Source organism: Oryzias latipes, chromosome 5, assembly GCF_002234675.1.
Source record: "Oryzias latipes chromosome 5, ASM223467v1".
In the NCBI taxonomy this organism is placed as follows: Eukaryota; Metazoa; Chordata; class Actinopteri; order Beloniformes; family Adrianichthyidae; genus Oryzias; species Oryzias latipes.
This window is the reverse complement of record NC_019863.2, coordinates 27,936,414-28,002,624: the sequence shown is the minus strand read 5'-3', so window position 1 is coordinate 28,002,624 and position 66,211 is coordinate 27,936,414. Positions and strand designations below refer to the sequence as shown.

Here is a 66,211-nt window from a genome sequence, read left to right as displayed (position 1 = left end):
AGGGGCGGGGCCAATATTGAACTATGGGGCTCAGAAAAAAAGATCCCAAAATCCACTAACGAAACCAACACACCAGTGTCAGCAATATCCAAAGGACGTTTTAGAATTATTATGGGATGGCCATAGGACCTACAGCTTGCTGGCCATGTTGGGACCCCCCCACCCCACACACACACAAAAATGATAAAAGGAAACATGTTTAAGCGATCTTCACAAGATTACTTGGACACCCCACAAAGTTCAGTCTATACCCAAAGTTTAGTTGACCTTTGACCTCAGGAAGAGACTGTTGTCTTAAAAACCACCTTTAGGAATAGCTACAAATGTAAACTTTTGATCTGTCGCCTCAGAAACCGTTGGGAAAAATGTTGAAATTAGAAGTTTGTACATTTTTCAAAGGCTGTCGAGCTCGGAAAAAGTATCGTTCCCATTTTTTTACCGGAATATTGTCAAAATTTAATACACGAATCGTTGGCTTGAGCTGAACGAAACAATAAGACACACAATATAAAAATATTAGGAATGTGGTTGTGATTGACAAAAACATCTGTTGCCAAGGAAATCCCAAAAATGACTTTTACTAACTCTTCTAAAAATGACACAAACCTGTTCGTCACCAACAGGCGACTGCAAAATATAATAGTTGCTATGGAGATAAACCCGAGAGAAAAAAATGTTGTTTTTTTTCATGAATTGGTCGTGTGCAGCTTTGACCAGGGTGGCAGAGGGGGAGAGTGAGGGGCAATTAGCAGACGCTCAGTCAGTGAGAGCAGGTAAAAAGGGGGTTATTGGGGGCAGCAAGGGCAGGTCGCGCCTGCAGACCATCCAGCGCCCTTTGTGGCTTTATTTATTGATTTTTATTCAAGATAAGGCATATATTTTTTAATTACATGATGGTGAAGCTCTCCTTTTCATCCACAGAGTGAAGAAAGTTTCCCGATGTTTGTGTTAAAGGACCTGAGCTAACAGATTTACAGGAATCTTTACGTAAGTTCTTGTTACCAGGGGTTACCTGTGTTTCTGCCACCTGACACCAGCGTCTGTTATGAAACAAAACCTTCGGGCTCATTTGATGCATTCACTAAAAAGAGAATTGGGTTTCAGTGGCTGATAAGGTGACAGATTCTGTGAACACTGAGACGGTGAGAGTCGGTGGCCTGTTTTTGACACCGTAATGATGCGTTTACAGTCATTCAATCCATGTTTATTCTTTTATTTTACCAGAAATGCAGCTTAGTTAGAAAATCCATTCAGTATTTGAATGTTCTAGGTGTTCCGGTCAGGAAATAATTATTTCCTGACCGGAACACCTAGAACATTCAGTTCCACCACATTTCCCCTAATGATAGAAGACTCCAAGTGTTGCGTAAAGTGTGAATCTGTCCTCCTTAAGCTGTTTTTTCCCCTCTACCGATTGGTTCTGACACATTTGGATGTTCTTCAAAGGAAAAAACAAATCTATTTATGAAAGAATTTGAGCAGAAGCAGGAAGTGAAGTGACCAGTTAGATAAAACTCTGTAATCACTGCAGTAAAACCTCCAGTCAGACGCTCTTATCTATTTGCTTCTGCTCTTTGTTTTTCTCCCACACGCATTGGCTTCTTCGAAAAACCTCATTATAAATTGGAAGTGCTGCCCGGTAAACAAAGCTAAAGGGTTTTGATTGTCAAATCAGTTTGGATTAAATCCTCAGCAGTGGGACCCGATCTCCTCTGATCTCAAAAACCAGGAAACAAATCTCACGCAATCCAATGTTGTGTCTCTGCTTCATGTTCACAGGCATCCGAGTTAAGATGCTGCTTTCATGAGTTTAAAGCTGAGTCTGACCTGCAGAGCTTGAGCTGGGTCAGTTGTTCAAATGTTATCAAAAGTTTTTATCTTGGTGCTTTGATGACTGTGTGCTGCAGGAGCGGATAAGCCTCTGTGTGTTGTGATCCTCTGGAGCTGATAACTGAAGGTCTCCACACTGTCCTGCACACACACACACACACACACACACCTGTTGATATTGGGCCTTCATGTGACCAAAACTAGAAGAATCTCCTTGAAATGTTATCGTATCATAAAGAGTATAACTACAGGGTAAAGTTTACGTAGAAGTCATTCAAGTCCCACTCCGATCATCGTTTGATCTATTTTCAAAGTGTCCCCGGACGTCTTTTAATTATGAATATGCAGTTTATACAAATTACAAAAACATGTGTCGTTTTCCAGAACAGAGTTTCTTCAGAGCAGCAGTAGTTCATTAGAAATTCACCTCTGCGTTGTGGGCCGGACCATTGGCTTGGAGCAACCCCGCCCCCCTTCCCATCACTCAGAGCTCTCTGTTTACACGCTAGCTCACACCCCCTAACATTACTGGTGAAACAAAAATGGGGATTAAGACTGGAGCCATCCAGCTGCACCATTTTGAGCCAGATTCCAGCTTAGACGAGGAAAACGAAAACCTTAAAGGACCTATTTGTCTGCAAGTGGATGCATCAGAACGGAGCGGGCCAGGGAGCTTATGCCCCACCCACATATTTTCTACGTTAAGAATAGGCTCTTTTATTTTGTCTGCTCCTGATTCACAAAGATTTGAACAAAGAAATTCTCAGAAAAGCTATTTTAAACTTGACCCTCTTCATATATGTGCTCCATCACCAGAAAAACACCACACTTTAATTGTTTTTTCTTACAGAACAAACTTACTGAACTCATTTAATTTGGTAAAAACTTATATAGCACTTTTCTACCTTCTTCAAGGCCCAAAGTGCTTTACAGTTGCAGTCCCATTCACCCAGTCACACCTCCCACCAGACCAACCTCCCACCAGAGGCAGGGGGGGGGGGGGGGGGGGGGGTTCAGTGTCTTGCCCAAGGACACATGGGTGTGCAAGGTGGGAATCGAACCTGCAATCTTACAATCATGGGTCGATTGCCCTACCGCTGCACCACGGCCGCCCCTAATTTGATGGAGTTGTTTCTGGAAGAGTGAAACCAAAGACCTGAGGTGATGAGTTATTTCTACAGAAGACAAGCTCACTGGGGTGTGTGTGTGTGTGTGTGTGTGGGTGTGTGTGTGTGATCTGTGCTCTTCTGCCGGCAGTGACACGTGATCGGCATTGGGTGACACCAGCCGTCAGTGAGTTAGCCCAGGTGCTCGGTATTGTCATTCTAGGAAATATCTGTCTAAACCGCATATCTTTTGTGACAGCCGCGGCGCACGGAGGGACCCGTATAGGGACGGAGTCGGGATGAAAAACAAAGAGTGAAACGGCCCTGGTCATGTCCAACCTAACATGTCAGCTGGGACCAGGAAGCCCACCAGCTGGTGTTGTCATCCATTGCTCAATTCTTCTTTTTATTGCATCAAAGCTAAAGGTGGTGAGCGATCCAGCTGCTGTGACAGCAGTGTGATGATTCATGTATGTTTGGACGTGTGAGCAGGTGCCTGGAGGAGGAAAAAAAAGTCAGGTTTACATGGCCTGAGACAAAAAACAAGTTCAGCAACATCATCGAAAGGATTTACAGGCTTGAAGTGATGTGTGTGTGGTTGGAGTGTGACTTAATTTGCCTCCAGGTCTCAGCAGCTGGGGAGTTTGCTGGTAAAAATGTGCATACTTTTCTTATTAATGGCAGGAAGTCCCTCTTCTGTGTCATAACACTGGCAGGGTGAAAAACATTAAGAGCTGAACGAGTTTAAAATGAATTTGAAAATGGTGTTTGGTTTGTGAAGAAGAACCCGGTGCTGCAGTTTGACTTTTTATTTGTCAGTCAGATTCAGCAGCAAGTTGCTAAAATTGAATCTAGATGGTTGTAGTTTCTCCTTCTCATTCTCCGGTGTAAAAGCTGATTAGGGCAATCCCATTAGACGTCAACCCAGTCACCTCCTGACCATATGCTGCAAAGCTCTGCTTTTCCACTCTCCTCCTCCACCTCTTTCTGCTCCTCCATGCAAGAAACTCTAAAAGAGTCTGCAGACCATATGGAGGCACAGCAGGACTTCAGGTCCTGACTGTGGACCGGGACCGGCAGAGTGGTGACAGGTTTCTGATTACCGCCCAGGTTAACAAATCCTGACCTGCTTGTTGCTCTGCGTTTAGCTTTAAAGAGTAAACACAAGGGCAGCTGCACACCATAAAAAGTTTTCAGGTCCGGACAATTTTTAAAAAAACATAATCAATACACAGCATATTTCTGACACCTGATTAATTGACGGAAATAGTCAATTTATTATTTGTCTTCCTTTCAATTTTCAAAAATTATCTTTTAATAGATTCAATTCGGTTTGTTATATGTTTAAATATGTTTGTTTAAATAATCAACTTAAAAAGTCAAATCTGAAATGGAGTTGATATGTAATCTTTATTTTTCATTGTCTTTTTCCTTCATTTTTACCATGGAAAATGCTTGAAATAAACCCTGCCAATCAATCAATCAATCAATCAATCAATCAATCAATCAATCAATCAATCAATCAATCAATCAATCAATCAATCAATCAATCAATTGATTACTCAAATCTTGGCAGTCATTGACATTTCCAGGCTGTGAATGGGTCAAAAACCGCTTATTTCACAGCTACAAATGTCTTAATGAGTGGTGGATTTTTCTGGTAAAACCCTTAAGAATTGCTTTATGGTTTTTAGTTGTTAACAAATATAAGCGCATGTGTAAACCTCTTTGTGTGCCTTTTTTGAAGCCTCTGCTGGGATCTACAGCAGGGAAATGGCTGATGTGGTAAACACCAGCTCACCTCTCTGCAGCAAGTTGACACAGAAAGCTGCACACTTGATTTCTCCGGTTACAAAAGCTTTTTATTTTTACATGAAGTTGGCCCGGACAGCAAACACACACACACACACACACGCACACACACACACACAGGGGCAGGTCACAGAGTGCAGACACACGCCGGGGGCCGTGCATGTCGTCTGGCCTAGGTCCACTGGGACAGCTGAGGTCCGAAGCAAGCGTTGGAAGCAGCAGCAGAATGTCTGCTTAATCCTCTGCTCTGCACACACAAACAAAAACACACACAAGCAGACTGCGAGCAACTGTCTGTTACTCATGCGCACACGGTGACACACAGCTGAGCTCACAGCAGGCGCTGTGAGCACTTGTCTGTACAGGCTGAACAGATGCAGATCGTTGGCAGAGGTGGGGTTGTGCTCCAAGAACATGAGCCCGACTCACCAACCCTCCAATCTACATTCCACACAAACTGCAGGGTAGAGGAGACGCGTTTGCTCGTTTTTCCTCAAATTCAACCTCTGAATTCTTCTGGCTGGTCCAAACCCGGCTCCATCTGCCGCCACAGTCATAGTATGTTCAGTATGTATGTACAGTCCCCCTTTATTTAGGTTTTGGGTTTCTTTGTCTTGTTTGCACGACCCGGCCGGCTCACAGCTGGGACTGGAATAGAGGATGACTCATCCTCTTTTTTGTGAAGATGAATTCAACTGTTTGTCCTTTTCTTTTTTATCGAATTATTTTTTTTTTTTAAAGCTTGAATAACTCTTTGGGAAGAAGCTGCGAGGACGGGTCAGAATTGTTCTGTGCAAAAAAAAGCTAAAAATATGTGTTTTTTTATCATGTAATTAATCTTTACACCCAAGTTTCACGACATAAATGAATAATAGGTGCATCTTTTGTTTCTATTCAAATGAAAAAAAAAGTTTACATGTGTCAAATCTTCTGTGTGAACTCAACACTGTCAACACTTTTTCCAGAATAGAATAGAATAGATTCCAGTGTAAAAACTTAGAGTTCATGGTTGACTGTGGAGCAGCCCCAGTTTTTGAGGCACTCCTTGAGGCAGTCAAGACAGTTTTCCTCTACTTGTGAATTTTAAGATCAAAATAATCCTCACAGCCAGGGATTATTTTTTACCTGTAGCTTTAGTAGGGACTCTATTGTTTGCTGAAACATTCCCTGCGTCACTAGCAGCAAACAAAGTTCAAAAACCAATTGATCCATTCTCAGAGAGACAGAGAGGACTTCTTTTCATGATGGTTTCACCACACACTCCGTGGATTCCAAAATAAACACATCAGATTAGACCAAATTCAATATAAAAGTTGTTTTTGAAAGATTTTGTAGTTAGATTACTCAATTTTAAGATGTTCCCCTTATTTCACTGCAAAAGCTGAACCTCAAGAAAGTGAAAATATTGTTTCTTCAAGAAATATGGTCTTATTTTCTGTCTTGCAAGAACAATATATTATCAGTTTTAATACAGTATAATGTGCTGGAATTTTTTTCTTAAAATACGAATTCTTAGTAAGACACTTTTTCTTACCCATTAGCTGATTTTTATTTAAAATAAAATCCTATTTTAAAAATTGTTGATTTATTTCGAGGTCTGTTTTTGCAAAATTAATCAAGTTTCTAAAAATGTGAACTTTGAGAAATGTATTAAATGTTTTTTGAAGGTATTTCTATTCCATTAAAAAGCGAACAAATGGATCATCTTTAAGAAAACAAACGTGATAAAACGGTAAGAAATTGGGATTTGTTCACCTAAAAAATCATTACAGAGTTGTTGTCTGTGGTTTACTCTTCAAAATGTTTGTTAAACTAATCTTTTGCTTACTATAAAATGGATAATAACCCCTTTCTCAATTTTCTCCATGTACGAAAATGTGACAGTGAACCAAAGTCAGACAGTGAACACAAAAACATAAGTTTTTGCACAAATGGAACGCCATACAAAGATGCTATTCTGAAAACATATCAAACTTTATTCCCCATTTTAGTTCTTTCTTCTTCACCTACGTGTGTTTTTCTCCTCCACATGTTCCCAGATATTAATCAGAATCTTGGTCTTCCATATCCGCTTCAATAACGTCATCGCATCTGTGCTGAAGATCCAGTGTCTGTTTCTGAAGCACCTATCCTTGGTACACTGTTGTCTGATCCATTCTGTCGCTGGGTAAATTGGATATTTGTGGTTGGTTTCAAGTTTCTTGAGAAGACAGCTTTTATTAAGGAATGGTGGGAGTTCAGTCGAAACACTTCTCCTAACATCAGAGTTTGGAAATCCTTGGAACAAGTCAGGTTAAATGAACTCTAAACTTGTTTTTTTTACTTGACACAAGTTCTGTCTGAGTTTACATCCGTGCATATGCAGCATAAACACAGACGGTCTCAGGTTCTGTCACATGTCCCGTCTTGTTTACTCTTTTACTGAAACTGCTTTCCGAGTATTACATCAGTGTACTTTGGTGTTTTCCCGCAAGAACAAGAGATTCAGCGAAAGTGCTGTATTGTCCTTGGGGTGTAGAGGGCATCACTCGTGCGTTCTCATATTTACCTGTCGTTTACAGTAAATCTCGTTTTTGGTCCTTTGGGACAAAGTTTCCACTGGCCTGGTCTTGGTGAGGCATTTTCGGGACGCAGGGGCACCAGTCAATGCCCATTACCGTATTGCTGCTTGGGAATTCCCGTTTGACCTATTTCTCCAATCTTCTCCTACTCTGTCAGATCCATCTCTGGCTTCTTTTATTACCAGCTGCTTGGTGAATTTCTCCCTTAAGAGTTTTTCCATGGTGGAGGGGGAAGTTTCCCTTCTGATTGTGACAGGAAACAAGCTAAAGAGCTGAGGAGAATTTCCCTCAAGAGCTAAAAATGGATCAACCACGTGGCTTTAACCTCTTTTTTTCCCTCCTTTGTTCTTCTCTTTTATTCTCACACACTGTGTACTTTGAAAGGACCTACCCCTCAGCCTGGCATCAATAATTCAGTCTCACTATTCCACGCAAATGTTTAGGTTTCACTGCTGGTGGAACGTTGAGTGTTGGGAGGAAGGATGGCTGCATTTTAAAACACTGCAACACCAACTTCCAGGATAAAACAAGAAGAAACATGGTTCATGGATTTGATGCCATTATTATTGAGAAGATTAGAGAACTGATGCCACAAAATGCTGAGCTGTGAGAGAGGATCCTGTTACTTCAGTGTAAAATTAGGAAGCAGGAAACTTCAAAAAAATCAAAGCTTATGAGTTAAGAGTAGAAAATCAAAAGTCAAAACAACAGCCCCCACTTTCAAAGGGGGTCAATGACTGCCGTTTTCATCTGTTTACCTTTAGATGTTTGTTGGGATCCTCTGTGACGGTATCATCTCAAAAGGTTAATGTTCACTGTGATTAAGCATTGTTTAACCCTTGTGCTATCCTAGGCACATGCGCTAAACTTTTTTTCTTTAATGATTTGTGATCTTCACTGGTGTCCATCATATCCTCTTCACCTTTATCCACCTTTGTCATGGTAGGGATAACACGTCCATGTAAGGATCGGGTCATCTGAACCCCATAGGATAGCACAAGGGTTGAAGCGTTAAACTGCAGTCTGGCTGTTGCATGATAGTGCAGTGATTACTTCTGCTGCGTGGCAACAAAAAGATGGTATTGTGTCCGAGCTGGGGCCAGTTATGTGTGGATTACTCACGTTGTCTCTGTGCATGATTTATTTCTTTTTTCCATGAGTTATTCTTGCTTTTCCCCACAGACCGGTAGTTTTTATGAATGTGTGCAGTTTTCTGCAGCCTCGATTGTAACATTTTTCTCATGATGGAGGACACATTTTGAGAAAATTAAGGTCATATTTGCATTTTTGAGTATTTCAAGGGCTTATTTTTGACATAGAAAACATGCAGGTTGGGCCACAAGCTCCCTGTTCCAGGATCTCAGCAACGGGAAGGGGAAGTGGGGGTGGAGTTGCTCTGCGCCACAACTCAGAGGCAAATTTCTGATAAACTACTACAGAAACACAAAAAAAGGCAGTTAATTATAAGATCACTTTTAAATAATTTAGTTAATTTTTAGTATTTCAAACATGTAAAAACAACAGATAAATCAATGAACTTGCTGATAACAATACTCATTCATTCAGCCATTTGAAAGACTCACCACTTGACAGAAATATAGAAAAGAAAAGACATTTGAAAAGGAGACAGGCACAAGATGTAGTTTATTTTAGCCAACTCCTTTACACCCATTCAACTATGACAACAACAATGATAGTAATTACAAACACAACATATTGTTATTATCATAATCATTGTCTGTTTGAGGAGTTACCCAGGTCAGCATGTCATTTTCACGTATTTACAATAAATAAATAGCTCAAAATATGATTGAAGTGAGGCTTTAATTTCCACTTAATTTGTTCCCTTTCCCCGTTTTTCCATCTTCCACTCATTCAGTTGTCACAATTTGAGATTAAGATTAAAAACACCCTACAGTTACCTGCCTGTTACACCAGGAAGATTCAATGATGAAAACAAATGTTGATGAAAAAAGACAGACAGAAAGGAGTCGAGACGTTACTCAGTAACGAACACAACCGCTGATGGTTAGCAATTAAACGTGTTCAGACTTTTCTGAGATAAATCACGGCAACATCTGAACATAATAAACGGTGTCAACCTGCTTTTTATTGATAGGATTCCTGTTGTTTCAGATTAGATCTCAGGATGGAAATCATAGCTCTCTGGCCTCTCTCTGACCTTTGAACAGATTGTCTTTACTTGTTGGCTGAAGCATCACGTTGAATGAGAATCAATCATGTCATGTGACTTTACCAGAGCATTGGAAACATACCAAAGTGAGTGTTGGTGCATAGAGTTCAAAAGTGTATAGCTTAATGTTACAAATCCTTCCAGTTGATAAAGTTTACACGGAAAGTGTGTGATGGTAGCAGTGTAGGGTTACCGCACATCACATACAACATGGAAAGTCAAGGGTCCGCAGCGATCTATGTATATTACTCCTGCGAAAATGCCATGAGTTCACATGTTATATCCAGCAGCTGTGTGCGTACTGTATTACAATGTGGTCATATTGTGAACGTGTGAAGGGAGCAAAGCAGCTACTCAGCATGGAGCATGAGAGGAATACATGTTGTAGGAGTGGACTCCAGGAATGGAAATCAGCACTCGCAGGACACTGTGGCCTGTGGGTCACACAACCATACAAGGACAAAGGACCATCATAGCAGCTCTGCACATGCACTTACTACTGTATGTGGCTGTGTGCATCTGTGCTGCTGGTTGGGGGGTGCTGAAGTGCCAGCTGGGCAGCGTAAAAATAGTGCAAAGTGGAGGACTGCAACTGCAAGGGACTCTAGGAACACATAACTGCGGGTCCTGCAGTAATTCACAGCAGATTTCTCTCAGCTTTGCGATGACGGATGAAACAGAAGATGATGATTAAGCCCTCTCACAAGGCTTTACGTCTTTCTTGCTCACACTAGACCCACGAGGAGGCAGAAAAGCGGGCCAGTGTGATCGTGTGGGTTTGGTAGGTGGCATGGAGGACTTTTTAAGGGCAGTAAATAAAAGAAAAAAAGTGATCTTTTGTGGCAGTGGCTCTCTGTGCTCTGACAGAAGGGGCAATGTGTTGGGGGTAGGAGGTGAAACGTGATGGCGATCACACTGTCAGGATTCAAAGAGCACCGGACTGACCCCTGCCAGTGCACACAACACAGGGTGTGCACTGGCAGGAAATGTGAGGGATGAAGAGGCTGCAGGAGCAGCTGTATGTTATAGAGGCCAGTGTGATGCGCCCCTCCCCTCCCACCCCTACAACACTCATGGAAACACGCTCCAGGTGCACACACGGGAACGTGCTGTTTTGCACACATTTCACAACAGAAACTATAGGGATAAATTAAATCTAGTGAGCAAAGTTGTTCTTTTACCTCGTGTAATCTCAGTGTGGATTAAAACGGATTAGGGGATTACAAAGGCCTCCTGGGATCCTGAGAGGCAGACAATGGATGAATATATTGAGGGTTCACAAAACAATTAAGAGAACATTATTTAATACGTCAATGGAAAATGTATTGGATTAGTTTCAGAAGAAATTCTTTTTGCTATTTGATGACATGAGTGCCTTAAGCGTTGTTTAGCTAGCTTTTTAAATTACAAAATGCGCATGCCTAAAGAGCGTATATCCTGCAAAATCATCTTTTTGAGCTTTTAAGAGTATCATAATTTGTATTACTCACTCACTGTAAACATTCACGCTTTGAGCATTCCTCTAAAAAGCTGCACTGTTAGGACCAGCCCCTCCCAATCCACAAAAACGAGTGGGTTCTCACATTATCACGTCACAAAGTGAGGAACAGCCCCTTCCAAGAAGAGTCTGTGCTAGCAGCTCCGCCCCCAGACACACATGCCCACTTTCTCTGAGGTGTTAGCAGTGACAAAACGCTTTCATTTTATGTGCAATGTATGTGTAAAATCCATCCTTGCAAAAGTTTGGATGTTGTTTGTTTTCGTGGGCGAAACGCAGACACACTGCCGAGGCCGGTGTAGGTACTATAACCGTTCGGCCTGGAACTTCCATTCGGGGGGTCCTCGGACTAATGCTGACGTCACATTATGTGATTGGCTGTACGTTGGTCCGATGACGTGTCAGATAGTAATTGGTCCGAACAAATTACGATACGACGAAAATATTATGAAGTCTGCTATAAACAAACACAGCTCCGACACAAAGCGAGATTGTCTTCTAAACGTGCCTTTATTCTTGTTATAATTATTATTAACTGCATGTTTGCTTATATTTTTTTTAATCTGTGCGCCCAGTGCTTTATTATTGGAAGAACGGACCCGGAAGAACAACATTTAGCCCTGCTAACAACATTTTCCGCCACAGCTGAATTTAAACTGGAATAACAAACAGATTGTGGCAAAATCTATTTATAAAAATTACAAAGAATATTGTCATACAAAATTTATGAGGGAAAATAACTTTAGGTTACAAAAGGGAATGTGAAAGGAAATTTTGTAGAGCCCGAGCAGATCTCGACGCTGCTTAGTTTGTCCAATTGGGGTGACCGTAGTGTGACGTTACCTTCAAGTTCCAGGCCGAATGGTTATGGTACCTTCACCCGCTCTAGGATGACGTCATGAAATAACTGTTAAATAAACTGATTATATCTTTATTTAAATCATGGTGATCAGGAGAAGATGAAAGATTCCCATTGGAAAAACTAAATAAACCCACTGCGAAAGCTTTTAAAACAGATCAAAATATGATTGGAGTGTGACTTTAAGAGGCAAGATGACAAATAAGGGAATTTCCAAGAGCTGTTCCAGAACATTTCATGGAAAATTAGCTTGGGATCACTGTTAAAGTCTAAAAAGTTGTGTTTCAGTAAATCCAAGCTGCCTGGAGTCACATGCCCAGATGACAGAGGAACTGATAGAGCTGCTTGTCTAACCTTTACAATGTTATCATTGACTATTCATACACGAAATGCATCATTTGGAGTTTGGCCCACTGATCAGATTCTAGAGCATCCTACATTTGCATGACTGTACGCTCCTGCTCCTCCAAAAAGTACATGAAATATTCTGCATGGCTGAGTAGGAGTGAGTGCTTCTTTTCAGTGCTGGGTCAGTGGACTAGTGCGATTCATGGAGAGAAAAAGCAGCCTGACATTGTTGTGTCTGTTGGGAAGCAGGCCTTGTGCCAAAAGCCCGCTAACTGCAGCAGCTCTCTCTGTGCAGCATAACTGGAGCATCCTGCAGCCACATGTCACTGGGTCAGCAAAGTCTGACCCGTTTGTCTGGACAAATGTGAGCCAGAACACGATACACGCTCAGGAGCGACAAAAGCGAAAGTGTGTGATTGGAAGTGAAACTGGGTCATTCTTCATAGCTGAGTCTGGCAAAAAAGGGAGCTGGCATCAGAAGTAGGCTAGATAATTGTCTCCAATCTTGTTTTTTTGGAAAGACAAGAGAGAGCGGGATGGGACTGTCCATGTGTCCAAAACGTGAGAAAGGCTGCTCCCACGGTGGATGACAAGCTGTTGTCCCACTTACTCTGAAAGGTCGACCCCGTGCTGCTATTTGCTTCTAGTCTATTTAACAAAATCAACATTTCTGCTGACTCTGCATACTGAATGTCAATATAAAACTGTCCGCATGAGGACCGTCATGCCTTTGCAGAGAGGTACATGTTTGAGATCACAGCAGGGGATTTCATCAACAACCGCATTTCCTGCAGGACTGCACTGCAGGCCTCTATTTTGTTGCACCTGCTTGTACAGCACATGGTGTGAACAAGTATCTGCTCCCCTCTGCACGTTTTTGACCGCAACTTTTCCTCATTGATTGTTATTTTCAAACCACTTGCCATGTAATAAAAAACAATTTATCAAAAGGGGAAAGTTTTTTCAACTTACCAAAGAAGTACCAGTAATTGCATCCCAATCCTAAAGACTAATAATGCAAATGTGTACCTCGACTAAACTTCTTTCAACATTTTTTTGAAAAATGTTGAGCCCTTTTGAAAGGTCGTGTCACACAGCCACTTTGCACATTTTCCATATATTGCACGGATGAAAATTGGTCATACGTGAACATATGTGGAAAAAGTGAGAAAAGTTGTGGTCTTTACGTGAGATTTTCACAGATGTATCCCGCATGAACTACACTAAAACCACGGAGGAAGTACCAATAAACCACGCAAAGAACATGTAAATCAACATGAACCGTGTGTGAATATTTAAATGCAATTCATTAGGGTTTCCTGTGTCAATTACATCATTTTACCGTGATATGTCTGCCATATATGTGATATAAACGTTATACATCGGTGGTACATGTGTGAAAAGTCTGTTAGACATACGTGGAACTGTCGTGAAAAGCCACCAATTTGCGTACACATCTTGGAAAAAATTAAGCACAGTTGCATAAGCTTTATGTAATAATTGCATATAAACTATGTGAAATAGGCGTAAACTGTGTAATTCTCAGCTGACCAAAATTCTGAACTCGTCAAAACCGAATTCCCGCAAAGACCCGTTGGCCAAAACCGTTGACGGACATCTGCACACATTGACGACAGACGAATGCAAGAAACGCGTGGAAAATGCGCAAAATGTAGGCAGCGGCTGTGTGAGTGAATTACTCATACTCACGCTAATGTTGGTGAGACCTCAAAAACCACAAAGCAGACCCATACTATTATAATACCACTGCCATGTTTGAATCAATACAATCATTTTGCGTCAGTTTTTTACTCTATGTAAAGGGACACACTTTCCACAATGTTTCATTTTTAAATTAGCTGTACATTTTTTTCAAGTCTCATAAACCAGTTACTTTTGACGGTTTGAAAAGAGGGTCAAGCAGCTTTTCCGCTTAATAAACAAATGTATCCTTAAGTCTTTATTTATATTTATATCTAGCATTTGTGCCATAGGGTTATCAATTTCCTCCCCAACAATAATGTGTGTAGCTTCATATTACTTTCAAATATTAATGAGCTGCATAAATAAATTAAAGCCAATTGCTATAATGCACACATGCAGGCCTTCAGGATCTCCCGCAGTTTGGGCCAGACTTCCGCTTCTGATGCTTCTTATGAATCTGTTACAGTCAGACTGACTAACACTGAAACTGAGAGTGTCTGAGCCCTGAAGGCTTTTGTGGTGCTTGAGTGAGGAGAAACCGACCAACATCCAGCTGTGGTGCTGACATGCTTTCAGACTGATATGTGAGGTGGCTCCATTTTACAGACTCTTTAGACACTTTGATATGAACCAAGATTTTGAATTTGACAAAAAGTCACAGAGAAAAGATGCTTAATAAGGAAGGATATTTGGAGTTGTGTGTCTGTCTGCATTTGTGCAGTGGGGTGAGCAGGTTCAACAGGACCCACATTGGGCGGGAAGCTCAAGCGTATTCAGGTGCTAGAATCCCATGTCAGAGCCAGTACTGACCGTGGGTCTATATCAAGAGCGAGCTCGGGTTTCAGCCCTGGGCGGAGGATTATTCTGAGAAAGAGAGGTTCTGACCAGCCTGAAATAACTGCTCCAAACTTACTTTGACTTCTGCACCCTAATGAAGTACAGGGGGGTTGAAGGAACTTTGTGCTCCACAGATTTTTAACTCCAATGGAAGTCTAAAGAAGTGCTGTGAAATGGGAAAGAGTCTCTAAGGAGCCTTCTGGGAAAGGCAGAGAAAAAGAACATGTCAGCGGTCCAAACTGTGCCACTCACTGAGCAGACCAAACATTTTTGGGTCTTGTGGACAAAGACAAATAAGGACGTTAGTGAACAACACTTAGTTGTGGGCAGAAAACCCCTTTTGTTTTATCTCTTATTACTCTCCAGAAAAGTTGCATTGGTGTGTAAAATAAAAACACAATTCTGTTTTTTGTGGAAACCTGAACTAAACGTGTTGAAACTGCAGCCTAAAAAACCAAAAAAAAACAAAAATTGAGATCGTTCTTACATTGACCTTCAAGCAAGGTACAGAGAAAGTGATAAAAAGCATAAATATCACATCAGTGACCCCAAATTTCAGTCATTTTAAATGTTTACAATCCGAACCACTTTAGTTCTGCCGTATCCAGTCTGCACCAGCAGTTTTATAAGTAGCCTGAATGTACCTCAGGTAGTCATTTTCTAAATGTCAGGCACTTCTACAACAACTACAAATAAAATATTAAATCATGAACGTGAGTGTAATTAGTCAAAATCGTTTCAGACTGATGAGAACCACATTATGGCAATTATAAAACAAAAAGTTAAGAAAACACAACAGGGGGTTTGCGCTCTCGCCTCACCTGTTTCAAATCTCAGATGGGACTTTTCTGTGTGGAGATGCATGTTCTCCCCCAGGCACTTTGGTTTCCTCCCACAGTCCAAAAATCAGTGTAGGTTAACTGGTGTCTCTAAATTGCCCCTAGCTGTGATTCTGTGGCCCTGTAACAGGTTAGGGACCTGTTCAGGGTGTACCACCTTCGCCTAGCAGTGGCTGGGTTGGCTACAGCAACCCTGTCACCCTGAATGGGATGGATGGATGGGTGGATGGATGGATAGAAAACACAATAGGGGTGGAATTATATGTACAAAGTCACTTCTGCCTGTCGAGTCTATAATCAAACCTTATTTGACAATCCCTTTATTTAATGGATTCAATGTGTATGTATGTATTGTAATGCAAATATGTCTATTTTATGATTGTGAGCAATTATAATGTAAAGAAATGGCATAATTTTCTCTTTTTCTCTTTATTTTCCTATCAATTTATTAAGTAAAATCTTGTATACATTTGAAATCCAGGTAGGGCAATCAACCTATGATTGGAAAATTGCAGGTTAGATTCCTTGCCTTGCCTGCCCATATGTTGAAGTGTCCTTGAGCAAGACACTGAACCCCACCTTGCCTCTGGTGGAAGGCTGGTGCCAGTGTTCGGCAGAGGAGTGGAACTGTGACTGTAAAGCGATTTGGACCTTTGAGGAATGTAGAAAAGCGCTAAACAAGTTTACGCCATTTACCATTTAATTCAGTGATAATTGGCACAAAAACATGGTTACACAATAAAATAATATTGTATCAAGTCATCAATGTATTAATATACACAACCAATTTTGTTAGCAAAATGTTGAGATTTGTCATGTGTCAGAATAGTTTCTGGATTTACATCCCAGAGAAACCAATTGGTTTTTCAAACTAAAGCTTAGTATTGTTTTTTTTTTGTTAAATATACTAAAACAGCTTTATATACATAAAAAAACACACTCACAAAACTGACTAAGAAGCTGAATACTAGATCATTAAACTCCATCTATGGCATCTGTAGAGTTTTATCTTCTGTTTATGGAGAGTTTTATGTCACTCAATAAAATGGGAATCTCTGCAGGTATGTAATTAAACAGAGACACACAAAGAGCACATCTTGTCAGATCGTACAGCAAGCCAAAATCTTGTTCCATGTTTTGGGGTCATAGTCAGATGTTAGATGATTGACCTACATAGCAAAACATTTCAGTCCACATGTTTATACACCTGAACTGCAATAGATATAGAAATAGAATTAGAAACAGCACAAATGGAACCTCATATTTATTGTTATCGTACATAGTATCATGAAATTCAGAAATACATGACAGTATGTTCACTGTTCAATCACTATGTTCATTACTATCACTACTAAAAGTTCAATAACATGATAAGACAGTAAAATGGAGTCATGAGGGAAATTCCTGTAAAAGCTATACAGATGAATGTTGTCAACACTATAGGTCTTACTTTTGGGGGGGGGAGAATATCAGTGTCATCTGTTTTGGAAACTTTATCAATCTACCAGCTGTGTTTTCTGGATGTGCTTCGCTAAAACACAAGGACTTCACTGCTCTCTAGTGGCAACATTGTGTGTGAAGTGTTTTCAAATTCAAAACTCGATCGACACTATTTGCTTAATTTGGGGAGACGTCTGTGCTTTTGGAAAAATGTTGGGCTTCCTCACTGCATTCTGGTGATCTGCCTGTCTAGGCAACAAAATCCATACTGGAAAAGAGCCACCTATCATATATAATTCAATATATTGATTAAATATTTTGCTACGCGCTTACAAAATTTTGAGTTTCCTATTTCTAAATATCTTAGTCTCTAAGCGTGCAGTTATTCAGATATGAGATAAAAGCCTGAACTGGTAGATCTTAACATCTGTTCTATAAAAATTACACACGTTTCAACAATTGTACTTTTTGCAATAACTTATAGTCTACCGCTACTTTTACATCTACATTTAAGAGTTTGACTAACTAGATTTTTAACAAGACATCAGGAGTATTTTTCTATTCTTAAACATTTGAATGGCTCATTTCAAAGGGCATGTTCACATTGATAACTATTATAAATGATCATTTAGTGTCCTTGACAATGGAAATAGGAGCATGGAGAAACCAAGCCCACAAGGTGGTTAGCACTGTTGCCTCACAGCGGTAAGACCCTGGTTCAAATCCTTGATTCGGCCATGTGTGGATCTTCTCTGAGCATTCCCACTTCCTGCCACTGTCCGAAGACACGTTTCATGGGTTGATTAGCTACTAAATTGTCTCTGTTGATTGTGATCCTACAAAGGATTGAAGGACTTGTCCCACCTTCACCCTAAAGTACGGTAGGCATGATCCAGCACAGGATTTAGCAGGGTTGAAAGATGAAAGGATAGAATGGATAACTTGCTTCCACTTTCGGCTTCTCCCATCAGGGGTCGCCACAGCGAACGAGTCGCATGGTAAATTTGGCAATGTTTTACGCCGGATGCCCTTCCTGACGCAACCTTCTCAAACCGGGCTTGGAACCGGCAGAGGTAGAGAAGGGAACGATAGAATGGATAACTAAATGGTTACAAATAAATGCTAATAGAACTAAGCAGTTAAAACCAGCATGGATATCACAAATTTTAGTTTCAATTGCAATTTTATTAGTCACATATATATATATATTCAATAAAACTCGCTTTGTGCTGCTTTCCAACATGTAAATATTGCATGAGTGAATTTTTAAGACAAATTTGAAGGAGAAATGAATGAATAAAAATATATAATTACTAAAAACATTTGCAATCTTAAGATAAAAACAAATAAATAAATAAACGGCGGGCCGGGAGAAATTTGAATGAGGGCCTAAGGGCCTGACTTTGGACATGCTTGTTTTAAGCCATTTAAAATTCATATGAACTCATAGTACTTTAGTGAATTTTCTGTCTGTGTTCTTTGTAAGTTTTGTCCTGGTATTCCAAACGCTTGTTTGTCTAACTGTTGTTGAAAACTAGAGGCAGTCACTTCCGCTTGATCATATTTGGTGGAATTTTTTGTTTTATCTTTTTAGGCACAAAGACCACAGGTTCTCTATTTGGTCTATGTTTTCTCCTTTCTAAAAATAGATAGTTTGCATTTATATTCTCATGGAATAAAGTGACTAAAGCTGACGGTTGCTGCTCCAATTTTTCTTTCACTTCACTAGGGGACAAATATTATTATAGGTCTTTATTATAAATTATAAATAAGTGTCAGGACATTTGTTTTTTACTATACGTTTCACTTTTGTATGTAATTGAAATAAACAACAATGCAGGATTCGTGTGACTAACTTGCATTACACTGATTATTATAGGATTGGTGCTAACCGGGGGGCAAAACTCCCAAAAAACTCCAACCAGATCCAATGCATGCAATTTTCTGGACTGTCGGGGAAAAATAATGTTCTGGTCCAACCAAAACCCTTCTCACAGTGCGACAACTGGTTATTTCAGGTTTAATTCCAGGTTTTAACGCCTAACCTTGAGGTAACCTATGGTGTTCATGGAGTCAGAGATTACTGGGTCTATTTTTGTCCTGCTCTCCCTCTGCTGCCTCAATACTATGAGAGAGGGTCTCTTCTAATAAACGCTAAAGCTACAAAATAAAAGTCGAGCTGCTGGTTTGGAGAACTTTGTTGCCATTTTCCAATATCCAGAAAAAAACGGGGACACTTTTAGACTTTGAGGCATGTTGTGTCGCCTCGCTGACGGTACTCGTGGTCTGATTTATATTCGGCTCTTCCTGCTATCTCACTTCTCCTTTAAGTAGCGAACATCCCCCTCGCCGTGACGTCACCAACAGACCTGCTGGGTGTCTGCTTCACCAGAAACTGAAGTGGTTTTGCTAAGCGAATCGGACTTTCCCCCCCTCTTTTGTTTTGTCTTTTCAATAGCGTTTGGTTTTCTTTGATAACTTTAACGGGAAGGTGTCCTTTGACCTGCGATGAAAACTGGCGCCGTGGCGTACTTAGAGGATGTTTCGGAAAAGTTTCAGGAGCTTTCTTTGAGGAACCGGTAAAAGGCAGAAACACCCGGAGATGTATAAGCTAACCCCCTAGCTTCGCCGCTAGCCAAGAATCCGATCAATAGCTCACAGGGCAGGATCGAAAAATGCTAGCATGCTAACCGCGAGCTAGTTTAGCTTTTGTCGGCTAACCAATTGACTTTTTTCCAACCTGTAACGTCACAACTACTGTCAGCTAGTCCCCGGGCCTGGGTCCGTACTGCTCAAAGGCCAGCTAACCAAGGAAGAGTTAGTTTGTTTTAAAGGAAAATAGCAGAGCGGCATTGTTGAGAGGTGACGTCCGTTCATCTCTCAGCCTCGACTAGTAAACATGCTGTCCAACGCTCAGAACCAACCACTCTTTCCAAACCCGGCGGGTCAACAGAACCCGGGTGAGCAGCAAAACCCCACGGGCCAGTTCGTCTCTTTCCACTCTAAACCCACCCTACAAATTAAGAAGAACGCCATCACAGACGAGTACAAGGTGACCAACCAGGTGTTGGGGCTGGGCATCAATGGAAAAGTGCTGGAAATCTTCCACAAGAAGACCGGCGACAAGTTTGCGCTGAAGGTAGGTCTAAGTTTCGGTGGGTCCTAGTTTCTGACGTTGTCACATGTGGGAACTACTAGGCTCTCACAGCTCAGACTAAACAGCTTTTGAGGTTTTGCACAAGTCTTGATGATGATGGGGTTGCTGTTGCTCTGTCTGTGGGTCAAGCGTTTAGCCAATTGGTTGTCCAAGGGTTCAAATCCCAGGTAACTTGTCTGTGGTTCTATGGCTTCTGGCCTTACATTGTCTCAACAGTAAAACAACAATACATCTCTAGAGATACAATTATTTTTTTGGCTGTAACTTATTGGGTAGAGCTGCTGTCTGTCAGCCAATTAGCTGGGGGTTCAAATCCCAGACTTGGCAGTCATTACAGACAGGACAAAAAAACAAACATCCCACGTCAAATCTAAATGCTACTTATCCTTATTTTTATTTATTTTTATTTCTTTAATTCTTATTTTTATTTTCTTCACTTCAGCAAACCAGTTTTAAAGTAACATTTTAGACTAAACAATACAAAACCATATTTTGGTCTGTGTCTTCTACTGGTTTTAGTGGACATTTTGTGTTGGGTAATTATTAATACACAACAAATATCTTAAAAGATACACACACACACACACACACACACACACACACACACACACACACACACACACACACACACACACACACACACACGGGTGTTATCACACATATCACAGTAGAATGTATTCTATTATTGTATGTTTTAACTCCTGGTGAGGGCAGTTTGCGTAAACTGTGAACAATAAACAATAGTAAATCACCACCAAAGAAAATGTTACAGATCTAGTTAAAGTAGTAAATTACGGTCACAACTTTCTGCTTTCCAGTTATAAACACAAACTATGGTTACTCCTGCTTGGTGTGTAATTTGTGTTTAAGGGTTGGTAGATTGTGAGAAGCTCAACTATGTATGCATACTCCCATAATGTCACAAGTGAGTACTTCTACTCTCAATATATATAAGTACAAAAAGGGAAGTAGAATTTATCTGTGGGAATGTGATCTGCAGTAAGGAATTAGGTCATCATTATTTGTATAGGTTAAAACTGCAGTTTTTTGTTTTTTACAAATGCAAACCAATACTATCTTGATTGTTTGCATAGTTTTGATTTTGTGGTCAGTAAACAAAGCAAAACATTTGATATAAAGCTCAGTCCACAGTTTAAAATACAAAAAGGCATCTGAGATGACTGAGAGTTGAAGCTTAAGATCTGTGTTGTAGTATTCTCTTTTAAAATAGCATACTTTTAACGAACCACCTTAACAAACTGGCTCTGTGGGTTTGCCGTTCAGTGGAAACATTTCTTCGGTCACTTTGTGCACCACTAAATAGGAAGCATTGTTCAAAGAGCTGAAAGGCCAAAAGCTTTAATGCTTGGAAGTTGGTGTCGACTTAACCCTTGTGCTATCTTAGATGACCCCTCCCTTACCTTGACGTGTTATTCCTACCATGACAAAGGTGGAGAAAGGTGGAAAGATTTCATGTAATCCATGGACACCAATGAAGATCACAGATCATTGAAGAAAAAAGGTTCAGAGCACTGTCTAGTGGGTCTAGATGACCCAACTCCAAACGTTTAAGTGCTTAGGATAGCACAAGGGTTATGAGGTTGCAGCTGGGGTAGAATGGCACTTATGGTGTAGTTGATGACCACTGAAGTGCACGTCTCTGCGTGTTTATAGGTGGCATGCAGTGTTATTGTGGACTGTGTAATGTTTTGAATACATCCATAGCAGTCCATTAGTTTGCTCTTTATATTATTTTCATAACTTCATTTTTTTATGTTTTGTGTCAGTGTTGCTGTATAAAAGCGTTCATAATAACTCCCCATAAACGTTTACCCTTTACATTAGCCGTCACCCCCTTTTTCCTAATATTTTTCTTTCCATTTGTGTTTTTTGGACTGTCAGTAACATGAAGAAACTGGAGAAACTTACAGTTGAGCATATGGATCTTTATTGTGGATTCTAAATATGGAGCCTTAATAAACTAGCTGTTGAAATTTATCATGAAAAAGTTATTGTACACTCGTCCAAATATTTATTTTGTTAGGAAAACATCCATCATTTTAAATCATAGCACATTATTAGATATGAAGTCATAGTCAGAGTATGGACTGGAGGGCATCAGGTCGCTCCTGGTTTTTAGAAACAAGTAACGCAGTACTTCTTTGGATTTAGTTTTCAAATATCTTAACAATAATATCTTAAGTAATTCATGTTTTCCAAAATTCTAATTTATGATAATAAATTGCTGCAACTTAGGGAGTTGTCAATCATGTTCCCTAAAGCCTGTAAAGGCTTGTACGCTGCCAGTGTTGATAATCACAGAGTACTCATTGAGATTACAGCACCAAAAATCTGCATGTGATTAAGAGATTGTTGATGCTGTCAGTTACGTAACTGCTTGACACTTCGTTCCTGTATTGTACTCTGTTAAAAATGATAATGACTGAAACAAAATTTCGCCGGACACATTTGCAGCCAAATGGTCCACACCAGGAAACTAGGGATGCACTAAAATGAAAATTTGTAGCTAAAGCTGCTTGGCCGTATGCCAAATAGTTACCGAATATCAAATGTGGATGTTGAGTTTTCCCATTAGTCATCATGCTGTTCTGGGTGTTTGGCTTTGGAAAGGGCAAATTAACACAGAGGTGTTAAGGTTTTAGCAGATGAACCCCCTCTTGAAAATCGGGTTCCACATTTGATGTAAACTGCTTTTGCTGTTGATCACTTTAAAGTACCTCCACACTGCTGACAGATTAAAGAAGATGCAAGTTCTTTGTGTCATTACGTTACATGCCACTACTTTAACTCACTCCCCTCCCACCAAAGGCTGAATGGGGATTGTTTTTTTGTCTGTGCAACATTTGGTCGAATATACCGGTATTTGGTTGCCAAATATTTGGTGCATGCCAAGAGGAAACCTTTATTTCCTAGAGAAATCCTTTGTTTTGAAATATACTTCCCAAATAACTAATCCCTCACTCAGTGCCTTGTTCACATTTTCAGTTTACTGTTATGACAGATTTTGCTCAAAGATTCCTCTCTTGTTATTTTTGCCAATTTATAGGCAATTCTGTGATTCTTTTTTTAAATTATATTTGAGTCCAACATAATGATTTTCTTCTTCGGGACAAACTTTGTAAGTGAACTTGATAAAGTCATTAACAGTGAAGGTACGCTTCATTTTATAATCCTAAACCATTGCTTTAAACAAGTAAACTTGCTTCTGCTTTAAAGAGAGATATAGTTGAAACACTTTTCTGTCATTCTTTACCCTTTAAATGACAAAGTATCAGATTTTAAATAATTGAATCTGTCTAGAGGTTTGACTTTAAAAAAATAAATACATTTAGGTCTTGAAGGTTTTGTTTTGACTTTAAAGACCAAGCTTAATTGTGGTTTGTTGGTTCTAATAAGAAAATAAAATATATAAAGCTTTTCTCATTCAGGGGCTTAGAAAAATACTGTGCCTTCTCTAATATAAAATATGACTGAATAAGAGGGGGATACCAGCTATCAAAAATGTGACAAAAATATAATTGTAGAAAACTATTAATTATTTTTCTCACATACATTTTTTAAAAACTTGAACATCTTAAAATGTAACAAAAAAAATCAGGTTTGAAGTTAAAATTCAAAACATTTTAGTGTTGTCAATTATGATTTGCTTATTTGTGTGTCCAATCTCATTTTACTGCTTTCTAAATGCCGTCAAATTCACTGCTTGACGGTTGTCCTTAAATATGTCCATAACGTTTTTAGCCTTAGTATTGCATGGGAACATTGACTGTATATCTCATTTACAATGCATGAAAGACACAGATGATGATGAGAGATAAGATTTATTTTTTGAAGAGGTCTACAAAAGCACGTCTCCATGTCTGGGTTCATGAGATCGTTCAGAAACTCTCCCAGTACAGTGGGCTTTACCATCCACTGCAGGAGCTGCATCTCATTGACGGGTACTTTCAGCGGTACTTCAGTCTTTCCATGAGCTAGTTTGATGACTAGCTGTCCGGCATTAGTCTGAAAAGGGGATAAATAAAAGTAACAATAAAATTAGACAATCATTTAATGTTGTCTCAAAAAGAAAAATATTTTGAAGCTGGGGAGTAGAACGATCAGGTTCCCCTCTGTGTTGGTTTTTGACGCCATCCGCTGAGCAACACGTCACAGACCAAAGCTGAATCCCTGATTGGTTGACGCGACGTGTCTTCTTTGCCAAAGTTCAGATTTTTGAACTCTCGACCAAAAGTGCTGTGCTGCCCAAAATGTGCTGTGATGGAGATCACGCAGCTTGCCAGACCAATGTGCTGCGCCTGAAGCTCAAGTCACGCCCCGGAACCTCTGATCACCTCTGTGCATTGACTTAACTTTGAAACTGGACGCCCCCGATGCGCAAATTACATTTGGTGAGAATGCAGCTCCAGACTTATCGTATGATTTAAATTTTTCTTCATGTAGTAAATCCTGCTGAAGATTTTACACTTTATTCTTTTGAAAGTTACTACAGCACACCTACTGATTCACACCCAGCCCTTTAAACAGTTGAAAAACTGTATTATTGGTCTAAACATTAGCTGCGTGTACATGGACAAAAGTAATCATAAAGAACACATGATCGGAAGACAAATGCGTCATGTAAACACGCCTTTCGGAATACTCTGCCCCGATCAGACTCGTTCCGATCGAAGTTTCTTTCCGATCGAGATAGGTGGGTTAGGTCGATTGTTAATCCGATCCTTGTGCATGTAAACAGTTAATTCCGCTCGTGTGTCACTACTGCTGTGGTTTACGTCACGCATAGAAGGTGCGGTGCTTCAGAGAAAGCGTTGGAGCGCATACGGGACTGACCGGCTGCTCCGCGTGATTGAACGGTGTCTGTGAGCAGAGCAGCCGGACTTATAGCTTTGTGTTTGTGGACAGGGTGGTGGTGCTTCGTTTCGAGTGCGCTCCAGGGGGGAGGCTTCCGACCCGCCGCTCTGGGTTAGCGGCTGCCGGACTCAGGAGAACTGTGTGTCCGAGTAGAGCTCGGGCTGCCAGCTCACACAGCGGCTTTGGGGCGGCTTGTGAGCTTTTCAAAGCAGAAATGCTGCTCAGTCCTTACAAACCGTTCAAACAATCACGTGGATTTGTGTTTCCGGTCGTGTCCCGACAAAATATAGGCTGATATTATTTCCACATATTTACGTGCAGCCAAGATGCAGATTGTTGCAGTTCCCACATGGATTTTGTGTTCATCAAACAAGTTTAATGTTGTTAGCGCTTGTTAGTCTTCTCCTAACCCTGGCTTCTTCCAGCTCCGTTCTTCCACAAAAAAAGCACTGACCCCACGGATTAAAAATAAAAAGATGAGCAAACAAGCGCTTCATAATATTTATAACAATATTAAAATCACATTTAGAAGATCATCTCGTATATTACAGAGCTGCTGCATAAACGTATATGGCAGTTCCCTTTGTTCACAGCGAGACTCATTTCCTCTTCCGGTATTTTCAACACTACTGCACATGCCCAAATGATTTATTCCTACCGAAAGTGTTACCATGTGAACGTTTGTTCTAATCGGAAAAAGGTTTTCTGATCCCATGTACACGGTTGAATTTTAATCCGACCATTGATCCGATCAAGATATTTTTCGCATGTAACCTCTGCTATCAATGCTGAACATAAAGATATGGATTTACTCTGACCTCTGGACACCTGTACTTTAAAATAGTATGCATCATCTTTGACTGTCACGCTACAAGATGTGGATTCAGTTTTTTTCCATTGATGGGGGTGGATTCCAAAGGATGTGGTGTTGAGGGTTTGGTAGATTGACCTAAACTCTTGAGAGCCACTTGCCAGTCTGATTCAACGGAATGTAAAACTGACGTAGTTGCTACTTATCAGTACATTTATGGAGATTCACTCCATATTAAATGGACACACAAGGAAACGGCAGCTTTTTCAGAGTTCTGCTGCTCATTTGTCAAAAAGGTAGACCACATTAATACTGTTCTGAGGTCTCTACACTGTCTGCCAGAGGATGGACTTCAAAGTTCGGTTGCTGGTTTATAAAGCTTTGAATAGTTTAGCACCACACGTGCATGCCCAGTATGTATCAGCCCAAACCTCTCCGGTCATCTGGATCTGGTCTTTGTCAGTTCCCAGAGTGAAAACCAAACATAGTAAAGCTGCATTTAGCTTCTATGCTCCACAGATCTGGAACAGACGTCCAGACAGCCTTAGATCAGCCGAAACAGTTTATTTAAATCCAGCTTGAACTCACCTGTTCTAATCTGCATTCAATTGTTTTTTTTTCAAACATGTACATCCACATTTAAGCCAATTGAGACAACTATTGTTGTAATATTGGGCTATATAAATAAAATTTAATTTAATTGCCTCTTAATTTTTTATTTTTATGATCACCCCTTTAAGGTTTCAGTTAAATGTTTCTTTTAATGTCTTATGTAAATCTCTTTAATTGGTCTTTGTACACGAAATGTACTGTACAAATAAACTTGCATTGGCTTAAAGGGGGTTTTAAGTATCTACTTGTCAGCTGTACTCTGTGCCTTTTTCACTTCCTGCTGGAGTCTTATGATCAGTTACTGAAAGGGAACAAACGTGGTCAAACGGCAGTGTAGTGCTGAATGGTGTACACGAAAGGAATTTTTTTAGACTCTCTTTCAATGTTCATTCAGCATGTGACATCAGTTGCTGCTATTTTATTAATGGCAGAAAGAAGCCAACAGATTATCATGTTGACTAATATTACACCATTTTCTCTTGTAGCAGTAAATTATGTAGCTTTTGTAGGCTGGATTCAGATTAGATCTTTGGTTTAGCCTGTCATCTTACAAAACATCAGACAACAATCAAGTTGTAGTTTCCTTTTTGCCTATAAAAATGATTAGCACAGCAATTAAGCCCATTTCCGTTTTTAGAAGCTAGCCCAGGATGGTTTAAATGTGTGAGGGGTTTTTTACTGATTTAAAAAAAGGTGCATGGCATGTTCAAACGTGAACACATTTTACAGATGATGTTGGCATGTTCTTAAGTCAGTTTGACACTCACAAGGCTGCTTAACCCTTGAGCTATCTTAGATGACCCCACCCTTACTTTGACGTGTTCTTCCTACCATCACAAAGGTGGCTAAAAGTGGAAAGATTTCATGTAATCCATGGACACCAGTGAAGATCACAAATCATTGAAGAAAAAAGCTTCAGCGCACTGTCTAGTGGGTCTAGATGACCCAACTCCCAATGTTAAAGTGCCTAGGATAGCACAAGGGTTACCTATCACTTTGTTTTGTTGAGGCTAACACTGGGATTCCAGAAGCATTACTTTTGTCAACTTTGGCTACATAAATCCAAAGCAACAGATATCCTGCACGATTTTACTTTCTCTGATGTCCAGTGATTTAAATATCTGTTCTAGGCCATGACACCTTTCATTCCAGTCTGGACCCACTATTAAAGAGATGACGCTTTCTCTCTAATGCAGCCTGATTTCAATTCTAGGTTTAGTGCAAATCAAGATTAGTAGCCTTGGTAATTTTTTGCTGTTTTAGGAATTTGGACTGTGGATCGTCACTAAGATGGCGATCCGATCTAGAATTGAATAAAACATTATTGATCCCATAAAGGGGAAATTTCTTTACCATTGCTCTATTAAAAACAGCAGGTAGATAATAAATAACACTAAAAATACACTTAAAAAGTTCTTAACAACAATAATTATTGTCCAGTGTCTATGAAGCATTGTAGAGTCTAATAGCTGACAGGAAACAAGAAAAAGAAAAAACGCTCCTTCCTACAGCAATGTGTTAGAGTCTCTGAGTAAAGAACTCCTTAGTGCATCTATGGGTTTCATGCAGAGGATGAAGATGAAGAGGAATCAATGATAGATTTCAGTTTCTGTAAAATCCTCCTGCTATTCACCACGGCCACAATCTCTAGGGGACATCCCAGAATGTAGCCAGATCTCCACACCGGTTTGTCCTCTTCCTGTTCTTGTCAGTGCATCCGCCCCTGATCTCTGGTCGCTTCTTCTGTGGGATTTTGTCGTTACCAAGCGATAAGAGCTGATTGTGTAAATGACACATCCGCAGATCACTTCCGACCCACAGAAAGCGGTGGAAAATTGTCCAAAAAGGAGCAGCAGGCATGCCACTGCATTCATTAGGTGTAAAAAAAAAAAAGAGTCCATGTCTGTCAAAAACTAGTTAATAATAAGAGAATAACAAAAACAAGTTGGCTTACACAGAACTATGGTAACTGGTAGTCTACTGTGGCGCTGATTGAGGAAAAAAAAGATTCATAAATCAAGATCAGAGACTATTACTATTTAATAAATTATGTTTAAGTGGTTGCTGTATAGGTCTTTTTACTGAATGTATGAAAATGAATATGTATTCAATCACCCTTATGTATACCTTTTATTTAGAACAGAAGATCAGAATCAAGAAAACACAACAGATAAACCATAAAGGTTTTAAAAGATAAAATGGGATTTGTCACTTTAAACCATGTAACACTTAAAAGTTTTCTTGTCAACGTCCTAGTCAACGTATGCTGTAGTCAAAACATAAACATCTTTGTTGCTTTGTATCATTTAACAAAGGTTCTCCACAGTTTTTCCATCCTCAAAAGTTTTGCTGACCACTGTTCCTGTAGTTTATCTAGTATCTTATCTACTATCTTCTTTACATAGTAAAGATATTAAAGTATAGATATTAAGGAAGAAGGAACACCTAAATAAAAATCACTGCAACAACTAAAAAACACTCTCAGTCCTTTTAATTTAAAATTCCCAAGGGTTTAGATGAACATTTTGCAGACATGTTCCAGTACGGCTTTTCCACAATTTTTACAGAAAGTCATGTGACGACACATATTCGATTACAAGATTTTTCTAATAGTCTTTATTTCATATTTATTATGTATTTTTAATTCAAACTGTCGACTATATTTATATTTAAAACTAAATCATTTTATGTATAAATTCATTTTTCCAGAACTTATTTCAATAAACAGAACTTCAGTCTCTATCCAAGTAATACATTTGATAGCTTTACTTTGAAGGTTTTTTTTACTTCCTGTAACAGTGGTGCATTCTATTTGTTTAGTTAATATCATTTATTGAGAGAGATCGGAAATCAGCAATATCAGACGCCACAAATATTCCTCCTCAATAGTTCTGGAACAGATCGCAGATATCCGAGTATTCAGAAACGTGTTAGAGTCCTATTAAGGCTGAGGAAGGATCTTTAGGTTAAGCAGCCAAAACAAAGTGAAAGGAGGGTTTTTGTCTCGGTAAACCCAAAAAATCTAAATAATAAAAGGTGATTCCATGGCATTTCCTTTTTTTTTGTTTAAATGAAACATGGGTATGTTGCACATTTTTGCATGCATGACGGGGCTTGAAATGGCCCTCAGGCTTGGTGTCCAACTGCGTTGAGGTAAATGGAAAATATGTTGCAGTTGTGAATATTTGAAGACTGTCAGACATTCTTGGTGGCATTTTGTTTTTACTGCTTACAAGCATTGAAGGATTTGTGAATAAAGCGTCATATCATAGCCGGTGCACCACTTCATTTGACTGCTGCAAATTCTTTCTTTCTAGACTTGTGAACTAGACTTGTCTTTGATTGTGCTCGAAAAAATAAATACAAAACTCATAACTGCCAAACTAATATTTATTATTTTTATGTATATTAAGAGGAGAAATGATGAATAAAGATTGAAGTTAGGCATGCAATGTCAGAATAAATGTCTGAATTTAGATCAGGAAATAAAAGGACGGAAAGTCTGACTGCTGGATTTGTAAAAGCACGAGATACATTTGTTTGATGTATTTTGTCTATAGTGTCCATGTTTATTCGCCTTTTTCTTCTGAAACTTGACTCATCTGTTGCTCTCATTGTTTTCTGCTGTCTTTTTTCCCAACAAAAGCCAGTAGTGGACAGGAACCTCCTGAGCTAAACATAACTGACAGTTATTTATATTACCTACCCTTTTATGACCAGTATCATTTTAACTCGACACACAAAGATATAAAATGGCCTTTTCTAAAAGCAGTCCTTTTTTGGGATTCATGTTAACTCAAGCTTTAAAACTTCAAATAATGTGGTTCCCCTTAAAGGGATTTATGCTGGTGCCTCTACACAAAGAAGGCATGTAGCATTAGATACTGTGACGGAGTAGACGTCACTGCTGCAGGAGAATACCTTCTTCTGTATTTACTGAGCTCCACCTCTTTCTCACTTCCATTCACACCCAGCCTGTCTGCCTGTATGACGTGAAGTGCTGCTGACACACCCACCACACATAGGAGCACTCATTCACTTCTCTAAAACATGCATGCTCTGTTTACTCGCCGTCTATAGTGTCTCTAGCTACACAAAGATATGTTTTTAACAACTGCTAGGAGTGCACACTTAGACGAAATGCACTTTCCATGGATTAGGAGCGTGCGCAAGAGCCATTATCCAACCATCATACACCTGAAAATATGAAATGATGTCATTACCAGCGGATGTATAGAAATAATGTTTGAAATGTTGCTTGGCTTCTTAAATTGTTTCTTCTATTGTTTTTGAATAATAAGTCTTATTTTTCTGCTTTTGTATAAAATGTAAATCCTTTCACTAACTGCAGACTTGTTTTGGGCACAGGGGGAGGGGCTAAATTATTTTAAAGGACTCCTTAAGCCAGGCATGTCCAGGTCCGGCCCCAGAGGCAAATGCATCACGCATTCAAAGTTCTACGGCCCACATGTGCCTGTAAAAAAATGTGGACCCCCCCCCAGCACTTTCTAAAACTGGATAGATGCTTTCTTGATTGTGATTGGCTAAATTCCGTTATTAGCAATTGTCACCGAACCTTCTATGAAACAAAGACCTAATGGCTCAATGACCACATTTGTTTCAATGTTTAAAACCACAGTGTACGTCTGAATAAGATAACTGACTTCTTTTCTTGTTAACATGATTTACGTATACATGTTTACAGTGAGCATTTAAGAAAGAAGAATATGTAGGACTTTTTTTCCATTTTATTTCTGGTCTTAAAATACAAAATTCTCAGTATTTTTGGTATAAGTGTATTCAGATGTATTTATGTTCTGTGAAGAAATGAAAAATAACCCAAACTGCAGATAAGCGCAGTGAATCTATTTTTCCTTCATTGCATGCAATCCTGTTTTGCACCCTTACACCCTTCAGGGGACAAGCACTGTAAATCATACAGGGACTGTATCATCCCTGTACCTGCAGTTGTATATTCTTACTGCACTTAAAAGAATCCCGCTACTGTTACCCATTGTTATACATTTTCTTGAATTCTAAAGACCAAACCAACTGTTGATGACTAACATCCTAGCAGAACAGGACACTTAGTCCTGTTAATTATTCCCATGGAGAAATCTGTTATAGACCCAACATATATCCCAGTTTTTACATCATTTTAAACCACTTTTTAAATCAAATCTTGTTAAAATCAATTTAAAATGTTATGGCTGACCTAAAATTGACTTCAATCAAAATCTGCAAATGTAACTTGTTTTTAGCTTTTCAAACCTTTCCTTGGCCTTTTAGGGGATTTTTTTTTAAATTAAATAGCCTACAGTTAGTTTTTCCTTTTCTCTGGAAACTGATATCTAAATGCAGAAGACCTCTCGTCTTCCAAAACAATGTCTAAAACTCGATGCTTTTTCTGAATAACTACACCAAGGTGGACATTTGCTAGATGCTGGCAGTCGTTTCGAAAATTGGAACATGTTCAAAAAGTTTACCTTAAAGACAGATTTATTTGGATGTCTTCATTTTTGAGTTTGAGGATTTTAAGATTGGAGCTAAATTGTAGTACTTTCTATAAAGTGATGCTCATGTTAGCTTACAGCAGCTCTGTCAGGATTTCACAGGAGCTCTGCACTTGAACTCCTTGTGAAGTGGAAAATGTTTCAGCCAGAAAGCCCTCTGTTCTTGTTCTTGTGGCCCTGCATGCGACACTAAAAGTATCACTTCTGTGGAGGATGACCGAGTCATGACTCACCCTCTCATTATCTATATGCTCTGCTTCCGTTGGGTCAAACTTGTGTCTAACATTGTCAATGGAATTGCACAAAGAAAAAATATGTGCTCTCAGAGCTTTAAAGACTTAGACATCATTCATGTATGCATTTGATGAGCATAACTGATGCAGATGCAATGTAAACATGCATTAGTTCATGCAGAAAGACTCCAGCTGGTTGTAAACTTTTAGATTTTGATCTCTCATCTTTTTTTAATTATTTTTTGCTGGTGACATTGATGATGTCAACGTTCTAAAAACAACTTGTGACTGTAGTTTACCTCCTATCAGAGTGGAACTGCAGTGTCTATTTTCCATCAGCAGGTGGCACCATTGTATCATTTATCTTAATTTCATGTTCATATATAATGCACCAAAGATCTTTCAGCATAAAAATAGGTGCAATCAGATGTTTTCTGCATCAATCAAAAATGTACTGCGTTGAATTAAAAAATATATTTTTGTTAGAAACAGTGGTGACCTTTTAAGACTGACTCAAATTTGAAAATATCCAGAGATCTTTAAGTCTAAGCTTTGCACATAGAGGGAACGTGGCACACCAAGCAGGCTTTTGTACCATTATCAGCCGTTTCTCACACCAGATAAGACAAAGATTTTTTGCAAATTAGATTTAGAATTTCATATGTGATCCATGGGAATGCCTTTTTAAAACTGAATTAGCTGACATCTGTTTTCTTTGGCTTCTTACTTTTGTTTCACAAATAACTTGTTAATGTTTTTAGTTTGTAATGCACAAACACTTGTGTGCATTACTCCTTTGAGAAAAGTAGACGTTTGTTGTCTGTGGAATGAAGCCCACTGTGAAGTTGTGGGCAGTGTTGGAATGTTGTGCGCTACCAGATGGACTGAAAATTCATTTTGTCCTGCATTACATTAGTGATGTTAGTGTGGCGCGTTTCCCTTCACTGTTTGAAGGCATACTTTGAAAAGGGGATCTTCCATTACATTGTGACAGACTTGATTTTTAGGGTGTAACCATGGAGACGGCACCCTCCCCTGTAGATGAATGTTTCCTTTTTTGTATTTGTGAACTCAGGTTAAGTTGTAAACTTACACAACTGACAAAAAAACCCTAAATAAAACAACAAAAAATAACGTTACATGGATTTTAAAAAAAATGAACACCTCAGAAAAGATAAGTACTTGATCTATAAAGATTTAAGCCTAAAACTAGATTTTTCTTTACTCTTTAGATTAATGTAATTAACCACAGGGGAACAAATGTTAGAATTTATAAATGTCTATTTATATAGTCATTTTTATTACACTTTTTAGCAACGTTAAAAAAAAGCATTTCATTTACCGGTAATTTGATTGTAGTTATAATAAATGGTGTAATGAGTTTGTGCTGCACAAAGAGGGTGCCATAGTTGCACAAATCTAATTTGAACAAACTCACTTTAAAAATGTCACTTTTTGATCATTGTAATAAAATAGTATTTGACCCATGTTCTTCCTTTTTATTATTATTAATTCTTTATTCATATTGTCCACCATCCCATGCTTTTCTCAGTTTTCGTACAGAAATGTTGACAAAAAAACAAATTTCCTTCATCCTGACTTCTTGCCTGCAAGTTAAGTTATTTAGATGCGTAACACAGGATAACTAACCTAACCTTCTCTGTCTTCAGATGCTTCAGGACTGTCCCAAGGCACGCAGGGAAGCGGAGCTTCACTGGAGGGCATCACCTTGTGCCAGTATTGTGCGCATCATCGATGTCTTTGAAAACCTCTATCAGGGAAGGAAGTGTCTGCTTATTGTCATGGAATGGTAAGCACAGTCCCCTGCACACACACACACACACACACACACACACACACACACAAAACCTTTTGAGGCAATCCTTATTAGCACACATCCGCAGTACTAAGAATGGAGTGACCAGATGGGAGTCTGCGTTTCAATCCAATCCGTCCTTGATGACATTCAGTTTGGAATTGAACCTTGAGTTAAAAAAGCACACTTCTAGAAAACACTTGCAAAGTTTTAAATCATTACCATTGTAGATTTATCAAGACCTTCAAATAGTTCTGATCTATATGAAGTATTTCTACTCTACTCAGGGAAATAAGGCAAGGAATTTCATCTTGTATGGTGGAGGAATTCTTCATCTTTATCATTAAAAGCTGAAACCTTCATATTAGAGAGAGATTTTTAATATTTGCATAAAATATGGCTTAAAGTCCCACTCCAATCATCTTTTGATCTATTGTGTTCCCAGTGGTGTTTGAATTATAATTATGCTGTTTTTAGCCAAAATCAAAAAGCACGTGTTGTTTTCTTGGACAAAGTTTCTGCAGAGTGGCAGTAATTCATTTGAAATCTGCCTCTGAGTTGTGGGCGGGACCGATTTCCCATAATCCCTTTGTTTACACTTTCTCCAGCTAGCTAACAGGTCATCACACCCCTGACCTAACATTAGTGGTGCCGCAAAAATGGTGAGGAATATCGAAGCATCCCCCTGTACGATTTTGAGCAAGATGCCAGCTCAAACGGGGAAAATGAAAACATTAACAGATCCATTTGTCTGCAAGTGGACGCATCGGAATGGAGCGGAGTAGGGAGGGATGGCCTGCCCACTGTAACACTTATCTCACAACTACAAGCTTTTACAAACTGCTTTTTTTTTCCGTTTGCTCCTGATTCACAACAGAAAGGTGATTTTGATTGGAGTGGGTCTTTAAAAATGCAAAGGCCAAAGTCCTTATATGGACAAGGTCACTTGTTACTCACAAATGTTGGCATGGAGCCAACCACGGTTTAGAAGCTTTAAAAAAAATCTATCAGATATGCTGGTGGGCTGTGGGAGGAAGCCAGATTACACAACCCCAAACTTATTTATTTTTTTGGACATTTTATTATTTGAGTATTTTTACGGACCTTGTCGGATGTTGTGGGAGGAAACCACAATCCTTGTGACTTTGTCACAGGTAAGCCAAATTCAACCGCTGTTTTCTGCAGCACTTGACTTGTTGGAGCAGTTTCCTGTCACTTCCTGCACAGTCTATCATTTGGTCTTTGATGTATTTCTATTGTTTTTGCTCCTTTTGAGAAGAGGAAGCTACTGATTGTGAAATCAAACCCAAGCTCATTGATGCAGTTTTTCCACGCAAAAACGACCAGAAGTCGTCCGTAAGTCAATTGGTACAAACAAGACCACAAAAAAAGAATCATAACTTGCATTTTTTTTCCATTTTCTATACTGTTTGATTCTGCGTTTTTTTTATTTAGAAAAATTACTGAATTCTCTTCACCACATATGTCAGTTTTGAGAAAAACTAAGTTGGCAATAAATAAGACTTTTCTTAACTCAACTAAATGTACATTGTGGGATTACAAAAGAAAAAAAACACTTGCTGCTATGTGCTGATAAAGAAATTACACATTACGCTAATGACCATTGGAGAATCTATTACATAAAATAAAGATTAGTTTAAAAAGTGACACACCACCCTATTCTCTATAAATTAATGAATCACCTAATGTGAAGTAATTCATTAGTTTATTTAGAACAGGGTGGTTACACTTAGTCATTTTGAGTTTTTAATCATCATTTATCATCAAATCATTGAAAAAAATATTTTCATTGAAATTTCTAGGACATAGTTTCTGCAGAGCGGCAGGAGTTCATTAGAAAGTTGTGGGTGAGACAATTGGCTCAGTGTAAACCTGCCCACACTTCCTATCATCCCTTTGTTTACATTCTCTCCTGCTAGCTTACAGCTCCTCACACCCCCAACCTAACATCACCAGTGCAACAAAAATGGCGAGCAACATTGGAGCTACCCAGCCGTACGGTTTTGATGCTCAGACGAGGAAAATGAAGACGTAAACAGTATGGATCTTTTTCTCTGCAAGCAGAACCATCGGAATGGAGCGGAGCAGGGAGCTTGTGGCCTAGCCATTGTAATGCCTACATCACAACTACAAGCTTTTTCAAACTGCATTTTTTGTTTGCTCCTGATTCACAGCGATTTGAATAAAGAAATACTCAGAAACACCATTTCAAGCTGGATTTTTCTTTATATACAGTCAGGACCAAAAATATTTGGACAGAGATGCAATCTTTCTAATTTTCTTTCTGTACATTACCACAGTGCATTTTAAATAAAACAAGGGCTGCACGGTGGCGCAGTGGTTAGTGCTCTTGCCTCACAGCAAGAAGGCCCCCGGTTTAAGTCCTGGCTGGGGGACTTGAAAAATACATCAATGGGGGACCTTTCTGTGTGGAGTTTGCATGTTCTCCCCGTGCATGCGTGGGTTTTCTCCGGGATCTCCGGCTTCCTCCCACTGTCCAAAAACATGCTTCATAGGTTAATTGGCAACTCTAAATTGTCCATAGGTGTGAGTGTGAGAGTGAATGGGTGTGTGACTGTGGACGTTCTACCCTGCGACAGACTGGCGACCTGTCCAGGGCATCCCCTGCCTACGCCCAAGTAGCCGGGATAGGCTCCGGCAGCCCCGTGACCCCGAAAGGGACAAAGCGGTACAGAAAAAAATGAAAAATTTTAAATAAAACAACTCAGATGCCATTGAAGTGCAGATTTTCAGCTTTTATTCCATGGGTTGAACAAAAAGATTGCATAAAAATGTGAAAAACTAAAGCATTTTTAAACACAATCCCTTCATTTCATGGGCTCATAAGTAATTGGACAATTGACTTCTATGCTATTGCATGGGCAGGTGTGGGCAATTCCCTTGTTATGTCATTATGAGTGAAGCAGATGAAAGGCCTAGAGCTGACTAGAGGACTCGTGCTTGCATTTAGAAGATTTTGCTGTGAACAGACAACATGTGGTCAAAGGAGCTCATGCAGGTGAAAGGAGCCATCATTAAGCTGAGAAAAAAGAAGAAAACATGCCAGAAATTGCTACAGTATTAGGAGTGGCTAAATCAACAGTGTGGTACATCCTGAGAAAGAAAGAAAGCACTGGTGAGCTCAGCAACGCAAAAAGACCTGGACATCCACGGAAGACAACAGTGGATGATCGCAGAATCATTTCCATGGGGAAGAGGAACCTATTCACAACAGCCAACCAAGTGAACAACACTCTCCAGTAGGTAGGCATAACAATATCCAAGTCTACCATAAAAAGAAGACTGCATGGGAGTAGATACAGAGTGTACACTGCAAGATGCAAGCCACTCATAAGCCTCAAGAATAGGAAGGCTAGATTGGACTTTGCTAAAAATTATCTAAAAAAGCCAGCACAGTTCTGGAAAAACGTTCTTTGGACAGATGAAACCAAAATCAACCTCTACCAGAATACTGGCAAAAGAAAAGTGTGGAGAAGGCGTGGAGAAGCTCATGATCCAAAGCACACTACATCATCAGTAAAACACGGTGGAGGCAGTATGATGGTCTGGGCGTGCATGGCTGCTAGTGGCACTGGGACATTAGTGTTTATTGATGACGTGACACAGGACTGAAGCAGCCCAATGAATTCTGAGGTGTTCAGAGACATACTGTCTGCGCAGATCCAGGTGAATGCAGCCAAACTGATTGGGCGGCGTTTCATAACACAGATGGACAACGACCCAAAACATACAGCCAAAGAAACTCAGGAGTTTATTAAAGCAAAGAAGTGGAATATTCTTGAATGGCCAAGTCAGTCACCTGATCTTAACCCAACTGAGCAGCATTTCACTTATTGAAGACTAAACTTCAGACAGAAAGGCCCACAAACAAACAGCAACTGAAAGCCGCTGCAGTAAAGGCCTGGCAGAGCATTCAGAAGGAGAAAACCCAGCATCTGGTGATGTCCATGAGTTCAAGACTTCAGGCTGTCGTTGCCAACAAAGGCTTTTCATCCAAATATTAGTAATGACCATTTTGTTTTCAGTTATTTCATTTGTCCAATTACTTACGACCCCATGAAATGAAAAAAAGTGTGTTTAAAAAATGCTTTAGTTTTTCACATTTTTATGCAATCTTTTTGTTCAACCCATGGAATAAAAGCTGAAAGTCTGCACTTCAATGGCATCTGAGTTGTTTTATTTAAAATTCACTGTGGTAATGTACAGAAACAAAATTAGAAAGAATGTGTTTCTGTCCAAATATTAATGGTCCTGACTGTATGCGCAATCTTCATTGGAGTTCTCTGTAGATAAAGTTTGATTGTTTTTAGAGCAAATGTACATAATGTCTTTTTTAATTTACATTTTTTCCTTGCTCCTTGCTAAACACAAATTTTTAGTTTTTTAGATGAATCAATTTCTGCTTTGCTTGGCATGTGAGGGATATCACATTTCCTCTAAAGAGCGTTGTCATTTCTTTTAAATCAACTTCCACTGCTGCATTTTCAAACACCCCAACCACAACCAAACTTGTCACACGTGTACGCTGTGGTTACCTTTGTAGTGCTGGGGGAGTAAACGTGCCTACCCGCATGCTCACATTCAAAAAGTGATGACTAGCTTATTGAGAAAATTGACTTAGAAGTTTAGTAAGAAAAGAAGTTTTCTGGTGAAACTTCCAACGTTTCCTAGAAAAACAGACAAGTGCAGAAGACAGTTTAGGTCTCTCTTTCTTCTACTTGTGACTCATTGAGGGAGTCTGACCTACATTGTTCAGTTTGAAGCTTTGTCTCTTGTTCTTAAAAGGGGTCACAATGTCAATTGTCAGGATCCTACTACTTTAAGGAACTGCTGATGACTGATTGTAAATTACACCTCTACTCAAAGAGCTGCCTTTAGTCTGAGATTAATGTCACTGATACTCCATGAAGCGCATTTGACTAGACAAATTAGACACAATGTTTAGGGAAATAGACTTGTATGTCTCAGTATCACACAGCATCAATGACAAATGGGAATCTGTGCACTTATACTTGTTATGTTGACATGTCTGTCCAACATGTCAGAAAGTTTCCATTTGTTTTTCTTTTTCTTCCAAGTATGGACGGTGGTGAGCTTTTCAGTCGAATTCAGGACAGAGGAGACCAGGCCTTTACAGAAAAAGGTAAAAAGTTCACAGAAACCTAAAATGAACAGATTTTCTTTATGATGTACAGCAAAGCATTAGAAAACACTTGGCAGAGTTGTAATGACTATTGATTGTATTGATGAGTTTGATCTGTAATGTTCATCATAGACGCACTTCAACTGTGAAAGACGGAATGTTAAAAAAAATAGAATCTAGAAAATCACAATGTAGAATTTTTAAAGAATTTATGAAAAAGCTCCAACAAACAACCAAGTATTGTATCTTCCACAGACCCTTATATCCTCCACATGTTTCCTATATTAATGTCACCTGCTTAAACTGGTTATCTGTATATAAGATCATTGACGATCTCCCTCCACCTGGAGCTCCATGACAAATCTCACCTGACGGGGTCCAAATGATTTGGAGAACAGTGTGGAAACACCCTAGAACTACACGGGTACCTGGTACCGGGACCCCAGTAACAAATGTCACCTTAGTAACAGATGACGCCATCCCTGATTCAGATCCTGCAGAGGTCCAAAGGTCTCTCTGTTTAAGCCAACACGTGTCCAGAACCGTCTAAAGTTTGCCAGAGACCACCTGAATGATACAGAGGAGGATTGGGAAAGGATTATGTGATCAGATGAGACCCATTGTGAGGCAGGGGGGTGGAAACATCATGCTTGGAGGCTGCTTTTCTCCTAAGGGGATTGGAAGACTGATCTGTGAAAAAGAAAAGGATGAATAGGACAGTTTATTGTCAGATTAGGGGCAAAAGCATCTTTCCATCAGTGAGAACATTGATGATGAACGTGGCTGGATCTTCCAGGATAACAATGTTCTCAAACACATTATCCAGCAACAAAGGAGTGGCTGCCTAAAAGAGTGTTATGGTTCTGTCGGGGCCAAGGCAGACTCTGGACTTTAATCTAATGGAGAATCTATAGGAAGTTGAAAGTCAATGTTGCCCAGTAACAGAACCAAAACATCACAGCTCTTGAGAAGATCTGCATGGATGAATGAACCCAAAGTAGCAGCTACAGTGAATGGAAACCTAGAGGAAGCATTAGAATTCTGTCACTGCTAACCAGGGTCACATTCATTGGCTGCAAACAGGAAACATTTGAAGCAGTAATGGAGAGGAGGTCACTGAACAAGCTCTTATCCATCATGGACAACCCCGACCATCCTCTCCACCCTGTTCTGGGCAAACAGCTGACCTCCTTATCTAGGAGGCTCAGACAGCTCTGCTCCAAAACTGCCCGATACTGGAAATCCTTCCTACCAAATACAATCACACTGTACAATAAAATAATTCACTGGGTAGCAGATAACATTTGCACATTTTACTTTTTTTTCACATTTTTTCAACAAATTTCCCACATGTGGGATCAATAAAGTATTTATGATTCTGCTTACAAAGTATTGAGATGAACTCTTGTCATTGGCCACATTTTCACATCATCATACAAATAATTTCCTTAAGGAGGAGTTAGTATTGGGATTCTTTTTTTTACATACTGTTGCTGATAGTTGAAGTGTTTCTACGATGAAAATGACAGCCATCTCTCAGCTTTTTTAGCCGGGGAAAAAGCAGCATGGCAGACTGACAGATATATTTCAGTGGGGTATCTGGGGAGAAAAAGGCCAATTTTGGAGGTGTTTTTTCAATTCATTGTTTTAGTGCTTGTGATTTTCTATCAGTCCATTAAAATGCATGTTTTTTAATGTTTTTTTTTTTTTTACATTTAGAGGCATCCAACATCATGAGGCGAATAGGTGAAGCCATTCAATTCTTACACTCCATCAACATTGCTCACAGAGACGTCAAGGTCAGTCATTGCTTCCTAACACAGAATGACATGCAGTTTTACCCACTGCCACATTTTCTGACTGCATAATCTTACATTTCTTCCCCTGTCCCATAAAAACAGCCTGAGAATTTACTCTATTCTTCAAAGAGGCCCAACGCGCTTCTCAAACTCACAGACTTTGGCTTTGCCAAGGAGACCACCTCGCACAACTCTTTGAATACTCCCTGCTACACACCCTACTATGCTGGTAAGGATCTGGCCCACCTGAACTATCATAATTACGTGTTGCATGACTTGATCGGATTTAAAAATGTTGCATGTTTTTTCTGGTTTCACTCTATTGCCCTTTGCACAGCTCCAGAGGTCCTGGGCCCAGAGAAGTATGACAAGTCATGCGACATGTGGTCTTTGGGTGTCATCATGTATATCCTGTGAGTCATTCTTCCCATAACATCTCTACCCTTTTACCATCAATGTATATATGTTTTAATTTAATCAATGTAAATGTCCAACAGGCTGTGTGGGTACCCTCCATTCTATTCTAACCACGGTTTAGCCATCTCTCCTGGGATGAAGAGGAGGATCAGAATGGGCCAGTATGAATTTCCTAACCCTGAATGGTCCGATGTATCAGAAGAAGGTAAAACTTACAAAATGTGAAATCTGCTGCAAACACTTCTGTTTTCATTTGAAATATAAACTCCTAAAGATCCACTCCAATGAAAATAGTGTTTTGATTATTTGTTTTGTTTTTACATGTTCTTGTGACATTTTTCTGGTGATGGAGGACATATGTATAGAGAAAATTAAGCTTAAAATTTTTTCTTGGGTATCTATTTATTCAAGTTTGTTGTGAATCAGGAGTGGATGAAAAAATGCAGTTGGAAAAAGTCTGCAGTATTGACGTATGTGCTACAATTAGCAGGCCACAAGCCCCCTGCTCCACTCCATTCTGATGCATACTCTTGTAGAGCCACCAGATCCAGCTATGTCTTCGTTTTTCTTGTCTGAGCTGGTATCTGGCTCAACACTGTGCAGCTGATTAGCTCTAATATTCAGTTTTTGTTGCACTAGTGTTAGGTTGGGGTTGTAAAGGGCTGTAAGCTAGTGGGATAGTGTATAAACAGAAGGATGTTGGGAAGCAGGGGAGGGCTTAGTCCTCACAGACAGACAGGTGAATTTCTAATAAACTACTGCTGCTGTGGAGAACCGATGTCCTAGAAAAACGGCACAGGTTTTTTGATTTTGGCTAAAAATGGCATAATCAGAATTAAAAGAGCACTGGGAACACTTTTACAATAGATCAAAAGAGGATCGGAGAGGGACTTTGAATAAAAAGGGTCTTCTGCACATGTACCCTTTTGATCAATTTGTTTTTGCTTAGCACACTAGCAAAATCTACATTCAACTGCCCAATCCCAGGATGAATCACGTCTCACTTCATCCTTGCTGAAGGACGGCACTTTAAACAGTAAAAATGAGGTTCTTCAAACAAGTTTAAAAAAAAATAATACATTGAATATGTTTTTCCTTAGTTAGTGGAAAAATCCACCAATGAAACTGGTAGAATATGTTTTGTAAGATTTGCTAAATAAGCTATGTCCTTCCCTTTTTAAAACTTCATTAAATCTTGAAATCAGCTATAAACAGTCATATTTAAGCATGTTGCCTTGCTAATTGAAACTACGTCTTAAAATAAGCAAGTATTGCTCAAAAAAGGAGTTTTGTATTTTTAAAGTATAAATATTTATTCACATTTGCACTTAAATATATCCTTCAACAGTCCAATTCACGTTATTTCTAAACCATAATCGTCTTAAGTTAAAACTAGAATTACACATTTTAAGATAAATTTGTCCTAATTATGTTAATGTTATGGGTAAAAAAAAATTCCAGTTTCCCCAAATCCAGCAATTCTGAAACAAGATCACATATGTAAGATAAAATATGTAAAGAAAAAAAACTTGTTTCATTAAAGATGCTACTTAATAGATTTTTAGAGATTAAAAGACTTAGATTTTCAAGGTTACATATATGCTTACAAAGTCGCTGCATCCTACTGAAAAAGTAAATTGGAAGTTAGTTTTGTTCAAGATCAAGTGCAATAAGATATTTATACTAGAAACTGGATAAATGTCAGGGGCGGAGCTTCAGGGGGGGCAAATGGGGCAGCTTTGTCCCCTCCCCCCGTTTTTGAGTCAATATTGGTTTAATTATTTTACAAAGATTAAGAAATCATCAATACAAACTTTTTAAAGCATTTCAAATAAAACAAAAGCTAGTTTTTAAATGAATCAAGACAATAATATGAATAATAAACCTGTTAGAAATACATATTTTAGATCTTTTTATTTGAAATGACCTTCCACTCTGGTGTCTTGCTACCCTTCTGAAGTCTTGTGCCCCGCCCCTCCATGTAAAATGTTCTAGCTCCGCCCCTGACAAAAACACGTGTTTTTGCAGTTTTACTACTGAGTTGATGCTCATACCAGGGCTTTTGTGCATCCAGATAGAGTAGGTTGTGTCAGGAAAAGGCCTCCGACATAAAATTAAAGCCAAATAATATATGAGAACCACAAATATAGCCTCAAATATAGCCTCAAGACTGAATCGGTTGTGATCCGGTATGACCGTGATGTCAAAGCAGGCGGAGGACCATCTCGATAGGTGGAGGTTTGCTCTGGAAAGAAGAGGAATTAAGGATAGCAAGACAGAGTTTCTGTTTGTAAATGAGATCAACTCAAGTGAAACAGTGAAGTGAAGTAGCAGAGGTGAAGAAGATGGCGGACATCCAGCACTTTGGGTCAACAGTCCAGAGAGTGAGAAAGAGGCGAAGAGCAAGTTTAAACGGGTGGAGGACGGTTCCAGGTGTGATGTGTGACAAGAGTTTTAGAAAGAATGGAAGAAGAGTGTGGAAGACTGTGGTGAGAGCAGCCATGATGTGGGTTAAAGACACTAAGAAAGGCAGGAGGCAGAGCTGGAGGTATGAACTACACATAAAAACACATGATGGGAGTAAAAGATTTAACATTTTACCTCATATAATGGTATTTCAATGATAAATATTTGATGCATTTCATTCCTGTTGCACAGTCTGTTGCTTTGTCTGCTTCTCTAGAATCTATGTTATCTATACAGTGATGATCTCAATGAGGCCATGAGTTCGGTTAAGGCTATAAGAGGGTTCGTTCATCTCAGCTTTTAAAAAATTGCTCCTATTTCCTCTCTCTCTCTCTCTGAAGTTGGTGCTACTCAGATTAGCACGGCCAGTTGCAACTCCAGTAATTGTAATCACACTAACAGTTCCTTTTCACTCATAGCTGCAGTAGTGCCTTCAAGAGGAAGACCGTTACCAGAACTGTTGTCTGTGTGCACCAACACCCCAGTGAAGTAATCCTGATGTAACCATCATTTCGAATTTTGGCAGACTAAGATCATTACACATTATGAACACATCATGATAAAAAATATCTTTTTTGAAGTCTTTTGGGGCTCGTTTTCTAGAAACACGTTAAGAAAATGCAGTAAAGCCAAACTGGGTTGCCACTTTATCAGTGATTACATCTACTATATGTTTTATAAGCACATAAGTACTGTTGAGAGAGAATAATTTAGAAACAAGCTCCTGTTTTGTTTTTTGGCTGGATAACAAGGTGGGACATCCCAGGTGCCTGTCGTAGTTTCCGTCTCACCTGTATTGAATGTGCTACACCACCTGTGAAAGAAACTACATAAACTGTTGGCACCCGTCCTGACACACCTGGAATAAATCTGTTCTGCTCAGGTGAACCTGAAACTTATTGGGGTTTTCTGTTAGTTTGAACCAATATATTTTTTTTCTTAAAAGAAAATTGTTTACATTTATGAAACAAAACTGAAAACATTGTGTCCCATGTAGTTTAAAACCCCAAAAGATATTTGCTTTTTTTGCTCTTTTTTTTTTTTACAGGTCTCTTTCTTTTTTTCAACAATGTTTGGTTTTCACCTTTATGTGTTGATGTAAAACTAAAGTGTCCATGTGTTGTTTCTTGCAGCTAAACAACTCATCAGCACCCTCCTAAAGACCGAGCCCACCCAAAGGATGACCATCACTGAGTTCATGAATCATCCTTGGATTAATGTACGTCTTTAGACTTTGTGCTTCAATTTACAGGCTTTCTTTTTCTTTCTTTCTTTCTTTTCAGGGTTTTTTAGGAGTTTTTCCTTACCAAGAAAAAGGGTCTAAGGGAAGGGATGCCCAGTTTGTTTTAGTGTGTTTAGTTTACTTTAGCAGTCAGTAAAGTTGTTTTATAACTGATTTGATGTCTTGTTACAATTAGTGAAGCCCGTTGAGATAAGTGTGTTGTTATATTGGGCTATGTAAATAAAATTGAATTGAATTCTATAATTACTTTAATAAATACGGTTGGCGTGTGCTTTTGTGTGCCCCCTAAAGCAATCAATGGAGGTTCCCCAGACCCCACTTCACACCAGCAGGGTTTTGATGGAGGAGAAAGATGCATGGGAGGAAGTCAAGGTGAGACATTTGCTTCAGTGAATGTTTTGTGTGTGTGAGGCCTTTTATCTCCTCATAAATATGTATTTAAATCATTATCATAATGCAGAAATGGCAACCCAACAGAAGTTATCTCAAGTAGGACTTTTGTCTTCAATTTCTATTTAAATGGCTATAGCTTACCATCACCATCAATGAACAAGGAGTTAATGAATGATGGATAGACACTGTGAGCGCTTTGAGCGTCTAGAAAAGCGCTGAAAAATCCGATCCAATGTTATTATTATTATTTGTTATGCCCCTTTTTATGTCTAGGGGGGCCTAGAGGAGCATAAATTAGAAGTTAAGTTTTTGCCCTGACTTAAGTTAATAACAGAACACCAAAAGATTGTCTCCATAAAAATATAACACATGTATTAACTATTGATAAATAACAATCACCAATAACTTAAAAGGTGAAGCAAAAAGGGTCAAAATAACAAACACAACCCCACCTAACTGAAATCTTACCTGTGAATGAGAGAAAAGGGAACTCAATGACATAACACTAACCTCCCTGGACTAACAAACAGGAGAAAACAAGGACTAAAGAAAATGGCAGTTCACCCCTACAGCCTCACTTAAACATAACTACAGACAAAAGACTACTCAGAATGGGCCAGAACACAAAAACCACAAAGAACTACAAAGTGCAACACAACAAAACAGGTGGAGAAGAGCACCAACCAAAAACACAATTTCCATTTCACTGCAACAGTTTTATTTAAATAAGAGTCAACATACCTTTAATTAATTGAATGACACGAGTCTACATGGGAGGCGAACATCTAACATAAAAGGGCTCCATCTGATTGGTCAAATGCATACATTGATTTATTTGATTAGCTAAGCAGTTCAAGCTTCCGTAAGATTGTTTTAGCACATTTAAAGTAACCATTTGTTGTGATTTTCGCCATCTTTTGCGATACGCACATTGCATAGCTTGATATCGCGATAACGCTAAATTTGATTGTGCAGGCCTACTTTTAAGGCTGCTGCCATCAGTTTGGGTCCAGTGGGAGACCCTTTTCCAGCACCACACCTGAAAGCAATCAGACACAGACGGACACAAAGATATACAAACACAACGAAGTCCCACTCTGATAGAAATAAAATACACAAACACAGAACAAACAGAAAGAACAAAACGAAGTACAGCCACAGCTGTAACATTATTGTTGTTTTTGTTTATCATTTAAATTGGTTTTCACAAAAAGCGGACTATTTACTATGGTAACGGCTACAGGCCTGCAACTCACTATGCTGCAGCTGTTGAGGAGTAACCAGCGGAGGAAAGTGGTATATGAATGCTAAACATCATAAACAAAGTCAGCAAGTAGTTTCTCAGATCGCTTTTATTGAAAGAAATATCCTCCATTAACTCTGATCATTAATTGTGGATCAACAATTTCCTTCATTACTTAATCATCAAATTGTTTATAAACAGGCAACAAACTAACTTCTTCTATAGGTGTCCATTATCCCTTGTAAATGAACACCCTGCTACTAATCAGAACCAGACCATGGTTCAAAAAAAGTACCGTAATTTCCGGACTATAAGCCGCTACTTTTTTCCTGCGCTTACAGCCGTGCGGCTTATTCAGTGACGCGGCTAATTTATGGTTTTAATTAGCGGCCGCCATGTACGTATTTTCGGACACAGTGAATGGTTTGAATTCTCTAACACCAAACACAAGTCATTTATATTCAACACACCTCTAAGCAGCCAAACAGCATGGACTTGACTTCAGGTCTTAGACACTTCAGTCATGGTTCAACAAAACGAAACACGCATGCCCAGCTGCATCCCAGAATCCTTTGGTGCCATTAGACCCAACGTGCACGTGATCGCCGCGACAATATGATGAAGCTTTCAAGTTAAAAGCAATCGTTAAAAGCAGCGTGAAAAAATCCACCATCACCAACGGGTTTTGGAAAAGCCGGTCAGCTGCGTGACGGAGAGAACAGCGCATGGAGTGAATTTACATCAGAGTCATAGTGACTCGGCTGGCTGCACGTAAATATGTGGGAATAATATCAGCCTTTATTTTGTCGAGACACAACTGGAAACACAAATTGACGTGATCGTTTTAACGGTTTGTAAGAATTGAGCGGAGTTTTGCATTGAAACGCTCACAGCCTCCGTGTGAGCTGGAGACATCTTCTCCTGCTGATTGAGCTGCGGGGCCGATGGCAGTCTGAAGGCTCCCACACGTAACAACGCATCCACCCCTCATACACAAAACGTACAGTATTAAGTCCGATTGCTCTGCACAGACACGATTTGCTCCGTCCACCGGCGCAATGGGGACGAAGCGCTCCTCCTTGAAGCCGCCCTGGCCAGAGCTGTCGGAGTAGATAGGAAGGGGAGACAAGGAGCGCGCGGGAACGCGGAGGCGTCGAGCCATTCTGCAGGCTGCAGCCAGGGCTTACTCGAGGCGTCCGGGGAACAACAGTGTTTGTTGTGGAAGGAAACTTCTGACCCACGCGCCGCGAGGAGGCGCGCGTATCGCGCTGAGGCGCGCGCTTTTCAGTCGTCGCTGCTTTATTTTACCGGTGTGTTTTTTAACCAGCCCTGTTACTCCCATAACGCTGCCGCGACACAAGCGGAAGGAGAGCTGTACCCGTTCACCCCTCCATGCACTGCTGATACTTGCTCATTCTTAAACACGTACAACAGAATAGCGAGCCGGGCGTTGGCCCCGCCTTTAGCCCCTAAGACTCATGGGAAATGGGGGATCGCGGATGTAAATTTCCTCATCATAACTGAGGGATGTAATGTTGATTACAGTGATCCCTTGCTATATCACGGTTTACTTTTCACGGTTTCGCTACTTCACGGATTTGCATCGTGCATTGTGTTCTGCATTCTGATTGGCTAAAAAAGTCACTCCGCTTCTTCTCTACCTGCGCGTCAATAATGTTGCATTTTAATATGTACACGTACGTAAATCAGTTTTCCAAATTACGTACATGCAAATCATCTTGCAATTTCCTGTTTCTCTAAAACCCATAGAAAAAGAGCGACAACAACTGTCAATCACTATGTTCTTCTCCCGAACAAACACACACAGCTGCACCGCGGGCTTGAGAAGGAGAAAACACTGCAGCTTCTCAGACTGAAGAGCATTGAAATACACCTGAGCCACTATTTGTCCGTTTGTACTTTGTATTTTTTTCATGATCATTTTAAATTTTCTCCCGTTTAATTCAATTACTCTCGGGTCGCGGTGGGCGGGGCTAATCTCCGCGATTTGAAGCCTTCTGTTCACATTGATGATTAAAATTATTATTTGACAGTACTGTACAGAAGTTATTTGTTGAAAAAAAAAAACGTTTTTAAAGTACTTTGATTTGTGAAACAAATGTTTGAGCCTGTAAAATGGTTTGTTCTTCTTTTCAATGTATAACAGAGTATTTAATTGTATAATAATTGTTAAAAAAAATAGAGGTTTCTACTTCACGGATTTTGCCTATCACGGGTTCTTTTTGGAACGTAACCCCCGCGATAAACAAGGGTTTACTGTATATGGTTACTGTTTGTAATTTTATGTATGATACCTAGATTGTCAATAAGTAAAAAAAAAAACTAAAAAAAAAAATAAATAAATAAATAAAAACCATAACTGAGGAACTTGTGAACAGAATAGAGGTGCATACTGTTTGGCAGATGTATATATACTCAAATACATGAGCCTGAGGCAAAACTGAATCCACCCACTGTGTGCTAATGAATCACACTTGCACTGTGAGTCAGGACGTGATCTGTCAGGATGACAATGTTGCCTAATACATGCGGCTTGTACTCCGTATGTATAAAAGTAGTTAAACACGTGAAAATGGGTGGGTGCGCTAGTAATCGGGTGCGCTTTTTAGTCCGGAATTTACGGTATATTATCTTAAAAGACAGTGTTGCAGTTTTACTGTTTATTTTTTGCTGTTTTCCATTATTACATGTTTCAACAGATGCTCACAGGTTTCTACTTTTAACATTTTCTTTGTTGTTTATTCCACAGGAGGAAATGACCAGTGCCTTGGCAACAATGAGGGTCGACTATGAGCAAATTAAAATCAAGACCATTGCGGACTCGACCAATCCACTGCTGTCCAAAAGGAGGAAGAAGGCCAGCAGCGGCTTACCAAACCCAGTTTCTGCAGATCACTGAACATGACGCATGCAAACACGTGTTGTGGAAAGAAAGCAATAATTTGTCGGCACAAGTCGTACTGCATGGATTTTCCTCGGTGTTTTGATTATTTTTTCCTTAGCAAATTCTAATGTTTTGTAAGAGTGTATGATTTTGTTACTCTACCATTTTAACAAACTCCTCATTCTGCTTCAGCCGACAGCTGAGTGGATCTGTGCTTTTATAAGAGAGACTATAGATTACAGAGACGGAGGATATGAGATTATTAATCTTTTTCTTAAGTATCAGGTTTGTACTGAAAGGGGTCTAAATATTAAGATAAAACAGGAAGCCTTAGCCTTGGTTCTGTTTACCTTACAGTTCTGCTCTGACTCCACCCCCTTACCTGTGAATGTTTTAACAAACGGCTAAACCCCAAAAATGGAAAGAATGGAAGGTTTCCTGTTGCGTGCGCGCTAAGTTAGCAGATGAGTTTGGAACTGACGAGTGGAATGTAAGGACTCATCTGGAAGTAGCTGGGGGGGTGCCCATCAGGTTCACGTTGTCGTGGTGAATGTTGAACTGAGGCCCGTGGACTTGACGATGGGGGCCACTCTGAAATCACCTCATCGAAGTCCCCCCTCCTCTGTCACGCACACCTTGCTCTTTTCCAGTGAAGCAGTTTTAGGGCAAAGGAAGTGGCTGGCGGTTTTATTCAATCCGACTCCTTTCTCTTGCTTGTAGCTCATCAAAGACGAAGAGCCAAAAAAATACTGTATTTTTTTATTTTTGATGAATTTTGCAGAAGTTTTAGCGTAGGTCATGCTGAGTAAGGCAGGTGACTTTTAATCCCTTTTTACCTTTTTGGTTCAGGCTACAGAATGTAGAGAGCAGTCAGATTTCAGGTTTATGCTATGCAGACTTGTTTTCCAGCTTGAATTCCAGTTGAAACTCTTTAAGGTTGTGAATTCTTTTGGGGGCACATCGAGCAACAAAAAGGGCATTTCTTAGTGTTTTATGTTAATCGTCTCATGAAATCAGTCTGGCTGTTGGCAGCCGCTGCTGGTCATACCAGCGCCGGAATCTGTACGTTCAGTATTGACTATTTAGCACTATTATTCAACAGTTCTGCAGGTTCTGGATGATTAACGGGGAAGTAGGACATGCTTGGTTGCCCATTATGACGGGGTGCAGTCTGACATAGTACCAGAATGCTGCCATCACACTCAAAGGATACATCAGTTGGTTCATCTTCAGTGTTTCTTTTTTATTGTGTAATCGATATAAATTGACTTTTTGTTGTTTTTTCCCCCCAGTTTGGTTCACTTTTATGTGTTTTGCTCACATCACTTTGTGCTTCACTCCTCATATTATTTCACAATAAAAAATGTTCATTGAATGGGATTTCTATCACACACATTTTTGTAGTGGAAATACAGATCCATCTGAACTGTTGTCTTTGAGTCTTTTCAGCTCCACCTGTTGTACTTTTGTCTGCTTCTGCTTTGGAATAAAAACACACAAACTCACTTGGCCCCTCCGATCTTTTGTTTTTTTTAAAAAAATATTTTCTTTTGAATTTATTTCTTTATTTCATTTTATTTCTTTTATTATTATTATTTATTCATATCTATTTTTGGTTCTCCATTTATTTATTTTATTTTTAGGGGGGGGTGCCCGGGGGGGGGGGGGGGGGGGGGGTGCTAGTCCCTTAGGGAAGTCAGGGCATGAATGGATGAATGGTGGGGCTGGACCTCCTGCCCCTCTGGATTGGCACCGGGCCCCCTCCTTGCTGTCTGTCTCTCGGCGCTGGCGCGGCTCTGGCCTCTATCTGCGGCTGGCTTGCCGCCTCCCGTCTGCCTGGTCGCCCTGGGAGGGGGGGGGCGCCTACCGGGGCCGGTCGCTCGGGGGAGCCTTCTTCCCCCGGTTGTGCCCATCCGCCTGCTCATCCCCGCTCCCACCCAAAGAAATTTTTGTACACAGGCATATAGGGCCCCGGGAACTGAGTTGGTGGGACACGCTGGCAGGGCTCACTGGGGGTGTCTCTCTCTGGGGTCACGTTGGCGCCCGTCCTCCATTCCCCTTTAACCCGCATATTAGACACCCTGATTCATCTAGGGCCTTGTGGGGATGGTCTGGTGGAGGGGGGCACGGTGAAACATCCGTTCTCATCTTTCACTGGTCCGCCCACAATTTTAACTTCCACTTTAGACACACACACTGCATGTTAGCAGCACACACAGCAAATACACACCAATCACAGAGGGACTCCCGGAGTGAGGGGGGGCTCTGCTGCTTGGCAGCGGTGGGGCCCGCCAAACTGGAGAACTCCTACTTTACCTACAGCACACACAGCACACCCACACCCCCCCACATAGGTGGGGTCTGGGAGGGGCGGCCGGTCTTCCCCCGCCTGGTCCTCGCAGGGCGGCCTGGTTGTGGGTATCCTGCCGGATGTAGTGGTGGTCGAGCGTGCGGCGCTGGGGGGTCGATCGGCCAGAGGGGGTTACTACGTGGCGAAGGGGGGAGGTGGGCATTCCAGAAGATTGTGAGCATGTGTGCGAGAGTGCATGGGTGTGACGGACCTGGGGGCTGGCTCGCCGGGTTCCTCTGGGGCTCTCCCTCCCCATTGCAGAGTAGGGTGGGCATTAGGGGGGTATTGGAGGAGGGGTTGGAAAATATGGCAGGTGAGCAGGGTTGTAGAGGGTAGAGTAGTGGGGGTGTGTGTGTGTGTGTGTGGGGGGGGGGGGTGGAGGTGTGGTTGCGCGGTGATTTCTGGGTTGTTTAGGTCGGGTGCCAGGGCTGGCTTGCGGAGACGGGGCTCCGGCTGGGTGGTGGGCAGCTCATGGGTTCTCGGGGCCCTGGCCTGTCCTGTGGCCTGGGGGCCCTGGCGCCGGGTTCGCCTATGCCTCTCGGTGCCGGGGGGGGGCACCTGTAGGGGTGCCTCTCTTGGTCGGGCTGGGGAGGATCTGGTTCCCCCTTATGAACACACGGTTCACTTCGGCAGCATGCATGTATCTCCTCCCCCACGTGCACACTACCACACTGCTCCCTGTCTTCATCCTTCCTCCTAACCCACAGTGTATTGATGGTCTTCCGCTCATCTTCGTGTCAGAATTTCACCTTTCGTATGTAATATTTGTCTTTCCAGCAGATCTGGTATAATTGTTACAAAGCTTAAAATAATAACTTATTCAAATCAGCACTTGTATCCCCCACATTCTCCACCTCTCTTCCTCTTATTCTCTTCCACCCCCTCACATTCTTCCCCTCTCCCTCCCCACACACACTAAATGTGACAAAGAAATAAAAAATAATAAAGTAACAAAAAGGGGTTTATACAAATCTATACTCTGGTTTTTCGAAGTTCTATAACCTCTTTTTGTGATAGTAAAACCTGTCCAACACAAAAGGCCTTCAGCTCTAATCTGTTTGCTCAGTTTTTGGACAGAACAAGTTAGAAAAAAAAAAAACTGTCATCTTGCTAGTTGTTTCCATCACCTGTTTCTTTCTATGTGTTTTTAATTTGTCTTTTGTACAGTTTCCTTAAGAGCCATGAGAGGTGCTTTCAAATAACATGTATTATTATTATTATTATAAGTAGTAGTACTAGCAGCAGTAGTAGTAGTAGTAGTAGTGATAGTAAACTCTCACAACTGGCAATGCCACACCACCATTTTTATTTCTTTGACAGCCTGGATCACCTTCTCAGCAGTCAAACCTCTGCCCCTAATTTTAGAGAATTTTTTCAACTCAACCACATCTCCAGTTATGACTCGAGCTGTTATCGACATGGGATTTGTGCCTTAGGCTTGGGCCGCGCAGACTCAACTGGTGAAAGACATGCCTCATCCTGGCTGCCATGAGTGACTCCTGAAATACACAGATTTGCGTAGCATCACGGCATCGTGGAGTTGAGTCAAAGCATCTGCACACACTGGGGTGTTCAGCTGAAGTTTCCCGCTAGCAAGGACGGTTGTTTCTCTTCAGGTGTGTGGCGAGTGTAGGCTTCAGGCTTCCAGCTTTGAGTGTGACGAAACCATAGTCATCTCTGGCAGACATGGTTGCCAGGTAAGAGAGCGAGACCACATCTCAGGGGAGTCCCGATTGTGGGTCTGCGGTTGTTCCACCCCCAGAATACTATTTTAATGACCACAGGACACCCATACAGTCTACGTTAATCAAAAAGATGGAGAGTCCCCCATTGAGGGATTTGGGAATAACTTGGGATGTTTCTGAAACCCTCAGTGAAAGGACTAGCTGTATGTATGGGATTAAGACAAGCACAAAAAAGAAGCAAGTAACATCAGGCCTGGACTTATCGTCATTGTTTACTTTCTTTTAAAGGTAAGGGAAATGTGGAGGATGGAGACTTCTCAGCTGAGCCATGACACAGCCTAAGTTCTTTGAAGTGGCATGACATCCCTTTTCTCACACACAAAACACATCCTCTCACACTCAAATAACCCAGACAGGCAGCCAGTCGATATAAACTGACATAAGACTCAGCAAGAAGCTTGCAGCCTTGCTAAGTTTTCAGAAGAAATGGAAACCTGTCGTTATCTCTGCCTGCCTGACAGCAAAGCACTTATCTTTCACCTGTGCTGGAAATTCAACTGCTCTTTCGGTTAAAAAAGCTCTCATGTGCATATTGTGGTCACTGTTTTTTTTTAATTTGTTTATTTTTTATTTACTTATGGTTTTAAAAGCCTTATTTTTTAAGTTATAAATGATCTTTTACTGGCTTCCAAAAAAAAAAAGAAACTAACTGTAGTGCAGCTTCAGTTCCAGGTACTCAAAGTAAAAAACTGTGTTTTTCACAAATAGACTTCATCACTGAAAATCCTTGCTTTTAATTCAGGTTTTATTCTAACATGGAAGAAGGGTTGTTTTTGGTGTTTCCTTTCTTTTAAAGGTTAGTGTGAAAATTATTTTTAAATCCGTATTTAAAAGGTCAGCTTTTTGCACAAGATTGTAGTTCATTGTGGAAAATTACCCTAAAAAGGAAAAGGTTCAAAATTCATCAACAAAAATGTGATGCAAAGTGGGCTTTTACACCTGTCATGCTGTAAAGCCAGAATAAAAAACAAACTTTCCAATTGTGCCTGACAATTATTAACATTTACAGTCGACCTTGAGACTATAAACTGTGTAAATATCCTGAATAGTAACTTTTATTTTAAAGTACATTTACTCTTATTTTTGTTTAGCTTCAGTTGGACTTAAAGTCCCACTCAGATCATTTTCTGAGCTATTTTAAATGTTATTGGTTTAAATGAAAACCCCATATCACTTTCTAGGACACAGTTTCTGCAGAGCTGTGGCAATGCTAAAAATTTTTATGGGGGGGGGGGGGGGGGCAGTACAGTGGAATGCTGTTACGATGGAAAGGATCAAAAATACGCATTTCAGTTCAATTTATTTAATGCTTTTTCAGGAAAGCTTGTATTAATGATTTCTTAAACTTTAGCAATTATGACACTTATATTGATTCCAACATTTGGGGGGCATTACTTTTGAGCTGTTGATTAACAGAATTATTTAAGAAAACAAACTTAATGAAATAGGGCTGGACAAAAATGATGGTACCCATAACTTAATATTTTGTTGCACAACCTTTTGAGGCAATCACTCCAATGAAACGTTTTCTGTATTTGTCAATGAGCCTTCTGCACCTGTCCACAGGTAATTTGGCCCACTCCTCATGAGCAAACTGCTCCAGTTGTCTCAGGTTTGACGGGTGTCTTCTCCAAATGGCATGTTTCAGCTCCTTCAGCTCAGGAGAGAGGACCGCCGGGCCCAGGAAGCCAGCACCCAGGGAACAGGGCCGCTGTTGCCAAGGGCCCAGTACCCCCTACCAGGGATGGGGTAGGGGACAGACGTTCAATGGGATTCAGATCTGGGCTCATAGAAGGCCACTTCAGAATAGTCCAACGCTTTTCTCTGAGCCATTCTTGGGGGTTTTTGGCTGTGTGTTTTGGATGGTTGTCCTGTTGGAAGACCCATGACCTGCGGCTGAGACCAAGCTTTCTGACACTAGGCAGCACATTTCTATCCAGAATGCCTTGATAATCTTGAGGTTTCATTTTACCTTGTACAACTTCAAGACACCCTGTGGCAGATGCAGCAAAGCAGCTCCAAAACAGAACTGAGCCTCCTCCATGTTTCACAGTAGGAACAGTTTTCTTTTGGTTGGATGCTTCATTTTTGAGTCTATGAACATAGAGCTGATGTGCCTTACCAAAAAGCTCCAGTTTTGTCTCATCTGTCCAAAGGACATTTTCCCAGAAGCTTTGTGGCTCGTCAACATGCATTTTTGCAAATTCCAGTCTGGCTTTTTTATGATTTCCTTTCAACAGTGGTGTCCTCCTTGGTCGTCTCCCATGAAGTCCACTCTGGCTCAAACGATCTGACACTGATGTACCTTGATCTAGGAGTTCACCTTTATTGTCTTTGGAGGTTATTCTGGGCTCTTTGGATACAGTTCCAACTATCCGTCTCCTCAATTTGTCATCAATTTTTCTCTTTTTATAAATTTCTCCTAAAAATAAAGAATGCAACTAAACTATTAAACACAAGAGAATCTGCAACAAAATCACTAAAAAATAAAAAAGGTCAGTCGTGTTCAAAACATCAACATGACTAAAAAAAGTTTTATGAATAAATGGTCATGTGAAAAATCTCAATGAACTGCCATACTGCTGTTGCCTTTAGAGATACCCTCCTTAGGACATAGATACTCCGACTGCATCATTACTGTTATGAGTGGATTGCAGCTTCCAAACCTTCTCAAAGTAGCAGCAGCAGAAAACCATCACTCCTCGATTTTCTCGGCCTGCTTTGAAATCATCACAGGCTGAACAGAAGCACACACTCATTCCACAACGGACAGATACGATCTTCTTTAGTTAGCACGGCAACCGCTTTACACTTAAGAGTTCAGGGATGTGTCGTGAGGGTGTGAACGAGCTTGAGTGGAGACGAGCCACTTTTTGCAGACTTCTTCATCTGCTGGTCAAAGCTCGAGTCACGCTGTGTGGGTCAGATGTTATGAATGATATCTTGTCATGAGTTCTGTCATTCCTAGAATGAAACTCTCAGTCATCCGTCAAAGCAACTGACTTAAATAGGTATCTTAGAGTAGTTTCAGTACAAAAGCCCTTAGTCATGTCAGGAATCGGCCTCATCAGCGCTCAGTGTCAGAGTGATGCACATAAGCATGCATGTACATTTCTACACAACAAAAGACCTGAATGTATATTGCTTCCTTCGGGGTGTTCATTCATTGTTAAGACATAGTTTACGCTGAAAAATAATCTGCTCCCCACATGCAGCCTCCCTTGTAATTCTGTCAATCTGAAGAGCGTGTCTTTAAATTCAGACCTTCGCATCTTTCAGAGATGATGTGCCTCAGCCTGTGTGATACTTCTCTCTCTGTGTGACTAAGCGAGACTGCCTTTGCATGCATTTGTATTTGTGCAAATGTGCATATGGCAAGAGGGTGAGGCTGGCTAGTTACAGTTACGGTAAGTTAAAGCACACAGCGGGGCTCTTGCTGGTAATTGATGTATATGGGTCACGTTTGAGGTTATAGCATCAGCCTGATGAGTTCACACCATATTCCCCACAAGTGCTGCAGGATGTGATTTCCAAGACATCGCACCGGCTGTAGTGATACAAAAGAAAAACAGGTCCATGTTCTTGTTGACATCTTTATTTTTAATAGCCGAAAAAACGTCATAATAAATACAAAACAATCATTAAATTACACAACTTAAAAATATAAATATGAAAAATACAGGTTTTTGTTTTGATTCTGAAAGACTTTTTCTATTCATCTCAGTAGCTTCTTTAGTTTTGAATAACTTAAGAACACGGCCGAGAGTCTTCTCAAACATCATCACAAAGATTTTGATTTGTATGACACAATGTGGTCTTTAAATGGAAACTTGTCCTTGGGACAAAGATGTAAACTCAAGTCTTTGGAGCAAAGGTAGCAGTTCAGCAGCATTTTCATCACACAGACAACACTGATGGAACAAACAATCAGGCACTCAGGAACTCAGCATCCAGGTTATCAGGAGTCAGCACGTCATCACGCAAACTACACACGCCGCTGGGACGCCAGATACGACTCGATGTAGTTGAAGAACAAATCCAGCTCTCCCATGGCCTTGAAGAGACCTTTATTCTGCATCTGCAAGCACAAAGTTCACTTCAAATGATCTGCAGAAACAGGCACACAGCTTTTTAGTGCAGTGCTGAATGTTGGTTTCCACACTCACCTCGTCGTAAGCAGCTGTTAGGTTCCTTATTTCAAAATGTTTCTTGCAGGAGAAGTAATTTCTCTGTGGGAAGAGCAAAAACAAAGAAAATGTTACTTTATTTGTCAGCTAGAACACTTCACTTTATATCAAATCTGGATAAATCTTGAACACTAAACAGCAGAAACTCCCATTTCCTTCTTTCCCGTTTTTGGTCAGAAATGAATGATGCACATTTTTACAAAGGCATGCCTCCAGAGATTACAGACTAATGCAATAATATGAGTCATCCTTTGCCACCTAAAACCATTCATGATGTAAAAATCATTCATTTTACTCAGAATGAGACTACATGTCCATCCACCTTCTCTGAATTTGTTAAGTAACAACTAAGAAAGGTAAAACACTTTTGTGCAAAATTGATTATTTCAGATTATCAATTAGTTTTTATTTTTTTTGAATATTATAAATATGCAGTAGAGGCAGTTTCTCCAAAACGCCCCTTGCAAACATCCACAGCGCGCATTTGGTGCGTATTTACGCGCTTCTTTTCGTGTAGGTGGAACACGTGGATCTGATACTCACGCATTGGGTGACATCAGTCCTGAGCTGGTCGAAAATCTCCTGTATGGACAGCACATGCGGCTTTACGTCGGCCGTGTCGTCGGGATATCCTGCCGCCGCTTTGGGCAAGATTGTCTTCAGGTAAAAGTCCAGGATGCTGTCGATGGTCTGGCAAGCGAACTCGCTCTAAGAGGGGAAAAGGGGGGGAGAGAGCGTTTGTGGTTATTAAGAGTCTTCAACTCGCCATATGCTTTCGTTTTGCGACGACCATATTGAGTGAGTTCGGTTTTGCAGAAGAGTTTACCTTAATGGAATCCTCGACCGTCTGGTCCAACAATGCAGAGTCCAAATCATCGTTGGCTTCCTGCAACAGAGAGAGAAAGAAAGGAGAAAAAACACCGGCGTTAGTGTGTTTGCAGCTGCAACATCCTCTGCAGACCACGTGCAGTGTGGCTCTCTCTGAATGATGCACCCCCCGCCATGCACAAGACTTGCACAGCAACTGAGCGCACACTTACATAGAAATCTTTAATCTGTGCGAAGTCGTGGCGCAGCTTCCTGAGCCTCACAGGAAAGCTCTCCACGAAGCGGCAGCACCGGTTGTTGCAGATAGGGCTGGATGAAGTCCCGGCCAAGAGGGTGAACAGAGCCAGAACGGACAGCAGGTGAGACAACGGAGCCATGCTGCTGCACAGGAGGAGAGGATGAGCGGTTCTGGAGGAGTGAAGACAGATGGACGCAGATGAGGCTCTGAGGGGAGAATCCTCCAAAAATTCTGCTGGAAATGTCTCAATGACAGATTATTTGAGCCCATTTCTTCTCCTAATATATACGGTTGTCATACAGCAAATAGGAGGGGCGTTCCAGAAAGGGAAATGGTTAAACATGCTTCATACATGTAGGGGATTTTCTTTTAGTCCCATGTAATGGGCAACTCCCCCAACCACCTCCATTTCTGATGAAGTAGACAAGCATCAAGTGGATGTTAGTAAGTCAAGGAAAGGTGTGCTTCAGAATCAAAGATGGAAATGGAATTATAAAAAGGAATTAAATGTTTAAATACAGCATTTCCCAAAAAAATAACGTCAAATTTATTTTAAAAAGATTTTTTATTTATTTAATTTGAATATTTTAAGCTGAAAGACATTTTTTTAACAATTTAATTGCATGATAAATATCTAACATTTGTATGAAGTCTTAAGAAAAACAGCAAGCATGCATTCTAGAAAAAAAATGACCTTAAAATGTTGTGAGTGACGTGGGGGGGATTCTCTCTATTGTCATACATACATAACTGCTTCACCGCTGATGATGCACAGAAAAAGTTTAGGTTTGCACAAATGCATTACTAAGCAAAAACATATATTTGAAGGGGACAAACCCCTCAAAGATGCGGTTTAGTACACACATTAGTGATATTAATAGCGGTGTTTTCCCATCAGTGCTTTTCTTATTTTGGCTTGGGATTGGATTTGTCACATTTCTGCTTGTGAAAGTTACGATTAGTTGTTTTTTTTAATGTTGTTTTTGAGGCCTGTTGGGTAACTCTGGTCATTTGAGAATTTTTAAAGAAACGTCAATTCTGGTCATGCTTATGAAAAATTACATGAATGAATATCAGAAAGTTGGAAAATATCCGTGTTTGAATTAACCTCCAGTTGAGTTTTTGCTAGATGGTATCGGGTGTCATAAAACATTTTCTATCCAACAAGAATGAGAAAAACTATGCACGAAATTTTAGTACTAATAATTAAATTGTACGATAATAAGTGAAAAAAAACTATAATTGAAATGTTGTGACATTTTTAGATAGACACAGTTGATATGTTTGTGTGGGAAATGGCATCATCTTTTCAGCTCTGATAAACAAAGTTTATAAAAAACCTCAGTGGTTTCTTTGTCAACAGCCTTTGTTTGTGTTGACAGTTCTTTATTTTTAATCTACACATCAGAATAAAATTTAATGACTTGTTCCCCCCTGCGGTGACACGGGACAGAGAAGTGTCAAGTGGAGCACTTGACTTTTCGGATGTGTCACAAGTTAAATTCTTAGAATAACTGTTCATGCTGATTGCTGCTAAAACGGCATTATTCATAGATGAGGAGTTCAAATGTTTGCATAACACAGCTGGAGGATGAAACGGCAAAGAGGTTTAATCTTAATCATCTCAACTATTGTGTTTCTTTACAAAAAAATATATTATTCCCATTTTTTACAAGATGTAAAGCTGCACCTGATCGGATGAAAGGCTGGATTGCATTTTGACATGAAAGAGGAAAATGAGTGAAGCGATTCTTTGAGTTTCACTGAAAATCTCTGCCTCCTGACTTGAGCTAAATCCGTCAGTCTTCAAACGAAGCGCATCACTTTTGTTTCTGCTTAAGTCACCATCAGGTGCTCGTTTGTGCTTCTCCGCTGTCACCGTTTTAACCCCTTACCCCCAAAAACTAGTTTCTGATAGAGTCAGCCACGCCAGTGCTCAGAACTGGCTGTCAGCACTTTTTCATCTCATTACTTGAAACTAGACTGCAAATATCAAAATTGGTTGATTCATCCCCACACTGTTGGAATATGACTCAGAGCGGAACACGGTGTCACATTCCGGCGCTACAAGCAGCAGAAACTGGTGACTTTTTTTTCTTTTTCTAACAGCTGGAAGCTTGCAGATCCTTGAGATCAGCAATTCTCATGAGCTGCACGTTGTACTGTATTTGTGCCCTTTGCTTTCTTTACATGTGCGTCACATTTTCTGTGTGCACATTTTTGTCTGCATAGCGTACCTGCAAAGACACTTTTAGAGGAAACAGATCCGTCTTAACTAACAGATTCACCACAATCATCTTTCACTTTCACAAATTTCGTAGGTTGGCCTGCATGCGTGTTTCTTTGTAGAGCACAGTGCTTGGCGTGGTCTGTTTCTGTTATTGTTTATGTGCAGCGACTTTTCTGGGTAAGCATGAAAAATGATCATGACCTGTGTGTGGGCGTTGGCTTCTTGCAGATGTCCCTCTTGAAGAAGATGAAACATCGAAGTCACTCTTCCTCCATCAAACTCTGAGACTCACATGTTGATGACCAAGCATTCTGAGTTGGATTCTTGAAGGTGTCATTCTGCTTCGTCATCCGGGCCACTCTATGATTCCATAAGTTGTAATATCCTTAGCAATTTATTTAAATCGAGAACATATTTCATCTGTGGTTTAGTCAGTTATTGTGACCGTCATGGAAACAGAGAGAATGTTAAAAATGCGGATGCAAACCTGACCTCAGATGCCTACGAACTTCCTCAGACACTATCACTGTGCCATTGAGCAAGCAACAATACGTGAATGAGGCTGGAAACTAAATGCCCCTGTTGTATAACATAACCACTGATCACATGAAAAGGAAAACTTCAATCAATAATAACATTTACTTGACTATCAGCATGATTGACATCATTTCTGTTGGGATTGACATGCTCCTCTGTTGTCCTTTCTTTTAATTTTGCGTTCTCCAGTACAGATGTTTGCAGGTCTGCAACACCCAAAACGTTGTTAAGACAAACCTTTATGATGGGATTATTAACGTTTAACGTTTTTAGGACCACTGCCAAAAATAACTTGGGCCTGAAAGGGTCACCGACACTCAAGCAGGAAGGTCATCTGATTATTCTTCAATAAATATATGAGTGCTGAATCAGCAAAAATAAAATTTAGCTTCAAACTGCAGTTTCAAATGAGAATCCTGCACAACAACATACGTTTCTTTGCTGTTCTTTTGTTCCTTCACTTTAAAGACAGTTTTGTAACGAAAGGAGCAGAAGCTAAAAGGCACATTTTTTATTCCCATCTTTTTTTTTTTATCCTGTAATAACTAGTAAAATGAAACTTTTACAATTAAATTTACAAAACAATTGCTTGTATTGTTACAAAACACCATTGACAAAAAACGGGGGAAAAAAACAGAGGATAAAAATAGTCAAGTCCAGTTCAGGACAAGTCACTTGGTTGTGAATGACTAACAAAAGACCAACTGTTCACCCTCAAGATACGGTTGCTGTCAGGAGACACCTGCAAGAACTACTAGACTCTATATCAATAGTGAATTTGATTCACCATTTTCCTAAAACCAGGCTATTCTCAGACTGAGATGGAGGAAGCAGACAAGCCTAAAACAGCATGTGTTTGCCTGAATCTGGGAATTCACTCGGATGCCCCAGGAGTAACTAACCCGCCAAGCACTTTTCAATCACTGTCAGGGACAGTACAGTACAAATACAGACCTGAACCTAAAGGAAGTCTTAGGCCGAATCCGAATTGCTTCCCTACCCCTCTGGCCACTCTCTATTGTTCCAATTCAATGGGCATTTGGAGCTGTAGCGGCGTCCAAAAGTTTTTTTTTTTTAAAGGAGGAGCCGTAGGGACTCAGGGCTGACTTTCTCTCCGCCAGAAGGGGGATTCACGCTACGCTGTGGCATGGAGAAGAAATGCATTTCTTCACACTGGTGTGCACTGGAGCATCTAAATGTACATTTAAATGTAAGTATTAAGTGTTTGACTCTTTAAAGTTATTAATGTTTTTTGTGTGTTTTCCGAGCGCTGATAGCTACGTGGTAAAATAGATGACCAGTGGCTATTGAGGATTTTGATGATGTCATCAATAGCATTTTTTCCATATCTCTCTACTTGAAGGGCTAAATGTGGTGATTGGGAGAAGCCGAAGAATAGGGAGACAATTTGGATTCGGCCTTAGTCTTCATTGACGACCTTATCGTAATTGCACCAATTCTGGAAGAACGTGAAGCAAGATGAATGAAAGAATAAGCTGAAATCACTCGGCCAGAAACTGTCAGTTCAAAAGTGTTTATTCTTCCAGACTGGAGTGAAGTACTTTGGACTTGTGGTGCAGAAACCGATCCTAATAAGATTGCAACACTCACCTCTTGGCGTGTGCTCAGGAACCTAGAAGACCTAAGATACTTCATAGTTATGCTGGGTGCTTTTGGCTTTCCACTCAAGCGGGTTGGTCAAGGTTTAGTCAAAAGTTAGAATGTTGTTCCAAATGCCATCACAACAGAGCTGCAACAGCTGGGCAGGAAGCAGGAAGTGCTCCTGGAGCCAATATGTTGGAGCCAGATGGCAGTTATACTGTAGGTCCAAGTGGTGTGAAGCAACGTTTCTATGGCAAACATTTGAGGTGGGGGGGGCCAGCGGGCACCACATGCTTTTACTCAGGCATCTAATTGGTCAGTTTATAACTTGCAATAAAGAAAACAATAGAATGAAAACAATATTAGGATTAGCAAAAACATGTTAAAAAAAAGATAACAGAGCAAGAATGGTCATTCTGACTGTGTCATGGCTGTTTATTTCTCTATAGAAGTCTATGGGATTTAGGTTTCCTGGAGAACAGCAGGTACTTCCTGTTTGAAACGCGTTGGGGGAGAGATTGCTGTTCTCATGTACAGTCAACGACGGCGGTTGACCCCGCCACATTAAGGGCAGGAATTGTCAATTAAGTTGATTAATGCTGCAATGGGTTACACTGTGCAAACAAATCCACTCGAAATCAGAAAACAAGGATGTAAAACTGAACAAATACTAGATCTGGTTGTTTTTTTAATTCCAAAAATAACTGCAATAAATGATGACAATTTAAAAAATCCACAGACAAACATATTACAACAGAATTTTAAGTTGCCATTTATCACACAAAAAAATAGCATCAATGCTTCTGAATGTACACTGTTTGTCACAACTCAATTCATTGCAGTGCAGAAACGGTGTTATCAGCTTCTCAGATGAGAACTGATAGCACAGCAGCTTGCTGAATTTCAGAGAAATAGATGTTTATTTTAGAATTTGCTCACAGCTGATGGCTGCAATTCTCTCTGCATAATCTATCCTTGTTTCACAAACCTTTTTTTGCAATAATAGGAATACCTTGCCCATGACTTGAGGTCATGAGACTGACCTGGAAATTCCTTGACTTTTAGTGCCACTTTGACCTCTTGGTTAAAGAGTCCACACCCCTTCATAAAATCTGTAAGTGAATAATGATTAACTGTAATGTGTTCCTTTAGGCTTTGGTAGGAGGATTCTCCTGTTAAACATATTTATGTTTTACTTTAAGTTTTCCCTTACTGCTGCAGAGTTCTAATTGAAATAATTAGCAGTAATACTGAATTATACAATCATCCATTTTCTGTGTTTGCCTAAAAGTAATCAATCAAGTTGATCAAATATCATCAAAGTCCAGTCTCTTATTGCGAAATTTTTGTTCCATTTTCTGTTGCGGTCAGTTTCTCTTCATCTTTTTCTTTTTAAAGTTTTGGGAGCTCGTCCTTTTGGTTTGTATTTTATGGCTGTTGTCACAAACCAACTGTGGACCCATGACTCGACTTTTAGGAATGTTTTAGCAGCTGTTCATCAATCAGCTGCAAATATTTGTCAAAACTTTGTGATTTTCTTGTGTTTTACTTCATCTCATGGTGATCGTGATGGTGATCAGTCCTGAACTTCTGCAAAAAGCCGTGACCGCCAGCTGAGTCACACAGTCCAAGTGTACATGAGAAATATGGGGTATTCAGAGGTATTTAACTTCTGAGTATTATAGCTTGCAAAATTCTCTGTATTGCAATGTTGCAAAAAATATTCATTAATGGGCTGTTTCCAATGACTCGGCCTTGACACAGCCCTTCACATGTGCGGAGGTTTGAGGAAATATTTTGGTATAGGAGTAAGTATAAAAATATTGAAAAAGTGTTTGATGGAAGATATGTTTGGCTCTTAAATGTTCTTCAAACACAGAAAAAAATAATTTATGCTCACCTCAAAGAGCAACATGATTTTTGCGAAAGTAAACTAGGATTGATAAATGTGTATGGTGACAAGTAGATTGTAAAAAAGTGAATTCGATCTTTTTTATGAAGGTTTTATTTTAAAACTACCCAAATACTTATTTGTTAACAGTGAGATTATTTAAATACAATACTAAATCAATGTATTTTACTGACATTTCTTTAAATGTGTTTTGTAAAGTAAAATGAGCTTCTTGTTTTTTTTAATTAGTATTTTGGTCCAATCGAACTTCAATTTCTCAGCATATCCTCATGGTATCATTTTGAAGATTGACAGTTCTGTCAACCTATCACGGATACAGAGAGATGGTAGGAACAGCAAATGGGAATCGAACATGCTTTTTGGCTTCGTCACGGCCCACCCAGACATGGACTCATTTTATTTATTTTGCTGAGGTCAGCAGAGAGGATGTTAACAGCAGTTTGATGACACAGAGCCGTCAATGGGGATCCCGCTGGACTTTTTTTTAGCAGTGTGGATTTGAACTACAATGAAGATTGTTGCCAGAAAACATTAAGGTAGGACAGTGTGTCTTCCCAGATGTATTTAATAACGGAAGTGCCATTACATATGGCATTATGCCTGTTTGATTTCATATGAAATTTAAAAATGTGATGGGGGGGAATTTAGGAAATATCCTGCACTGGACTGGTGACTTGTCCAGGGTTTAACTCGCCTTTGCTCAACAGTGGCTAGGATAGGCTCCAGCCACACTGTGACCCCAAAAAGAATTAAGTGGGCTTGGAAAATTGATTGATAAATTTAGGACGTTTCTACCACGATTCATTGTTTTGTTTTTGCTATTTGCTTAAATGATAACGATTTGATGATAACGATTTGATGACATGGGTCTTTTCCTGATATTGCT

General features: G+C 40.1%; 2 protein-coding genes and 1 long non-coding RNA gene across 3 annotated transcripts; 2 read left to right on the top strand and 1 right to left on the bottom strand.

The window, feature by feature from the left end:
- The first annotated feature begins 19,385 nt into the window (after positions 1–19,385).
- Positions 19,386–51,201, top strand: mapkapk2 (mitogen-activated protein kinase-activated protein kinase 2). The gene is made up of 10 exons (XM_004069144.4): positions 19,386–20,167; positions 33,900–34,039; positions 39,166–39,230; positions 40,950–41,029; positions 41,132–41,258; positions 41,367–41,442; positions 41,527–41,651; positions 45,046–45,131; positions 45,447–45,527; positions 49,562–51,201. Exons 1-10 carry the CDS (start codon positions 19,928–19,930, stop codon positions 49,709–49,711), a joined length of 1,170 nt encoding a protein of 389 aa, XP_004069192.1. The 5' UTR covers positions 19,386–19,927; the 3' UTR covers positions 49,712–51,201.
- Positions 51,202–57,405: 6,204 nt separating this feature from the next.
- On the bottom strand, positions 57,406–59,521 carry il10 (interleukin 10). The gene is made up of 5 exons (XM_004069264.4): positions 59,019–59,521; positions 58,805–58,864; positions 58,522–58,686; positions 57,958–58,020; positions 57,406–57,869 (listed from the first exon to the last, which is right to left on the bottom strand). Exons 1-5 carry the CDS (start codon positions 59,181–59,183, stop codon positions 57,777–57,779), a joined length of 546 nt encoding a protein of 181 aa, XP_004069312.1. The 5' UTR covers positions 59,184–59,521; the 3' UTR covers positions 57,406–57,776.
- LOC110015172 lies at positions 58,551–64,901 on the top strand. Its single transcript, XR_002290303.1, has 3 exons — positions 58,551–58,641; positions 62,892–63,021; positions 64,420–64,901. It is a non-coding gene; the product is annotated as an uncharacterized LOC110015172 (long non-coding RNA).
- The last annotated feature ends 1,310 nt before the right edge of the window (positions 64,902–66,211 follow it).

What these genes read in the sequence shown, in the direction of transcription:
- mapkapk2 (XM_004069144.4), top strand. Translation starts at nt 19,928, where the DNA reads ATGCTGTCCAACGCTCAGAACCAACCACTCTTTCCAAACCCGGCGGGT. An exon ending in GCGACAAGTTTGCGCTGAAG is followed by an intron (nt 20,168 to 33,899) that starts GTAGGTCTAAGT and finishes CTCTGTCTTCAG; the next exon opens with ATGCTTCAGGACTGTCCCAA. An exon ending in ATGCATGGGAGGAAGTCAAG is followed by an intron (nt 45,528 to 49,561) that starts GTGAGACATTTG and finishes TTTATTCCACAG; the next exon opens with GAGGAAATGACCAGTGCCTT.
- il10 (XM_004069264.4), bottom strand. Translation starts at nt 59,183, where the DNA reads ATGGCTCCGTTGTCTCACCTGCTGTCCGTTCTGGCTCTGTTCACCCTC. An exon ending in CACAGATTAAAGATTTCTAT is followed by an intron (nt 58,865 to 59,018) that starts GTAAGTGTGCGC and finishes TCTCTGTTGCAG; the next exon opens with GAAGCCAACGATGATTTGGA. An exon ending in CGGTCGAGGATTCCATTAAG is followed by an intron (nt 58,687 to 58,804) that starts GTAAACTCTTCT and finishes TTCCCCTCTTAG; the next exon opens with AGCGAGTTCGCTTGCCAGAC.